The sequence below is a fragment of the Leptonotus elevatus genome, chromosome 2, assembly GCF_054856555.1.
Source record: "Leptonotus elevatus isolate MCC_2025b chromosome 2, RoL_Lele_1.0, whole genome shotgun sequence".
In the NCBI taxonomy this organism is placed as follows: domain Eukaryota; kingdom Metazoa; phylum Chordata; class Actinopteri; order Syngnathiformes; family Syngnathidae; genus Leptonotus; species Leptonotus elevatus.
The window spans coordinates 39,430,325-39,497,687 of record NC_141240.1 but is presented as its reverse complement, the minus strand read 5'-3'; the positions used below and the strand labels follow the sequence as shown (position 1 = coordinate 39,497,687).

Sequence of the window (67,363 nt, the reverse complement as noted above, 5' to 3'; positions counted from 1 at the left end):
TTTGAGGCGAACGAAACAAACAAAATGGCGGACAGTGATAAATTGCTTTTTATTTCGGTCCTAAAAACTCATTTTGACCTCCAGCAAACTTGCCTTCTCGCAATTTTGCTTCATTTATCATTCTGATCTTATTTAATAAGCTTTTCATACAGTTCAGTGGTGTCATTTCATGCAGGGAGATAGCGACATACTGTCACGTACGTTGTGTTACGTAAAGTTATGTTGAATATTTATGAATGAATAAAGCCAAATTGTGTTTTACCGTTCACGGTGTGTGTTTCCAAAGGGGTCGCCGATCCATTGTGGTCGTTTGAGTACTACAATAATCTGCCTGGTTTGTATGCTCGTCAAAAGCAATGCAACACACTGTTTGTGCGGAAATATCATAAATGCCCGGAGGTTCGGAATTGTCAATACAGTGGTAGAGAAAAAGGCTCAAATCAGCATTCACATCAATTCCATTCATTCTCTCTTAAAAGCAAAGTTCTGTGCTGACGTGAGGGAAAACACAAAAGGCAGTAATTGATGCCTTAAACTCTTGTTTGTTACTGTCAGCCACAGTTTGTTGGATCAACGCGGTATGGTTGTTGTTTTTACCCTAATCTTGCTTTTTGGGCCCAGCAAAGCAAATAATGTTTATTAAAAGCAACACCTGAGTGAACACATTGAGGCTTCACTTTGGAATTCTGGCATATCAAATCCATCCCGAAGACTCAGCAGTTTGTATGCTCTGAATGTGCCAACATGGAGATTGTGGGGTGGGTTGCAGTTTTATTGGGAACGTGTTCACTTTTGTGATTGTAACAATATTACAGACCATATGGGTCTTAAATTGGAACTGGAATTTCTTGTTAAAAATCAGAGTGGTTGCTAAAACAGCCCCCACCGCCGCCACTACTTCCAGATGTCATTTATTGTTATTAAACTAACTACAACAATTGGTATTTACTATTCTTAATATGGGTTCAAACTTTTTTTTTTGTCCAGGGATCCCTTGTAGTGGAAAATATTTTTACAAGGTCCCCTTTGAAATGCTCACGCTAATAACTACCATGTGCTTGTCTAAATTATTTTTTCGTCTTCTTTTTTTTTCCCATCTCAACATAAATATTCATCACCGGTTTAATACTGTAAACCAAATTAAATTGAGTTCAATTCAATATGTATCCATCATTAGCCTGCTAGCCAACGTCAACTACTTCCACTGACAACATGGCTAAGAACAGAGAGAAGCTAGTTTACGAAAGCAGTCAGTTTAGCTAACTATTGAGTTAAATCGCCATAAACTCTGGTATTTTTAATAAGTGGTTCTCAAACTTTTTGGGTCCAGGGATCCTTTATAGTAGAAAATATTTTTACAAGGACCCCCTTGAAATGCTAGCGCTAATAACCACCATGTGGTCATCTAAATGCTGTTAATTATTTTTATGTATTTGTTTTTTTAACATGTCCACCTAAATATTCATCACCGGTTTAATACTGTAAACCAAATTAAATTGAGTTCAATTCAATATGTATCCATCATTAGCCTGCTAGCCAACGTCAACTACTTCCACTGACAACATGGCTAAGAACAGAGAGAAGCTAGTTTACGAAAGCAGTCAGTTTAGCTAACTATTACATTAAAAGCCTTAAACTCTGGTATTTTTAATAAGTGGTTCTCAAACTTTTTGGGTCCAGGGATCCCTTAAAGTAGAAAATAGTTTTACAAGGACCCCATTGAAATGCTGGCGCTAATAACTACCATGTAAACCAAATTCAATCGAGTTAAATTCAATATTTATCCGTCATTACTAGCTGACATCAATTTCAAACATGGCTACAAACAGAGAGAAGCTAGTTTATAAAAGCAGTCAATTTTGCTAACTTTTGATTAAGAAAAAAAAAGAAGCCACAAATATGTTGCCACGCTTTCTTTTTCTTTTCTTCTGATTTACGTGATACATTTATATTACAGACCTGAATTGACCCCCAAAATGAGTCCGTTCCTTCCAAACGTCTGTTCTGTATTCCCGACATGTTGGACCCTCTCAGAGCTTTCACACACGCTCTCACCTCCACCCAGCACCGACCGACCCTTACATGGCGTGTCATGCACACGCGTGCACGCAAATAACTGGTCGTGTGACTGTGAGTCTCGGGTTGGCTCGGTGGCATGCCGCCAACTCATGTCTTGCTGAAAGACGGGCCTGCAGCAACTGTTTTGCGCGCACGCTGCAAAGAATGTTTACCTCTCGTCAAACGCGTGTGATCGTGACTGTGCTAATTGACGCTCGCTCTCGCTCGTAGGGAAAAGTCGAAATCATCCGCACATGAGGAGAAGGTATCTCGGATATAAAAATGCCATCGTTGAATTCTGCCCCCTTTTTGCTGAGGGCATCTCGTCTCGACACGCGCGTCTACGCTAATCGCCAACCGCGCGTATTGACATCCTAGCTATAATTCCACATTAGACTGCGGTGATCTCAGCTAATGCTCCATAAGGGAAGCATTAAAGCGAAAAGGGGATAAGGAAAGTCACTTGAACTCGCATGCAGCTGTCAAGACACTTGCGAGTCTTCCGCAGTTCACGACCCCCTGAACGACTTTGCAGAACCGTGCAACGGTAGCGTAACCCGTGTATGCCTCTTATTTTCAATTGGACTCGTCTCGTGTAGCGATCCTAGTTTTAGTCTTAGTCTCATAAAACAAACTAAAACGAGTTAGTCTTACTATACTGTTGGATGAAAATGCTAAATGTGTAATATTTTTTTCATTTTCATGCGTGACAGAAACTCAAAAACATTTGAGTCAAACAAAAAAATTTTTTTTCGTTTTTGTATTATCATATTAAGGATATAGAATGGTGCTAATGAGCAAACAAGCAAGACAAAAATATGCTTTGATAACATAAGCTTCTGAACTTTTTTTTCTGAGCAATGGCCAAAATGATACTGTATTGACAATTCCATACATTTCGGACATTTGTGATATTTCCGCAATGCATCCATCCATCTTCTTATCCGAGGTCGGGTCGCGGGGGCAGCAGCTTTAGCAGGGAAGCCCAGACTTCTCTCTCCCCAGCCACTTCAACCAGCTCCTCCAGCGGGATCCCAAGGCGTTCCTAGGCCAGCCAAGAGACTTAGTTCCTCCAGCGTGTCCTGGATTGTCCTCCTGCCGGTGGGACATGCCCGGAACGGGAAGGGTGTCCAGGAGGCATCCGAACCAGATGCCCGAGCCACCTCAACTGGCTCCTCTCAACGTGGAGGAGTAGCGGTTCGACACTGAGTCCCTCCCGGATGACCGAGCTTCTTGCCCTATCTCAAAGGGAGAGCCCGGACACCCTGCGGAGGAAACTCATTTCGGCCGCTTGTGTCCGGGATCTTGTTCTTTCGGTCACGACCCACAACTCGTGACCATAGGCGAGGGCAGGAGCTTCTTCACCACAACAGATCGATTGAGTCTGCATCACTGCAGACGCGGCACCGATCCCAAACTGGACCCCCTCAACACCTCGGCTGTGTGGACCGGACAGCCCGTATCAGGGGGTTCGGTACCCCGTATTCCCGAAGTACCCCCTACAGGACTCCCCGAGGGACACGGTCGAATGCCTTCTCCAAATCTATAACACATGTCGACTGGTTGGGCGAACTCCCACGCACCCTCGAGGACCCTGCCGAGGGTGTAAAGCTGGTCCACTGTTCCACGGCCCGGGACGAAAACCACACTGCTCCTCCTGAATCCGAGATTCGACGGACCCTCCTCTCCAGCACCCCTGAGTAGACCTTACCAGGGAGGCTGAGGAGTGTGATCCCTCTATCGTTGCAACACACCCTCCGGTCCCCCTTTTAAAAAAAACAAAAAAAAAACAGGGGGACTGTCCCCGATGTCCACGCGATGTTGTCGAGGCGCGTCAACCACGACAGCCCCGCAACATCCAGAGGAACTCCGGGCGGATCTCATCCACCCCCGGTGCCCTGCCACCGAGGAGCTTTCCAACCACCTTAGTGACTTCGAACCCCGAGATAGGAGAGCCCACGTCAGAGTCCCCCAGACTCTGCTTCCTCAAAGGAAGACGTGTCGACGGGATTGAGGAGGACTTCTCAGTAATTCTCCCCACCGACGCAATGCAAACGCTTCCTTTACACGGTGTTGCTTTGGCCTGTGACGAGCATACAAAGCAGGCAGATTGTTGTCGTCGTCAAATGACATTTCATCACATTTTGAAATCAAAATGAACACCACGAATTACAACGACCCAAAGTCCAATGCTTTTCAATGAGCGGAGAGTTTCCTTCCACCAAGTCGACCACCATTTTGACTTGTGGCATAAACTTTGATTTGTTAACTACGCACTGTTGGGTTTGAGTTTTTCCTTCAAATTGATTGTAAGCGCGCTGCTAATATGCTACGTTTCATTCCATGTTTCAGACAGTTGCTCAAACTTGGGTCAATATAAGAATGCGTTGCGGGGGAAAAAAATGATTGCATGTTCTACTTGTGAAGGCGATGACGTGACGTCACATTAGCTCGCTGCTAACTTTAGCCCAAAGCTAGCCAGCAGCCCATTTACGCCAAGAGTCTTGTGGAAGACTTTACTCGCAACTTTTATCACAAGCCAACTGTCGAGTGACGTAGGTATGATATACAGATATGGTAAGAGCTTTTTTTTTTTTTATCTCATCGCCGTCGTGAAAAAAAGCGACATCAACAAAATCATTTCAACGTAGTCATTATTGTCGAAAACTGCTTTTCGTGATGTGACGCAGGTTAGCTAGCGTCATGAAATCAAGGGTGAAGAATTGGCTGCTCGCACATAAACTGTCTCCAATTTCAGTTTGCTGGATTGTAAACGTGGCCATAAAAGCCAGCTTGACCTGACTCTGCCCTCGATCTGCGGAAAAAGGCAGACATCTTATAGAATGGCATGTCTCTGACTGAGAATAAACCGTGTCAGACTAGATATTAATTGGTTAGTCCGCAAAGGTGGCGACGAGCCATCGCACACGTGCATTGTGACCCACGGAACGGCCCATTAATAGACATCTAAACCCTCCATGAGGTTTATGTGTCACAAATAGCAACCAGACTGAGACTCCATAGAGAGCGCAGATTTCCACCAGGATCAAACAATTCCGAACATGTCACGCCGCTTCATTTCTTTGGAAAGTGCATCCATTCATTTTCCACACTATCATTTGAGACAACAGCCGCGTCCGAACCCGAACGTCTGAACTGCTAAGCGCTATTTGGTTTCCTCCCTTGCAAATTAACAATGAAATGTGTAACCTTGCGGGACCCTGTCGTGTCGCGTTCGCCGTGTACAGAACGGCGTATAGCCAAAATGTAGGTCAAGTCATCTTGAAAGCGCGACGCCATGTTTGCGTTCATGCGGCCAGCGCGCTATCAATCAACGGATTTCACGGTCACATAAACCCAGAGAGCGGGGGAACGCCGAGCAGGGAGCATGTTGACATCAAGCGCCGGCCCCAACGCCTCATAAAATAAAGTATTCCATTACACAGCCTGTATATATTGGCAAAAAATAAACAATGTGAATTCAAATGGTTCATGCATAACCTTAAAGCAGGAGGACGAATCAAAGTCGCCGCGTCCGTTCAGCCTTCAGACTCTGTAACGCCTGCTTTGCAGTGGATTATGAGAAATGGATGTGAGCTAAAGCTGGCAAGTTTGTTAGTTCTAACTTCTCTGAAAATAAATAATGACAATTAGACATTGTAAAAATCCGCAGTTTTTTGCCTGTAAAGTGAAAATAATTGTCTTGAAAATGTGATACACCACAAAGAAAAGAGCCAAATTTCAATGGAAAAAAATAATAATCACAATTATATACATTCAAATGAGGCTTCAAAAATTCTATGAGCTGGTAAAATTAATGGCTATCTCATCTAATTTTCACATGTTTTCTGTAGAGGTTCCTCCGGCCACTAGGGGTCACTGGGGGATTAGATTTAGAGCACTGTCTCGCGTAGCAGTTCACCATTTTGTTATGTTGCGTACGGGACATGTTGTTGCCACCATAGATATCTATAAAGACTAGATGTTTTACGGCTCAGAATCCAACGTCCGCACAGGGCGGCCATCTTGTCACAGGCAGGCAGTCTGGTCTGTTGTATTTATTGACTGTGAGTGATCTAAACTCTGTTATCTCGCTTCAAACTTTACGGATTTACACACGGTTTGCTTTCTCACAAACTTGAATAAAGTAGCAATAATTCTGGATGAATATTTATGAACTATATGGATTATTAATTATTATCAAGTATGTAGCATAATAACTAAGCTTATAAACTAAACTGCTCAATAATCAGTGGATTTTTGGTAAACCGCTATTTTGAGTTATTTAAAAGAATATGTACGGTTAAAACACATACTAATAATGAATGAGAGAAGCGGAGCGAGGTGCCCGGAAAGATGGCCGCCCTGTGCAAACGTTCGATTCCATTGGCCAGCAGCGCGGACGAGACGTGTGGTATTTCTGAATTCACTTTACAGGCCATATATTAGTCAGTGGAAAATGAACAAAGTCTTGGAACGGCGCAAACGAACCAGCATGCTCTACCATGCGCCCTTCGTTGAGAGAACGAGAGCAACATCATCTCGAAGAATAAACATGTTCTCTTCTTTTCGGGTGGTCTTCATCAAAACAAATGCCAACGTGAACGTCGTCCGGTAAAATATGCCGACCTCCTTTTTGCTCTCATGCTCTCCTCGTCTCGGCTGCTTCATGTTCTCTTGGGTCAAATTCCAACAATGGACGAGTGCTGCCTGCAGCCATATTTCCAATTAATTTTTTTTCCACTGTGCGTGTTACTGCGGGATTTTATTCCTCCTTTCACACTTCAGACGCTATTAGAATGCTTCCGCTGTCCTTACCAGTCTGTCCACTAGCTTGCTTTTAGTTTGGGCCTCCAGAAAAGTTGGCTTTTTTTAAGCATTTTCGGGTATCATCTGGTGCAGACGGGTGGAAATATTAGCATAGAATATATTTACGAGACAACACAACATTTACATAATATTACTCGTGTTAGGAATGGGGGGGGGGGGGTGGACAAGAAGGACGAGCTACCATATTCCCTGTCGCGCATCTGTCAAGTTCTCCCTCCCAAAATTGCTGAGTCAGGAGTGAGCGTCAGCGTTTTTGCGTGCGCGCATGTGTGCGGCTTACCACCCTTCTGTAGTATACTGTATATTTACAAGATCCCACGGATAGCGAGAGATAGCTGAAGAGTATTTCTTCAGGGTCCTATCTATATGTGCATTCAAAAGTCAAAAATGATTACACTTTTACTTCTACATTATGGCTAATACATTTGTTGTCTTATGGAAGAGGAACAAAATACACTCTCATTTAATTGTCATCTCCTTATGGCTGTCTGTCTGACACACACACAGTTTTTCTCTCGACACTGACGCACATGTAACCATAGCAACAGCTATACGTTCATCACTACGTAATGAATACGATTTATCCACACAAAAATTTTTTTTTTTATAAAAAATGGTTTAACCATCCTGCCCAAACACTACAACTCCGCCATCATGGCTGAGCCAACTGACTGGATCTGTATTAACACATCAAACTTGCACTTGGTGCTTGTGCAAATTTCCCTCGTGTTTTTCATTAACCCAAGGGGACCAGCTACCCCCCCCCCCCCCCAAAAAAAAAACACAAATTTGACAACGATAAACATGTTGGACGTGATTTTTCCATCTGCCTTTCATTCCTTCCACCATCTGCCACCGCCAGTGACACTGTTTGCAGAATAGTGCACCCCCTTCTGGTCCATGATGATGATGTGTACGTGAGAAAAGATGGGGGCATGCACCACAGATTACGAACCCTCACCCCACCCGCTTTATTGTGCATCTCGTTGCAGGGTTATCATGAGGGGGGAAATGCTTTCATTTAGTTTTCTGCTGCTCATTATACGAAGACACATTCATACAGAAGATTACTTCGTGTAAATTTACATTTTTAAGGGCTAATGAAATCCAATGCAAGAGCGGGCAGAAAAAAAAAACTACCTTCAAACATAATGATGCTCACTTTTGATGGACACTGTAATGGGATACTAATTTATCATTATTGGTACTGAAAGCTGTTTTTAATACTCAGTCAAACTCTGCAAAATAACTACATAATATAAAAATTTATGACGGTTTCATTGTTGTATTCAAACGCGTACCGTTCAGAACTAGAAGGGAGTTTGGGTTTTTTCAAGAAAGAAAGAGAAAGAAAAAATAAATGTCTGATCTTAGTTGCTGATCAATAGTCAATGAGCTGTTTTTTTTTAAAGTAATATAGCACCATCTAGTGTCTTGTTGCAGGACTTGCAACAATTTAGTGGTCAAAACATTTACCATCAGCTTTGTGATAATAATACTTGTTTCGCTTTCAACCGTCAGCTTCATTAATCGTGATTTTCAGTCACAACAGAAATTAATATGCGAAAGAGTGTCTAAATGTGCAACTATTGTGTGTGGACAAAAGCATACTACCACTAAAATCTCCCATCTGTCAAATATGGTGCGTGTGTATCATGGTAAGGGACTGTTTTGCTACCTCAGCGTTTGGACTCATTGCCATCATTGACGGAAAAAAATAATTCCCAAGCTTAACTCATTCACTGCCATTGACGGCTATAGACGTCAAAAATTCATTTGAACTATTTCTATTAGTTCAACATTTTTTTTTTTTTACTTTTGTTAACAAGAGTATGAAAAACTATATTTTTTATTGTACATTTAGAAAAGATATACAATTTGTGATTAATTGTGAGTTTACTTTAATTTTAATCGCCTGACGCCCCGAATTTTTAATAATGTTTAATAAGTCGCGTCAGGCGATTAACATTTTAAATTGTAATTAATCGCATGACTTCAATAGCTAACTCACGATTAATCACACATTTTATATCTGTATTTTAAAAAAAAACTATGTTTTCATACTCTTGTTAACAAAAGTGGAAAAAAATGTTAAATGGAAATAGTTCAAATGAATTTTTGACATCTATAGCCGTCAATGACAGTGAATGAGTTAACAAGACGTTCTGCAGGAGACCATCTGTCTGATGGGTGATTCAGCTATAGTGGGCCTCAGAAATTAATATTTCTCAATGTTCTCAAGAAGAACATCACCCATGCTGGCTTCCTGAAAATCCAGCTCATGTGTCATTGTCATTTCAGGTACAGTAAATTCGATTACGTTTTGACTGAGCACCCACAATAGTCGGTACTGCTTTGTGTGTTTCTCTTGAATCCAGGCCAAAGTCCAGACTTGAATCTGACTAAAATGCTCTGGCATTAACCTTTAAAAGACTATTCATGCTCAAAACCCCTCTGGTGTTGATTAATTAAAGCAATTATGCAAGCAAGAGTGGGCCAAAATATCTCCACACTCCACAGAGATGTGAAAAGACTCAGTGCCAGTGCAAGGAAATGCTTGATTTTGGTTGCTGCTGCTAAGGGTAGCCCGATCAATTACGTTTAGGGGGCAATCACTTTTCATACAGGGCCATGTAAGTTTACCCCCCATTCACTGATGAAAGTATTTATTTAAAAACTGCATTTTGTGTTGTCTTTGATTATCATTGAAATATGTTTGATGATGGGAAACATGCAAAAATAAAAATAACAATACTAATTTTAAAAATCAGAAAGGGGACAAACACTTTTTCAACAACAGATGTTTTGTCCATATGGCTTGATTAAAACAAATTAACATGGCCTTTATATTTCTTTTAAACGTAATTTTATTTTGGTTTGTAAAAGGAAACTTTCCTTAATATTAAATGGTTAGAACTTTTTTTGTACAGTACTGAAGTTGTGACCATTTTTTTCTGTGCAAAAATGATACCCAGATAATGTGATCCAATTCGTTATACATAAAACAAATATTCTCTCCCGACGATAAAACACCTTCGAAACATGAGATATTATTTTGTGATTTCTAGTTTGTTTTTTTACACGTTCTACTGGACTTTTATGTTACCTTTATTTTTCAACCCTCACCGGATGTTTTTTTTTTCCATTTTGTTCACGCGTGCTTTCTTAACACATCTTTATTCCCAGCTGTAGAACAAATCGACATCAGCTGGGTTTGCATCAAGTCCCACCTTTGGTCAACAACGTAGTGGAATTTTAAGCAAACTTCACCGTGCGTTCTGCAAACGGTCGGCTATTCTTCCAAACGTGCCGAATATCTCTTTTGTCGCGGCGAGGCACGCGACAAAGGGGCGATAACGTTACATCGAACCCCGGCAAACAAAGAGGTCTTTTTCTCAACGTCAACATTTTTCCTCCATATTCCATAGTGATGAGTCATGTGTCCGTCGAGAATGTCCATGGTCTAGAACAACAGGTAAGCAGCTCGTTTGATGTTGCTTGTGGCGTCATGCGGAGAGAGAAAAAAAAAGTCTTAGAATGATGTTAGCATACCGGCTAACAACCGCTAGCGAGTTGCTATCGTGCTAGCATTGGGTGCGCTTCAGTCACTACAAATGCGGTGTGGTCAACCTGTTATGCATATTTCGGCCCAATATTTTTTGACGTACTGTTGCATTTAACGTGATCACAAATACATTTACCTAAACGTGTTCTTGAATGAAACGTTATAGTGCTCACAAATTGGGATTTAGTGCAGAAAAGCGATTGCAAAATAACAGTGGGCCTCCGTCGGCGCCCTCCGGTGAGCATATGAAACGCATCCATCCGCTATTATCTTGACTGCGTTTGTCTTGCAGCTCGACACAAAATAAAATGGAGGTGCGCTAAAGCTTCGAGCCTGTGGAGTTGGTACGCTCGAAATGCTGCATTAGACAGCGCGACACATTTTTTTTTTTTTTTGCAACAAGCTGTTGTACGGGTTTTGTACTCGCATACCTAATGAAAATGCTCAATTATTTTGCGTCACGAGCGACGTAGGAAAATGCATCTGACTGTCAACTGTGCTTGGTTGAGCCAAAATCAAGAGATTTCGAAAACAGTCCTCATATTGCCCAATGAAATAAATAGGACGCAACATTGCAGTCATCGTTTAATTAAGTGATATCTGATATATGTTCCCAGTTGCAATCCAAGACAATTTGCTGAAGGTTTTAATGCGGAATTGAATCCCACGCACTGGTGAATGGCACATATAGTTCTGAGCAAAAGTCTTGGCCCACCTCTCATTTCACTTTTTGTCATTAAGGATTTCCACCATTTAGGTTATTGCTGACATTGTAGTGTTGTAAAGATAGTGTACTGGCGGTCTTGCTATTAAATAAATTTAGATTTTATGGAGACCCTTTTTTTTCCCATTACAATGTGATTTCTCATTATAGCCTATAAAGCCTACCTACCGAAATGATGATGGCATGTTTGTTTGTTTTTATGTGTTCATTTTTCCTTTCGGACAATCATTGTGACAATTTTCAACATACAATTTACAACATACATAATTACTGAGGGCTGATGGGATGAAGCCAAAATTTATTAGTTCCCGTACCCAGAGTACATTAGGGCGCAGATTATCAAGATGTTGATTCGTCGAATATCTAGTTGAGTAATTATCAAGTTGTTGATTGATTCCATAAGTTCCTCTTCCCGGTGGTATTTGTTGATCAAACGTTGAGGCATGTGGGAAGAGCATTTCACTTTTATACCCGGTGCCGCTGGCATTGATAGATAAACAAAAGAGATAGTACATCATTTGTAATGAATAATTGTTGGAAATTTTAAGTGAAATTGGATGATTTCCCACAATACACCTGATGGCATAACACATTGGCTGGGAATCATGGTATAGATATTTTAGATTTGACTTAACTTGGTCATGTACTGCATGAAATTGAGGTATAACTAGTGGTTCCTTGAGATACTGTACATATGTGTGACCCTCTTTTTGGGGTGGGATGGGGGGGTGGGGTCTAGGGTTTTGACGTTTATGACGCAAATCTTTGCTAATACTTGTGTTTCCATCCCCAGCTTGCTGTCCTAGACTTGAATGTGGCAGACGGACAAGGTGGCGGCACCAACAGTAAGCACTTTCTATTTTCTTTCATGTTTTACCTGTGAGATCAGTTGGGAACGACAACCCATGCTGATAAAGCAAGTGATGCCTTGGAGATATAGAGGCAACTGCATGCAGCCATAATTTGGCGCTGTGTGTGAATGTTGCGCAACACCGCCACCATTTATCACGTTGGGGATGCTTTTAGGTTTTGATTGTATGTACCTGCCCTATACTGATTATTAGAATGAGGCTGATGTCTCTCTCGTGTCTGCAGGAAGATACATTCCTCCACATTTACGGAACAAAGATGGTCCTAAAAATGGTGAGGAGCATCTATTTAGTGCTTCTTCCAAAAAAAATACTTTATATGAATCATAGAGGCCCCACGTGACTCAGAATGCTACGTTTTAAAAAGCTACTAACTTGCTGCATTCACTTCACTGCTCTCTCGACAAAGTGTCCACGTTTCACCTTTTTATTGAGTTGCATTTGTAACAGGTGAAACCATTGGTGAATTATTCTCTCCTTATTCCAGGAGGAAATGTCTTTGCTGCCAGGGCAGGCTACACCATCGCACCTGCCGCCGCCTGTAAGATGCCTTTCGTCTGAACTTTGAGTCGCTAGTCGACAGTTATTGAGTTACAGTTCTCTCTCTCTCTCTCTCTCTCTCTCCAGTTGGTTGGGATGGAGCCCGCGGCAACTTTGTCAATGGCTACCATGACAACCGCATGACTGGCGGGAACGCTTACAACCGTGGCCCGCCTCGCATGGAGCGGGGCCGAGGGGGCATGGGCGGAGGCGGCTATCGTGGCAACAGAGGTGGATCCTTCAACCCCATCAACCCCGCTCAGCCAATGACCTTCGGGTTGTATGAAAACAAAGGTAGTGATCCTGTTTGACTGCGTGTAAACATTGACTCGAATGCTTGCTTGAGGAAACCTGACGTCTTTTTTTTTTTTTCTTGTGTTCTACGACCTTGTCAGACGCTGGCGGTTGGAACACTGCCAAGGACGCCTACAGCAGCTTCGGCAACAATCGAGGCAAATCTGCTTTCTTCAATGACAGAAGCAATGCAAATCGTGGACGGTGAGATGATAGTAAATTTCTCCCTTTCCATTTAAGGCCAAGCTTGATGAAAGTTACTGAATAAATGTGTACAAGTAAAGTGTAGCCTCGATTTACTGACAGTTCCCCCGACCTAAGAGTTTTATTTTAGTTGCAAGCAATTGCTTGGTCAATTTGTTTTTGCGTATGTGTTTTTTGTGCTTTATTTTCTAGCAAGATTCGTATGCGGCCCGGTTAAGCCAAGTGAAAAATGAAACGCCAATTAAAGGGGAAGTCAGTTAACTAACAGTAAGAAATAAGAATAAGAAAATTATTACTCCAAATAATAAGCTATTAAGTTATCTGCCAACGAAACTTAAATTTACCTGCAAGATTTTGAAAAATAAGAAAATAATACTAGGCCCACATTAACCACAGCGATCTTGAAAATAGTATTTTTAGACTAAAACCAAGTAATATTGACTTTTTTCAAGCTGTCGAACACAAAATTCCTACCTACTCATTTATGTTTGGCCAACTTGGCCTGAGTGTCAAGGAGGGAAGTAACGGGTCCCATTTTTAATTGCATTTGGGTATGACCCAGCCAGGGATTGAACCCACAACCTCCCAGTGTGAGGGTAGACACTATACCACTAGAACACCGAACTGGTACTATATTTACTGGAAAGAGGAAAAATGGAGTTAATAATTATAACAAAACCACAAACTAATGTTTTTTTACAAGAAAACATTGCTTACAATAAAGTGCTATATTGCACTTTTGTTTGATTGTTTTCACTCCCCCCCATTTTTTTTATTACTAGATTGTGCAAAATCTTTCAATAAAATAAAAAATCGAATTATGAAAGCCCAGTTCAGGGCCTTCGATGTTGGTTAGTCATCTTAAAATCTGTAAAATGTTCGTTTTAAGCCTCACAGTACTTAAAACTGTCTGCATACACTCAAGGCTAAGGCTGCTTGATCAAATAAGATAATTAAGTAATAAGTATCTTAACTCTTTGACTGCCATAAACGTTATAAAACGTTTAGCATAAACCTAGGGAAGGGCGCCGAGGACGTTAAAATACGTCCCCTATGTTTTTTTTTTTTTTTTTTCAAAAACGGGTGCAGGAAAGCCTTGGGCAGCTGTGCTGAAAGTATCAGGCAGATATGATTAGTCAAAGACTCGTTTTGGCCCCTAGAGGGCAGCGATGACTCTCTTTGCACAAGGTTGGATGGGCCGCCCACCGTGGGCGTCAGTAGAAGACGTGAGGCGGAGCTAGAGTGTTGAGGAGACAATGGCTGATCCAAGCCACAATGGCTTGACCAAGCAACCGGTTACAAGCAGCTCACGCTTGAGCATTTTTTTCAAAGACGGAAAGCATCAATCAATACTAAAAAGCGCATTGATGTCGACATGATGATGACTCCGAGCTCTACGCCAAAGTTGGAAGCTTTGGCGCGACTGTTACTATCACGTAGTAAGCCTCACCGGCTTAGCGCGGCTAGCGCTGCTAAGGCCGGAAAACGCGCACAATAGCCGGCCGGGTACTTCTGCACAAGCGGACATTCGATCGGGCGATGGAGAGTTGGCATCGACCAATGCAGATTGATGATGATGATGATGATGACTGCGAGTTTGACGCCAAAGTTGGAAGCCTGGACGTGTTTACGATCACGTAGTAAGCCTCACCGGCTTAGCGCGGCTAGCGCTGCTAAGGCCGGAAAACGCGCACAATAGCCGGCCGGGTACTTCTGCACAAGCGGACATTCGATCGGGCGATGGAGAGTTGGCATCGACCAATGCAGATTGATGATGATGATGATGATGACTCCGAGTTTGACGCCAAAGTTGGAAGCCTGGACGTGTTTACGATCACGTAGTAAGCCTCACCGGCTAAGCGCGGCTAGCGCTGCTAAGGCCGGAAAACGCGCACAATAGCCGGCCGGGTACTTCTGCACAAGCGGACATTCGATCGGACGATGGAGAGTAGTCGAAAAGCATCGACCAATGCACATTGATGATGATGATGATGGTCACTCCCGAGGTTGACGCCGGAGTTGGAAGCATTGACGCGGCCGTTATTCTCTCGTCATAAAGCCTCACCGGCTAGCGCTGCTAACGCCGGAAAACGCGGAGCTGCACAAGCGGACATTCGATCGGACAATGAAGAGTACCCCGAGTCCAATGCATATTCATCGGAGGAGCGGGTACAGTCTGATCACGGAGAAGACACTGTTTCTGGACTACGATGCCACCATGAATGGAGTGGATAAAATGGATCAGAACATCTCCTACCACCCGGTATAGCAACTGAAGGACACGGGGAAGCGAGACGTAACGAAACCGTAGCATGATCCTGATATTAGACTTGATGACACACTGCAGTATATAATTGCTATTCCCCGGAAAAAAACGGCCTGCAAGAAAGTGGCGCACGCGAAGAGGCAATCTGTTGTGCAAATGCTGTTGCGTCTCCTTGCACGCAGGAGAGTGTTACAAAAAGAAAAACTGTCGTTGAAACATCCACATATTTGTAAATAGCACCACAGTTGCACACATTTGTAAATAGTTTGCCAAATTGTTGTCAAATTGTTACACTGTTGAATGTAAATAAACGTATTTTGCTATCAAAAAACACTTTTTCATTCTTGGTGGTAGTGTTTTATAGAAGTAAAGCACTATTTAGGTGTTTGTGGCATCATTCATGGACAAAAAGAAGTGTAAAATTCACTAGAATGCATGAAATAATATCGTTTCACTAAAAGCTTGATTTCTCCGTATTTTGGTCCAACACAGGCGAAATTGGGTCAAACTAACCATTTTCTATTGTTGATTACTAAAGAACGGAATAAGGTAGAAACAAACTCTTTTTTTCTGATGAAAGATGAAAGTCTTTCATTTGGTAGTACGTGTGTTTCCATAGTCCAAACAGAACATTTTCTGTGGACCTTGAAAGATCAGTCAAAATGCTTAAATCGGCTGGCACTGACGGCATCCCTTTTCTGAAAACGTCTGGCAGTCAAAGAGTTAATAAGCAGAATGATCTTGTCTGACAAAGTAAAAATAACTTGTAAAAGCAAAATAAACACATTTCGGTTACATTTAAGACATAATATCTTACTTGAGTAGCAGTGTTTTCTTTACAATAACATGTTCTCTGGCGCTCACTAATGGGGTACAATGGTGGTACAACAAACGATTATGAATCATTTTTTGGGGTTGACTTCCCTGGAGCAGATGAATAATAGCATTTCAGTTGATTGCAATGTGGAAAATGTATTGGCCATACATGTAAATTGAGTGACGAGCTTGGTCAGGGAACAAATTAAACCGTTAAGTCAAGGTACCAGGGTAGTTGAAATCCTATTTGGAACATTGTAAAGGTTGCGGATGCTCATTTGTTAGACTTAACTGTATTTTTTTTCCCCCCCCTTAGGTTTGACCATGGTGGTGGGTACAGTGGTGGCGGAGGTGGAAACAGCCGCTGGGTTGAGGAGCCCTGCACTGACGGAGACTGGTCCAAACCGACGCCACTCAACGAACGGCTTGAGCAGTAAGTGGGACCGATGACAGGCTGAATAAGGAGGAATGTCAATATGGACTTGTACTCCAACAACGTGTGCGGTCTTGTGATATCCAATACAACAGCTTTTTTTTCTGGTGTATTTAGTGAACTTTGTCACTGTGCTGCGCGAAGCCGTTCATGGTGGCTAGCTGCCTTTTGGTAATGACTGACGGATTAGGAAGTAGCCTGCAAACTAACTTTATAAAGCCACTTTTTTTTTTCTTTTTTTTTTAAAGCAGAGCGTTAAATATGCTTGGACAATAATCCGCAAATAGTATTCAACTGGTCCTCATTCTTCTCTCTAGCGAATTGTTCTCCGCCAGCAACACTGGGATTAATTTTGAAAAATACGATGACATTCCTGTCGAGGCCACTGGGCAGAATTGCCCTCATCACATTGAGAGTGTAAGTCAGAATGGAATGTCTGTTACTTTAGTTTCACCTGTTTTTGTTTGCAAGTGTGGCCAATGCACGTGTCGTGTAGTTCCAGGACATCGACATGGGTGAGATTATCATGGGCAACATTGCCTTGAGTCGCTACACCCGACCGACCCCTGTCCAGAAATACGCCATTCCAATCGTCAAGTCCAAACGAGACCTCATGGCCTGCGCGCAGACAGGTATGACGTCCTGCAATAAGTCTTAATATGCAGAATCAAGACGGACGCCACACAACATTTTGCCATGTTTTGTGCGTAGGTTCTGGGAAGACGGCGGCATTCCTGCTGCCAATTCTCAGCCAGATCTACTCTGAGGGACCAGGAGATGCTCTTAATGCAGCTAAAGCCTCTGGGCAGGTGTGGAATTATTTTTTTTCACTTCCACCCCCCTCCCAAAAAAAAGACAATGCCTTTTGTTTTTATTGTAAGCTAAAAACATTTGGGGTTGACATCAAACGATGAGTATGAGACAAAAGATCAGCATTTCAGCTTTTATTTTCAAGTCGACACAGAAGGATATGATATACAATTTAGAAGCTTGCACCTTTTGTTCAAATGCATCCATTGTGAGCAAAAAATATGGATTGCACGTGACTGCCTGGTTTGTTTTGTTGCCTTGGTACTGTAGAACTTAGGTTTTAGATTATTCAAGCAAACTGTACAGAATGTCTACGCCGATCAGTTAATTATGTCAGAAATGCAACCAGAATGGAAACCAGATAGCTGCTTTCAGGGATGTTCAGTGGTCTTAAGGCACAGTGTGTAGGATTTAGCGCCATCTAGTGGTGAAGTAATAATTAATTCATTAAAAAAAAAACACTAATAATTTAAATAAATATGAAGAAAAAAAATTCTGTCACATCAACGTACATTTAAAAGAAATTATCGTCTGTCTGGTAATCTAATTATATTATATAGGTTATGCCGCACCTTTCGGGAGGCTGACATGATCGCCGCCATTTTTCTGCTACGGATACCCGAAGGAGAACAACTTCGCGATTGTAGTTTGGCTTGTGAAGTGTGGTCTCTCTGACGCACTGTAGTGTGAGTGCCTTTGAATTTAGGCCATTGCATTCTATTGGTTCACCACTAGATGGCACTAAATTCTACACACTGGCTTTAATGCCTTTTGGAGTTCTGCAGAAACATTTTGTCTTCCACATAATTGTCATTTCCTTCCTCATGCAGCAAAACAAATGAGGAGCTCATCAGGGGTGAAACTGAGGAAGGTTTTAGACCTGCCATGTCAATCTCTAGACTTCAACCCTGTAGAGCATGACATTTAACACATCTTTTATGTGAAACAATGTTTAGAGTTGATAGCAAAAAAGTGGCATTAGCCTAACTGTTCTGATACTTTTGGTAGGGTGTGTATTGGCATTACAGCCTTGACTGCATTGGATCCAAATGTGACAATCACTCACTAGCAAATCAGCAAACCGCTACCACTTAGAAGACTTGAAGGGCTCATATTATTCAACTTTTCAACATGCTAAAATAGTTCTCAAATGTGTCAAAGACATGTCTGTGACATGCATTCATCAAAATTGACTTTGAATGTAATATTTTTGCAGTCCCTAAATCGGCCAAAAAACGCTCTGTTCAAAACAGCCTGTTTTAGGGGTGTGTCACTTTTATGTAAATAGCTGCGCCAGGCCACGCCGAGGCCATGCGAAGGGGCAGTGATTTTGGTCATGGTAGCCATGTGCTAATGTTGTGAATGGAAACGACTGGCCATGGGAGCAGAAGAAAAGAAAAATACAGACATGTCTTTTACGCATTTGACAACTATTTTAATATGTGGAAAAGTGGCATAACGTTTTACCGTAAGAAAAAGTAGCATAACGTTACTACAGAGACTATGTTGTAGTTTTAGTTTGTGATTGTTTAGGCAATGGTTATTTTGCCGTAACCGGCAAATCTCCCGCAAATGTTATTCTGCCGTGAATGTCTCAGATTTGCCGTGAATGCTTGTAGACATTTACAAGCGGCTATGAATAACGCAAATGTGCACATTTAGGCCACTGCGCGGTCGCAACGTGCAAGCCATCTCGTCGAGACCACTTAGCGGCCGGTTAGCATCGCAAAGTCATGCCGACTAGGTGGCGAGTTGCCAGTCACGGCAAATTAAATTAACCACCGCGGATTGTATCTTGACAAAACAATACGCAACCGCTTCATATTATCCAACCACCGTCTGCGTTATCATATCTGACCTCTTGTAACCAAACAACATCCACACGACAAATGTAGCCCGCACTTTAGGCACTAAAAATACACCAGTAATATGGTAGAAGGTGCACATCTCTTATTAGAAAGGATAGGAAGGAAGGCTAAATCAAAAATGTTAAACTTATGTTTAAACGTGTGGCAAATTCAAGTCTGAACAGGCTTTCACTAACAAAACAGTCCTTTGAGAAATGATGTCGGTACACGTCCTTCAAAAATAAAAGTAATCCACTGTCTTCTCAAAGACTTGGGACGAAGGAAGCAACCACTTTTTCTTGGTCATTGTTTCCCCTCTCCACGGAGCATCTGCGAGCAGGGAGAGAAAAAGAAAGGGCACTGTCTGCTTCTCGGATTTCAGTAGGTGTGACAAACCTTTAGCAGAGGTGGTGCCATGAACCCGAGGGGGCTCGGTCGAGTGCACTTCCGTGTCTTTTTGACGTCACTAAGTCGCGGAAGTTTAATCTGCCCGTTTGAAGCACACATTTTAGAAAGGAGGAGAAAGCTAAAGAAGTCGCGGACTGACTTTTTTCATACCTGGTTGGATTGTAGACAGGCCGGGGATGCATATTACTGGTAGAAAACCCCCACTAAAGTGCATTTTCATACTATGGGACCTTTAATAATGTGTGCCATAATTTATACGTTGTTGTCCTTGGTGGAGGTAGACAGTATGCTCAGCTGTACTGTCCTTATTTCTTTATGTCAATTTAGATTCAATTTTCTCTGACACTGATGTTAATCTACCACCTACAAACTGCTGTTTATTGAATACCGTATGATAATTATTCCACTAATTGTAGGAGAATGGAAAATATGGCCGTCGTAAGCAGTACCCCATTTCTCTGGTCCTGGCCCCTACTCGAGAGTTGGCACTACAGATTTATGATGAAGCCAGGAAGGTAGGTTTCCATATAATATGTCAAATAAAAAATAATATTCACAAGTTTACCCTTTTTTCTTGTTGAACTCATTCAGCTAAAGTCCTTTTCATCAGACTCTTACCCAGTCAAATTCTGCATTGAAAGGCGTTTAAAAATAACATCATTCTTGTGTTTTAGTTTTCATACCGGTCCAGAGTGCGTCCCTGTGTCGTGTACGGAGGAGCAGACATTGGCCAGCAGATTCGAGATCTGGAGAGAGGGTGTCACCTACTGGTGGCCACCCCCGGAAGACTGGTAGACATGATGGAGAGGGGCAAGATTGGACTTGACTACTGCAAGTAAGATATGGACAGTAGACCTCCACTCGGGAGTTTGACCGGTCCACATTAGTTTACGTTTTAATGAACATACACAATTTTACTGTTCGTGTATCAATGTAAAATAGATGAACATTCCCTCCAACGATATTCATATTCAGAGGTGGCAAATCCAGGTCCAGGAAGTAAAAACCCTGCCGCAGTTTGTCTTTAGCCCCAGGTGTTAGCTAGCTAGCTAGCTAGCTCCTTAGCAGGTAAATGAGTACCATGGGAGCTAGCTAGGGAGCTAGCTAGCTAGCACCTGGGGCTAAAGCCAAACTGCGGCAGGGTTTTTACTTTCTGGACCTGGATTTGCCACCTCTCTTCATATTGCATTTGATCAAAAATGTAATTTACAATTGAATGCTCTTACAAGAGCACAATCGAACTATTATGTGAACATTGAATGGGCAACAACAACAAAAAGGGACTAATAAGCATATGTACATAAAATGGGATAAGACATTTTACACGTAACAAGGCACACTTGCAAGATTAAGGCAGCTAACACTGTACTTCCAGTTAGTACTGTTATCTTGAAACCTGTTTTCACCATTTCTGGTGCACTACTAAGATGACTGACGCAAACTTGAAGACATCATTGGTAATTGTAGAAGGATTTCCCATCATGCTTTGTTGCCGTTACTAGTAACATGTGATTGTGTTTTGCCTCTTTTATGTGTTATTTTTGTTCAGGGTTTAGGGGTGTGAATTGCCTAGTACCCTTCGATTCGTATCACGATTCATAGGTCACGATTCGATTCAATACCGATTAATCCCGATACGAATCTATACATTGATTATTTCTATTATTATTATTATTATTTTAAATTTAGAAAATACTAATCAAATTTAGAAAATACTAATCAGTAAACTTGTACATGTACACTGTAAGATTTGTATGAAAATGTATTTATTTATCTGAAAATTCATTACAATTGCAGTCTGTTTCGTGTTTGAACAGCACTGAAATGAAATATTAAGGCTTAATGTTCCATTAAAATAACATTCTTCCATGCTTAATGTGTAAATCCTAACCCTAAGTAAGGCGTTTTGTTGAATATTCCCAGAAAAAAATGAAAAATCGATTCGGCCGCATATTAAATCGATTCGAGAATTGCGCACTGTAATATCGCGATATATTGCCGACTCGATTTTTTTCCTAACACCCCTACAAGGGTTAATATAGTTACATTGTTATTGTTTCTATTTGTGGATTAAAGTTTTGCTAAAGTTTGTTATTGAATTATTATAACATGGTGACACCCTTAGTAACAAAGGCAGGCAGTCAGTGCTATATAAAATATAATAGCCTATAGATGTAGCATTGGAATTCCAGTTAATTGACAATAAAGACGTGCACGCTCTTTGAAACGAACCCACCGGGAATTGTCCCGCCTCTCCAGATGGCCCAGGCTGGGCCTGTTTGCGGTCGTCTTTGGTTGTCTTAAGTTTACAGCGCGACGTCTACTTTTGCTGTAGGTACCTTGTCCTGGATGAAGCGGACCGAATGCTGGACATGGGCTTTGAGCCTCAGATACGGCGCATCGTCGAACAGGACACCATGCCCCCGAAAGGCAGTCGGCAGACCATGATGTTCAGCGCCACCTTTCCCAAAGAAATACAGGTGCGAGCGTTCATCTCTGTTCTGACTGGAGCAAAACCTTGTAACTCTTGCTTCTCCCTGCAGATTCTGGCCAGGGATTTCCTGGATGACTATATCTTCCTGGCGGTGGGACGAGTGGGCTCCACTTCAGAGAACATCACTCAGAAGGTGGTTTGGGTGGAAGAGAGCGACAAGAGATCTTTCCTCCTGGACCTGCTCAGTGCCACAGGTGAGACTGTCGCAACGCATCATCGGTCTTCTGTCCCGGTAGCAACGTTCCACATACGTGCACAAACGCAGACACAAAACGTGCTTCCTGTACTAGTGTGAGGGCAAGTGCAGTAGTTGGTGTTGATGGTTTGGTGTGGTTTTATCCCAAGTCATCCCCAGCGAAGTGCAGGACAATACTGGAGAGAACATGGAGAAGCCTGGTAAGCTCTTGACCAGAGAAACTCACAATCACAACGTTTTTTTTTTTTTAATTGTATTTTTTTGTAACGACAAGTTTGCTTACCTGCCTGCGGTTCTCATCTTAGTGTGGTATCTCATCGGTTCTGTGCATCCTGGCATGAGTCGGATCTGTAGTCGAACATGCCAAAAGTTTCTATTCCAAAAGTCATCTATCTGTTCAACGTGTTGCTTTTAATCAGTGGTCATGGTTCTTATTGATATTATTTTTGATGTATTTCTGCTTGTTTTTATCCATACGTCCTGCAGTGCATGTTTTTCATTTGTCATCACCAACATAAGCAGCCGTAATATTTCAACAGAGCTGGCTAAAAGAAATATATTGTTGTAACGCGATCCTCGCTTGTGTTTTGAAGCTCATTTGCGAGTGAGATATGCGAGTTAACCCTCCGTTGTTTCTTTTCTTTTTGGACGACTAGGCAAGGACTCGCTGACTCTGGTTTTTGTGGAGACCAAAAAAGGCGCCGACGCCTTGGAGGACTTCCTGTACCGAGAAGGTTACGCCTGCACCAGCATCCATGGCGACCGCTCCCAGAGGGACAGAGAGGAGGCTCTAAGCCAGTTCCGATCTGGAAAATGCCCCATCTTGGTGGCCACAGCTGTCAGTAGCATTTCAATTGAGCAAAATGCAAGCACAGCCCGTTTATGCGCGTGTTTTCACAACCTTCTTTTGCTACCACTCAGGTCGCAGCCCGTGGTCTTGACATCTCCAATGTCAAACACGTTATTAACTTTGATCTGCCAAGTGATATTGAGGAGTACGTCCACCGAATTGGACGCACAGGACGAGTAGGAAACTTGGGTAAGATTATCTGCTTGTGTCACTGTGAGTGCCCGCAGTAGTCAGGTTTCCATCCAATTGTTTTGAAAAAAAAATGTAAGCGAATTAACTGAGAATGCGCAAAACACACATGCGACTTTTTTTGCAAATATTGAGAGGGGACTCTGCCGCTGTATGTGGCGATATACACCACCGAGATGTGATCTACCAGCAATTTAAAAAAAAGAAGAAAAAGACCAGGAAGCTTTTGTAATTCTTAATAAACCGTAGCGTTTCTTTGCTGTTTTCCATCTAAAATAGCATTAATATTCGCTTCTTTAATTCCAAAAAGATTTCTGTTTCGTCCTCCCGCCAAACATGCCTTACTTTATTGTCCGACATTTCCTTCTTACTACAAACGTACGTGTGACGTAATATCCGGTCAAAACGTGCGACGTGTATCCGGTCTTTATTTGCAAAATCTGTTTCCATAGCCAAAACTTGCATTTTCCTTTTTTCGACACGCTTCAAAATCCACCCCCTCCAAGCATAAAAATTTGTTTGCGAATTCTTGAAAATTCTAATAAAAATGGGTTGATGGAAACTAGGGGTGGGAATCTTTGAATGTCTCACGATTCAATTCCGATTTTTGGGTGTGCGATTCGATTCAGAATCCCATTTTCGGTTGAGAACGATTTTGGATTCAAAATGATTTGATTGACAATGATTTTTTCTTCAATCTATAGATGTTCAAGGAATTGTAATGATCTACTCCAGTATGAATCGCTAATGCTAATTAGCGCGCTACTCGCGGCACTTTTATCACTCAAAAGAACGGCTCCACACTGCAAAAAAACAACTTTTATTGGAATAACTTGATCGTGACTTTTTCCTTCTACTCTCTAATGTGGCTACAACTTAACAGTGTATTAGACCGCGTGGAACCACACTGCCCCTAAGTGGCCAAATCGGGTACAACATGAACAGCGCTCCAAATGAAGCCACACACAAAGGCAAGACAGTATAAAACATGGGACATTTAAAATCGATTCTGAATCGTACTAATTGAGAATGACAATTCTTATGAGAATCGATTATTTTTATTTTATTTATTTTTTGGGGCACACACACCCCTAATGGAAATCCAACTAGTGAGTGCTCATGCTTTTAACCAGTGGTTCTCATTTGCCACCTTGGGAACTGTTTTCCACTATTTGGCTGCGACCCACTTTTATACAAGTGGAAAACATATTGGCACTGATCTCTTCTACTTTGGAAAAGCGTTTTTTTTTCAAATTAAAATCAAGTCCAACCTGAGATTCACTTTGAATATTTCACTGGGATGATGTCCTCGTTTTGACTAAATCAGTCACCAAACCTCCACTAATCATAATTACATTAGCTGTTTGTATGCAAAACACTTGATAAGGGTGCCTTCTTGTGCCACTCTTGACCACATTTTCTTGCGCCCCTGCGCGCAAGCTAATTCATTGCGCGCCATCCGTAGCCTTGTCAGTGCCTTTGAGGACGCCTTATTACTACCCGTTGGCAACACTTGACAATCACTGCTTCAAAGCGAAAATGTTGTCCAAATTTTTCTCGACAATAATTTGCTCTATGCACCCATTCAAGTGTTAATGTGGCATTCTGATTAAAATTGTGTTTATGAAATATGAATTAAGCAGAAAAAGGTCACCAATTTTTACCCAACTCGCCATTTTGCCACTTGACATCACAGTGCTCACCTGTTTTCTAGGTTTAGTCATGTCACATTCGCAAGCTGAGCCCTTTGGCACTGTGATGCCATTTTCAGTCAACAGCAAGTGGCAAAATGGCCGCCCACTGAGATGGATACAAACTGGTGGATTTAGTTGCGTAATGCATGTTACACAAATGCATTATTGATCAGAATAGTGTTTTTAGACTAGTGGGGGTGCATAGAATATAATGTAAAGAACATTTTTGAATTGGCTGCCCTTTTAAACGAAAGAAAACACAATGATACATTTTCCCCTTCAGGACTGGCCACATCGTTCTTCAATGACAAGAACGGGAACATCACTAAAGACCTGCTCGACATCCTGGTGGAAGCCAAACAGGAAGTTCCTTCATGGCTGGAGAGCCTGGCCTATGAGCACCAGCACAAAAGCAGCAGCCGCGGACGCTCCAAGAGGTCCGCACACATACGCACACGGCTTTCCGTGGAGATGTTGCATGCAGTCCATAACAAAATCCATTCATGCTTTGGTTGAATTTTGGATTGCTTTTGCAGGTTTGCCGGTGGTTTTGGAGCTCGTGACTATCGTCAGACGGCCGCTGTCGGCAACGTTGGCGGCTTTGGAGGGCGTGGCGTTCGGAACCAAGCAGGACATGGAGGAGCCCGTGGCTTTGCAGGAGGTAGGGTTGTGATTTTGTTGGCAATTTGAGTTCATGTTAGGAAAATATCAACATGACCTCTGTCTTTGCTAGTGTTAATTTCTCCGATGGAAACTAAACCAAAATAATTTCGTCAACACACATTTTCACCGGACTAAAACCCTCATTAATAAACAATAAGTGGGACTAAATCAGTATGCGTTTTCGACGAGACGAAAATGTACTTCGCTTAATCAAAACTGGACCAAAAAGTTATGGACATTTTAGTTCATGACGAAAAACGAGAGGAAAATTAGAGGATTTTGTGAAATCTTGTCTCTGCTAATCTGTTACTGTGACACCGTCATGTGACATACACCCTTTCAAATCTGCAGCTAGCGAGTGCAACATGCACAAAAACATGGGACAGACAGGTGGTGGATTTACGGTGAAAGGTAAAAAAAAAGAAAAGAAAAAGAGTTAATTATAGTTATAACGGAACATTAATCCAACGCCTGTAACGTTCCAACATTAATGTTAATACGACCGCTAACTAATGCTAGCTAATTTACTAGCTCATAGCATGGAGCCATAGTAACCACTTGTTGATATACTGTAATTGTGTTTCAAGTTGTTTTTCATCTAAAAGATGAGAACATTTTATGTGAAATACTTTTAGATACGAAATATTCAACATTGTCTGCTGACAAAAAAACGGGTAAAATGATTGTCCTGACTAACACGAGACTAAAAAGTTGACAGTTTTGTTGACTAAAACTAGACAAATAAAATAGTTTTCTTGGACTAAATTAGAGACTAAAATGCTTGATTTATAGTCGCCTAAAAATGGACTAAATAAAAAACGGGATGAGGTTGACAAGCCGTCCATTTTCTGAACCGCTCATTCCTCATGTTAACATCTAACAAGCGAGATTGAAACTGGACTAAAACTGAGACAAAATTGAAAAATGACGGATGAAATTAACTCTAGTCTCTGCTGCAGGTGGCTTTGGAACCTTCTACACAAGCGACGGCTATGGCGGCAACTACTCACACTCTCAAGTTGACTGGTGGGGCAACTAGACTATTAATTCTCTCACACACACACACACACATTTTGTCCCCTCCCCACTCAGCTGTCTTCATTTCTCAACTCTGTTGTCCTCACTCCATCTGCCGCCCTAGTCAATCAACATTTAGAAGCTATGTGCATGCGATTATAAATATACTCATGATACCGCACCCCCCACAACATCCCTGGACAGTGTACTCTAAACTTCTTTCATGGTGAAATCTCACAACAGACTACATGGCAAAGGGATTCTTCCATTTGGTTCTTTTTCAACATTCCCCCCCCACGCGGGATGCTTTCTTTGTGTCACTTTTCATATTTGAATTTTGGCTTTGACGTGTTTTGACAGTCGAGCCTCTCCCTAACCTCGGGTCATCTTTGTGTTTCACGCATGTCCGACGTACAAGTAAAACAAAAAAAAACAAATAAAAAAAAAACAGCACTGCGACATGAAACTAATTCAGACATAGGAACTGGCTGAAGCGCCTCATCTGGAAGAGAGGCCACAAATATTATTCTTGTTTTTGTTTTTTTAACCTTTTCTTTTAATTGAAGTATGGATATGCAGGTTTCTTGTCTTGTAAAGATGTCTGAAGAGACCCAGGAAATTCTGGGATGGAAATTTGAATGCTAGCAAGCATTGTTGCCCGTCCCTTGAAATGTCAGCGAACAGAATCATCGGACAAAATAACAACAAAGTCAAATCATTTGTTTCTGTACTGTGCCTTCAAGAATTCGAGCTTTTCTTATTTCTGTTCTGTGGAAAAAAAAAACATATTTAATGTCATGTATGGGTTTGTTATCTTGATTTCTCTTTGGAAGGAAACAAGCTAGACTTGAACTAAATCAAACCTTGGCAAAACTAAAGTTAAACTAACTAAACTTGGTCAAACTGCCGTGAGGAAACCCAAACGTGATTCCTCATCCGGTCCGCTTCTTAAAAGCATAAAACCTTTGTGGCTTTGTACTTCTAGAAATCGGATGTCAATCCTGCAGCTCTGCTTTGAGCTTGAAGTCAAGGAGTTCCTCGCAGAATTGCCAAAAGTTGGTATTTCAGCAGTTGGGCCACTGAGGACGAATTGGACTAAGCAGTGCAGCAAACTTGAACACATCAGACTTTAAGGGTGTATTTTATTTAATTTTATTTAATTGTTTTAATCAAATGGTGAGCTTGCTGCCTCTGGGTCGTTAAGTCTCATCAATCAGTGCCCATTTCTGTTGTGCCAACTCTTGGCGTTCCTATGCTCCTGGAAACTTGACTCCGCCTCCACCCACAAACTTTAAAGCCCTTTTTGGCCAAAAGCGTCTTTCAAGGGGAAACATGACTAAAAAAGACTCCGAGATCCAAAATTCCCTGCTCACTCTATCCTGGAGAGTCACATGAAGAGTTTTCTCTTTAAAAAAACAAAAACATATTTATCATTCCAGTATTGCTTTGAGTGTTTTTGGATTTGCTGTGGTCGGGTTGAATGCATACAACACCGGGCCCGAGTGTTTCCCAGCAGAGCAGCAGAGGTTCAGAGGGGGGAGTAAGATGGATAGATTGTTTACTTTTGAAGGTTTGAGATTGGCAAACTACTAAATGATGATGATGATGATGATGATGATGATGAGCCACATGGCGAGTTGGCCCGCGAGACAACAGAACACGCATTCAGGCAAAAGCAGCAAAATGAGGACACATTTGCACGCGGCCCTGCTGAAGAAAACAATCCCACCTTGCATTCGGAGTGGAACGGCAAAAATCAGGGTGTGAATTTTATTTTATTTACATGAAGAAATTCACATGTAGATAACATGTAAATAGTTGAGTGAAAATGTGCTTGTTCACTCAGTGCTGGGCTCCGCGTTGCCCAGGGAGCTGAGTTCAGTGGACAATTTGATTCCAATAGAATTTCTCAAAATGGCAGCCAAGCTCTGGGCTAAGACCATTGGACATATGCAAGTGTTGTTGTATTTTTTTGGTCAAGCAATTTAGACATGCAAAAACAAGTGTTGCAGTACAATAGAAGTTTTTTTTTTTAGTTCATGCTATTTTTTTAACCCCTTTTTTCCTGTCCTCTGTGTTACACTGGGAGGTTGTGCAGTTTGTTGGGAGGTCACATTCAATGTAGTCCCTAAAAGCAGAATTTTGTTGGGGGGGAGCTCATGCGCGCCATAACGAATCCCATGAAACGTGCTTCTCGCTGTCGTGACGGGATGAGCTTTGCACAGAATGTGGTGAAAGACAGATTGACGGATTTGGGGCTGAATTTCAGTCCGCGGCGAAAATGACAGATTTGACCACAGGGGCTGTCATGTGAGTGACGCTCACTTGACACCAAGTAGACGGTGGGCTTGCAAATGACAATCGGCAGGTTTTGGTGCCACAAGCGCCGCCCACTCTCCGTTAACTTCCGTAGTTCATTCAACAGAGATCTTCTTGTGGTTTGCATGCACTTTGCTGTCATGAACACTGACGTGCTCGGTGAAATTCTTCCTTCCAGGCTGAAGAAGTGTGTGTGTGTGTTGGGGCTGGGTGTTCTCTCACACACACACGCACACGCTTGTAACTTTTAGTTGACTTTAGCTGCTTGTAAATGTCTCAAACCTGTAACCTAACGTTGTTTATTACCAGCAGGTTATCCTGCTGATTTTAGCATTTAGCTTAAAGCACTGATTGCACAGTTTCAGGCATAGCTGCTGTAAGCCCCCCACCCCACCCCTGCTTTTTCTGGGTCTGTCGTTGCCCTCTGGTGGTGACGCTTGGTACGTCACACATAGCCTCCATAGCCAATCATTTACCTTTTGATGCCTTAAATTCAAGACGGATAGTCCTAATACACTTGATGGTGTTGCCGTTGAGTTGTTTGTGTATGGGTGGCACCACCGTGGCAGAGAATTCCGAGCTTCTGTGGTAATTTAGCAGACTCTAGAGACGGAAGAGGTGGAACAATTTCATGGTGCTATGCTCCCTTTGCTGCGGCCTGCAGGCCTCCCGTTTGTAGAAAGGCTGAAAAATCCTATTAAGTTTTTACAAAGCTCTTCAAATGTCTTCTGTAGCACAGGTCCTCCAACGCCTCTCAAGAGGAGTGTTTGTAGTTGCCAAAAGGACGACACATCCTCCGTAGTGATATAAGAAAATGCGTGTGTGTGTGTGCGTTTGCGTGCGTGTGGGAAAGGATGTTACAGATGTGAATCTCTGTTTGTGGAGACCGGTTTGAGTTGTAGTTCAGATTAACGGCAAGATCCAGATGTTTGCACCCAAAGTTCTTGTGTCTACTTTCGCTAGTTTGTGTAATTTATCAAACATTTTTGAGAAATATTTATTTTTATAAGCCTAGTGCAAATGTTTAAAAAAGAAAAAAGAAAAAAAGTGACTTGACCAAAAGACAGTGAACAAAAACACTGGCACATGAATGTTGAATGTCATTGGTATGAGTGAAAATTTCTATTTTTCTGGGGTAGTGTGAGCTTTTTAATAACGGCGTCATCGGATTTCTCTGCGTACGCCGCGTCACAAGCTGTAATGGCAAACTTTGACCAAACAATTGGACCTCCCACAGCATCAGCAGTCACCGGCTTTGCAGCAGATGTAACGTATGGAGAGAAACCGATTACCTTCAAAGTCTCATTGGACTCAGATCCACCGACCTGTTTGTTCAACAGGTTCCGATGCCAATTATGATAATAATAATAATACACCATTAGCAGCCATTTTCAATTGGCCCCCCAAAAATTATAATTTGAGACTTATTGTATCGACTATGCCAAGGTTTGGATTAAATTGTAAGAATCAAAAACCATTTTGTAAAAAATAAAATAAAATAAAAAAAGAATGAAAAAGAAAAAAAACATACAGTACAAACATGTCCAGATTCGCTCCAAGTCAGTTTTTTGTTGTTCATTTGTTTTTTGACACTTTTCCTTCCTGTTGATACCCTTTGTGTGATTGTCTATCAAGTGGGGATGTTCAAAGTCTATAACACAGAAGTTACTGTGGTTCTATTGCTATGTTGTTGTGATCTGCATATTCTCAGGCACAGTGTGCTCATGCGCTCACTGCTGAGCGTCCGGCCAGTCAGGAAATGGGCAGTCCATGTATGATGACTCGGTGTAGCGCTTCTGCCTCTTTTGCTCCAGAATGCAACGGGGGCCACAGCACATGCCCCCAAGTCGGTGGCACGTCAAAGATATGCAGCCTTTTGTATTCCAAATTTTGCTAATGTAAATTGATGGCCCTTTAAATAAATCGTTGAAGGAAATCTGGGGAATGAAAAAAAATAAAAAATACAACAGGCAGACTGAGGTGACAACAAAAACTTTTATGGTTTTATTTCATAAGGTGATTTAAAAAAAGATGTTCTACTCCCAGTGCATGAAGCCTGATGTCACCATTATTGACTGGCCAGACAGTTCAGCGTGGACACACAGTGCCACAAGCCTGCTAGTTAGTATTTGCTTTGTGTATTAGTTTAGCAGTTGTGCACGAAGAGGAGCACTACACTAAGGAAAAACAATATTGTGCATCCGTTGTGATTTTACCACAATTAAAGGTTTGGATTTGCAAAACGAACCTGCTTTTCGTCCGTCTTGGCTGTCTGTACGCCGGAAAGTGGTTGGAATATTTTGTATGCAGTTAAAATATTGTCAGCTAAAATTTGGGGTAACCATTTCTCTTAAAGCGAAACGGCCGATGCGGCTCCGATGTTAAAAGTAGCCGCATCGTGTGCCAGCGGGGCTGAAATGTCTCACCTTCCTCGACCTTTGCTCCCGACAGCAGTGAGACGAGCACCTGGCAGTTACATTTATTATATTCAACGTTAGAAAAAGAAAGAAAAAACACTCCTACAAATTCACATTTCATTTCAGCTCAAGCTATAAATCCCACTTATAGATTCAATTACAACACACTTGAATCTTTTATTTGTTTTGTCCCCTTTATTTCAATTAATCCTTACAGCATTACAGCTCTGCAGCATTCACACACAACCCTTACAGAAATTGCATTTTTTATTAAACCAGTGTTGTTTCTTTAAACTCAACTTTAATTATAGAGCACTCTAAATACTGTACAAAAACATTCCCTCCTCCTTGAGCTGGTGTTTTGAGGTCAAAGTTCAGACGAGATATTGTCTGGTTTGAATTGACACACAGCTTAGGTAGCTTAATTTATTATTATTATTATTATTATTATATTCATTTCTGGTGTTAATTTAGGATCCCCCTCAGGAGGAGTTTTATAAAGTAACTGAGAGGGAAGACAACGGATGGACGGGAAATCAAAAACACCAGTTGGACCACCCCAAGTTAAGACCGCTTGTCCATGTCACCTGAGATAAAAGTGCTTTCACGTTTACTTCACAGTGCTTTGGTCAAGTGAGGCTGCGCCCCCTGCTGGTTGCTCCAATAATGCTGTACAGTACAACTAGAGGGCAAAGATGAAGTCTCCTGTTCGTTCATATCTTTCAACATGTTTAGAACTTCAGTCGGGTCTTCTGGTGTGTCCGACCAAAAGTCTGGGTGGTCCTGGTACCATTTGACTAAAAACAACAAAACACACAGGACATGGATGAGCATTAACTCATTCACTGGCAGCCATTTTCACTGAAGCAACCGCATTCGCTTTGAGCTGTTTTCCTGGATTTTGGCTGATTTTTGCAAGGCCCGCAGAATATCGTGTTCTATTGCTAGAAAAACATGGAACCAACCAAAAGAAAGATTAGAGTCTCTTCTTTCATCAGTTAAAAATGTATATATAAGTTTCCATTTTGCAGCAATTGGCATTAGAATATAGCTAAGTTTAATCATTATTCACAAATCTGTTTAAAACAGTGGGTTAAAGAGCTTTGTTGCAACATGGCCCTGGTTGATCTCTTATACTCTGCTGCCACCTGCAGGCCGTTTTTTGTCATAACTACCATTGTCTTAAGTGACCTCTTCAGGTTAGAGGCTGCATTAAAGCCTTCTGCATGCTCTAGCATAAAACCCCCCATGAAAAAACGTATAAAAAATGTCTTTGGGAGCATGGCAATATTTAAAATAGAACATATTTATACGTTTTTGGGAGCAAATGAGTTAATATTCTGGCTCTGGTGTTGTGTGTGCCTATTGTACCAGTCCGTTTGATGCCATCAGGCCAGGAGACCTCGGCCTTCCAGCCCAACTGCTGCAGCTTCTCGCATCTGATGGGGTAGCGGATGTCGACCTTTGGCCTGCAGAGCATTCTCAATTAGCGTCATACCGAGAACCGCATTTTCGCTTAAGTTGCAACCCAGATGGAAATTCAAAACAATGAAGAAAATGTGTTTGGCAGCTAATGAAGAGTTCTTCAAAAAAAGGAGCCCAATTTTTGGGGGGTTGACTTCCCCTTTTAAGCATCACTGTTTGAGATACTGATAAATTGATGATAAATGTGAAAGGATGAATGAGTAGATTTGGTCTCACCTGTCTGGCACAAACTCGAGCCAGTCGTTCAACTCTGCTTCTGGCACGTTTTGTACCTGAAACGCAAACCACAGGGTGTGACCTCCATTGGCTAGTTTGCAGTCTGCATGTCAACCTACCATCTTGACAAGTTCCCTGGCCAGTTGCACTATGGCTATCTCACAGTTTGAGCCGATGTTGTAAACTTCTCCCGCGATCCCTTTCTCCAGAAGCACCAGGAAGGCGTTGACCGCGTCGTCGATGAAAAGGAAATGGCGAGATTTGGGGCGCGTTCCCTGAATGGTACTGTCCAACACAGACGAACGCAGTCAGGACGAAGCTCTGTATGACCTTTCAAAATAAAACGCCTACCATTTCTTGCTCATTTGCAAGAGGGTGAGAAACTTGGGGATCACCTGTGAGTATAAGAACACCAGTCGATGATTACAATCCAACACTTTGACAGAAGTACCTGTACTTAGTTACTCCTCACTACTGCTACTGAGTCCGTTAGTTTGTACCTTCTCAATGTATTGCTGGGGACCGTAGATGTTGTTGCTCCTGGTGATGATGACAGGAAGCTGAAGACGGTAATCCAAGTTAATAATACCATCAACGCCGTCGATTGTGTCCCAATTTCTACGTCACGTGAAAGCAACTTCTTTCTATGCACCTTGTACTTTTTCCAGTACGACCTGACCAGGTGCTCCGCGGCTGCCTTCGAGGCGGAATACGGGTTGGAAGGCCTCACGGGACTGTTCTCATCAAACACCTGAAAACCGCAAGCGCATGATGAACGCATGTGTCATGACTTGCGGTGGATATAAAAAGTCTACACACCCTTGTTTAAATGCTTGTTTTGTGATATACCAAAATGAGACCAAGATATTTAAATCCGTTTCCACCATTGTGACCTTTAACCTGTACAATGCACACACCATTTAGAGCGCCTCTGATTAAACCCCCAATAAAGTTCAGCTGTTCTAGTAGGCTTAAAACTGTAAATAATTACCTCCACCTCGACTATGCCTCAGTTACAGCTGAAGAAAATGGTCGGTCCCATTTAAAAAAAAAAAAATCATATAAACCTGACATGAATCAAAGTATGTTGACTTTTTATATCCTGTAAAATGTCTTGCTAAAGCAACTAAATGACCAAATTAATCCTCCTAACCTCATCTAGACTCGATCCGTACACCTCATCAGTGCTGACGTAGATGAAGCGCTGAAGCCGGTGGCGGGTCCGACTGGCAGCCGCCAGCAAAACTCGAGTTCCGTGGATGTTTACATGCTGGAAAGTGGCTGGGCTTTGGAAGGATGAATCTGAGGGAAAGCCCAAGAAGACAATTGTGGTAAATAGTGTCGTGGCTGCCAAAATAACTGAATTGATGCTCACCAACGTGAGTTTTGGCGGCCAGGTGAAAGATGACATCAATGTTTTCTTTGTTGAAAATGTGGTTCACCAGCTGGGAGTTACATATGTCCCCCTGTTACACAAATACATAATTATGTAGACCGGAATTTAAATGGCTTTACATGCGACGAACGAATCATGCCTTCCCCCCCAAATCACTTCTCCAAAGGAGCAACTTATTACCTCGATAAAAGTGTAGTTTGCTCTGTCTTTAATGCGCTCCAGACTCTTTGGGCTGCAGCAGTAATCTAACTGGAAATAAATCACTTGTCCATCACACTTGAATTATCAATCATCACAGGTAGCGATGACGAATTTTCCTAAATCAAAATTTTCAGCCACAAAAGTCTCCCAGTATCAAGATGTGCGTTTACGAAACAATTAGAAGTTCATAATGAAAGCTTACATTATCCAAGTTATAAATTTTCCATTCAGGATGACTTTGAACCAGGGAACACACAAGGTGAGAGCCACTGTTTGGACAGAAGAAGATCTAAACAATAATGTACATATAGAATTTTTGTAACAGCATGGCTAATGTTACGTCAACTCACATAAACCCAGACCCACCAGTCACCAAAACAGTTCTAATGGAGTCCATCTGTCCATTCCATATGGCCCCCTTTAATCGTTTTACACGACTGTCTTCGGGTTGACTCATAACTTCTTGATCTTAGAAGAATGTTCATGTTTATGACCCGACATGTTCATGTCTATTTTTTTCCTTTATACTGCTCAGCGCGACAGTAGACGCTCGTTTACGGTAGTGTTGACACGTTGAAAATGGGTGGAGCATATGTGGCCTAATTCGGCCACACTCCGATCGGTGATTGGTTGAAAATGCATGATGAGTGAAAGTTGTTTTTGTGATTGGTTAGATTCTTAATCCGTCAGTTTATCAACAGTACCGGTTGGACAAAGTATGGGCACAAAGCTAACTAACAAAGCCGGAAACAAATCGCGACTTCCGCAATTGAATGTCAAAATAAACGTTAACGTAATAACAACTGGTGAAGTAAGTATGATATATCATCAACGAGAAATCAAATGTACATATTTTGATGAAATGTCATGTCTCTTATTATTTTATCACTGTGATATCTTCACGAAAATCATTGATGGAGAAATAAAATGTCTCGGCATTACAGGCATCAACGTTTGACTTCCGCTTTTTTTGTGGCCATACGTGTAACTTGATGCGGGAGGGATATCTCCTGGTTTCGTGGCTCAATGAAGTGATGAGCTAACATTTATTGGCTAAAACGCAAAGATTATTGCTTGTAAAATGTCGTGTTTATTAACTGCATTTACAGCTTCGGTACTCTTATCTACGCAGGCTTTCGGAAAAACTGTAACAGGACTTTTTAAGACCGAAGTAGCGAGACAGCATAAAGGCCAATTCATCACTAAATTCATGTATCAAGGTAAGACCGTTTTTGTCATTTCTACTGTTATCTTCTCTCGGTGTCTTTATTTTTTTTAATAAACAATGGCAGTTTTTCAAAACCAGTGTTAAGATTTTGGACACATTTAAACGTTTCACTGTTTTACTATCTGTATCTTGTCTCAAGGTGCTGATGGTTTGTTGGTCTGTCAACTGGACAACCCTTCACTAGCTGCAGAGAAGGAATCTCGACTGCTCCTGTATCCAAATGTGGAGGAAGATTGGGACAACCTTAGCTGCTCTGAAAGGCTTAGCAGTGCCCAGTTTATCAGTAAGAAGTTTGCAACAGGACACATTTAATCACACCAGATATGCACTTGTGCTTGTTAGTTTAGCTTATGAGCACAACTGTACATATACAAAAGCTAAGCATCACTTAATGACACAAAAATGCTATGAATCATCACCAAAATTCACATGGACATCTGTCGACTTCAACGTGTGAGAATATCAAAACAATTGGTCAGTGTTTTGGATTTTATGGGCATTTCAACTTTTCTCACCACACATCTGTTCTCCTAAATGTACATACCCCAAGAGTACGTTAACTTATAAGCACAACGGTTTACTCAGACAGTAGTGCACTTGAGCATTCACATTGGGTGTATTTTTCCTCCTCAGTTTCTCTCAGTCGAGAAGAACACAACCGGACGATTCCTCAGCACTCGTCCCCAACAGTGTGGAGCGCTCTCTATGTAGACCGATACACATGCCAGGTAACTTGAAAAGGCTGACCAGTGTTTTACCAACCTTTATTGTGCACGTATATATATATATTTCAAGAGTCAAATCTCATGGCACACCACAAAGCAAAAATGTCACAAAAGTATACTGAAATAAGGATCTTGCAAGTTGCCATCTCGTGGCTAAGCGTTTTGTTTTTGTCTGTCATTATGGCATAGATCATTTAGAAAACCAGGTACATTCTGTACATTCTTTTTTTAATGGCAACATTTATTTCAATAGGGACAATTGATTTGCTCTACAAATATTTGGACATGGAACAAATTATACTCGTAAGTCAAGGTATCGCTGTAAATAATAATTTCCCTCGGCCAGCGATGATCTCTCACGGCACACTAAAATGTGTACAGTGTGAACGTTTGAGTCTGTTTATGATCTCTATCTCCACTAGGATGCAGTGATTCCCTCTCACGATGACCTCGGGTTTACTGTCCTGCTGCTTAATGCTGATTCCGAAGGAAACCCCCTGGAGCACTTTAGTGCCGAGGAAGCAGGTGAGAGGTCCCGTTGCTCGGTCAACCATGACTGACGAGTTGAAGGCTAAATGCGCTTCCGCTTATTTCTTTATTTTCCTCTCCTCAAGGTCTCCAAACGTTTTACTTCCTGCTGCTCCTGGCGTACTTTGTCGCTTCATGTATTTACATTAAACCACTGTACCAGGCGCTGAGGAAAGGTGGTCCCATGCACACGGTCCTGAAGGTGTTGACCGCAAGTCTGGCCTTGCAGGGGTGCTCCGCCCTTTGCAACTACATTCACATGGCCAGGTAAGAGATGACATCAAACAATGAACTATATTAACTCATTCGCTGCCATTGATGGCGATAGATGTCAACAATTCATTTGAACAATTTCCATTAGTTAAACTTTTTTCCCCCACTTTTGTTAACAAGAGTGTGAAAACCTAGATTTTTTTTGTATTGTACATTTAGAACAGATATAAAATGTATGATTAATGGTGAGTTAACTAGTGAAGTCATGCGATAAATTACGCAAAAAAAATGTAATCGCCTGACGCCCCTAATTTTAATTTTAAAAACAAACTTAATTTTCAGGCGATAATTTTTTTTAAATTTTAATTAATCGCATGACTTCAATAGTTAACTCGCGATTAATCGCAAATTTTATATCTGTTTTAAATGTACACATTTTTTCTAGGTTTTCATACTATTGTTAACAAAAGTAGAAAAAAAATGTTCAATTGAAATAGTTCAAATGAATTTTTGACGTCTATAGCCGTCTATGGCAGCGAATGAGTTAGTCTGGTCTATGGGTAGAAAAAGGACCGTGTGTTCTGGTGATCTGCTAGGAGAGCATCAGTCACGATAGCTATAAGGCCGTCCGCAGACCAAGTAATTTGGCCCAGCCGAACTGAACTTTTGCGAGGTTCGGCAACTCGTTTTAGGAGTGGCCGATTATTCCACCGCTGGTTGCAGATTACAGCCAATTTAAAATAGCAAGATCCAGACGTACAAATACAGTTTATATACATACATCATCATATATTGTGTAACAATTCTTAGCATTTTTTTTTATTTCATATTACCTTGGGATGAAACTGAAAATCCTTATTTCTTGACTTTTACTAAAAAAAAATTATGGCTTCATAAAAAAAGCTTATAAAGGTTTGCCGTTAAAAATCACAGGGCGTCCATAGATTAAATTGCTCTATATATGGGGGCGAGTAGTGGCTAATTGTTTTTGTTTTTTTTTGTTTAAAGGAGCTACTCAGTGCTATCAGAATGTGCTGTTGGTGGAGTTGGCATGAAACATTGTTGACATAAAAATCCACTCTTGCATCTGGCAGGTACTCCAGAGACGGCATCGGTATTCCACTGATGAGCGGCCTGGCAGAATGTACGTCATCACCCCTTTTAATACAAATCTGGCATCCATTTGTAAGCCCGCACAGCAAATGACGTTTGGCTTGTTGTTCCCGTGCAGTCTGGGCTATGACCGCTCAAGTGTCAATGCTGTACACGTTACTGAGCCTGTGCGCGAGCTGGTCCCTGAGTCGAGGCCGCAAACCTCAGTCGCGACCCCTGCAGTGGGAACAGTCGCCGGCGTCCACGGCCGTCGCCGTCTGCGGCGTCGTCCTGCAGGTGCGTGCGCTTTTGACAGGCTCGCCTTTGCGCGCCGTATACGCAGATGCTCACGGCGCCACACTTCCAGGGTGCGCTTCTGCTGTGGGAGCAAGTCTCTGCGTCCGAGCGCCGGCATCGCAGCCATCAGAGCCTGCCGGGCATTCTCCACATCGCCCTGAGGGTGACGCTGGCTCTCCTGCTGGCCTCCGTTCTCTACCAGATCACCTCCACCGAGAGGAGCACCCTGAAAAGAGACTTCTACCTCTGCTTTGCCAAGGTTGCCCACGCCGGCGTGCGACTCGCCGCTGTCGCTGGTCCTCACGTTTGCCTTTTTCTCCGCAGGGATGCTTCCTGTGGTTCCTCTGCCATCCTGTTCTCGTCCTCATGTCTGTCATCTTCAATGAGCACCAGAGGGAGAAGGTTTGCCAGCCTTTTAGCATCGTTAGCAGATGTGGCTAAAGTATGTGCAGAGGGTGGGACCAATGAGACCCGACCAGTATGTTTTACGGCACGTGGAAGAGGCATCCGGCTCAAATTGTGGTTTCAGAGTAGGGTTTTGAACGAGCGTTAGCGTTTCTGAGAAGAGTTTTGAACTAGGTTTCAAAGTAGGATTTTAAACCAGGGTTGGGTTTGAATTTAGGACTTTAATCTGTTAAGCGCCAAAAAAATTGCAACATTTACAGTATGCATTTATCTCAAATTTTTCAAGCTACAACCTTGAGAAATATCAAAACGGAATATTTTACTGGAAAAACTCTGGCAGTTAAATAGTTTAACCAGGGTTGGGGTTTTAAACAGAGTTGGGGTTTCAAACTAGAGTTAGGATTTTTCAAAGTAGGATTTCAAATTGGGCTTTTAAACTGATTTTAGGGTTTCAAAGTAGGATTTAAAACTAAGATTAGGGTTTCAAAATATGGTTTCAAACTGTTTTTAGGGGTTTCAAAGTAGGGTTTTAAACTAGGGTTGGAGCTTCAAAGTTTGGTTTTAAACTAAGGTTAGGGTTTCAGAGTAGGGTTTTAGATAATGTTTGGGTTTTAAAAATAGTGTTTTAATGAAGTAGTTTCAAACTTGGCTCTGAATTTTCATTTGGGGTTAATTGTAGCCGCTTGAAATGGCGACAGTTGTGTGATGATTCCCTGGAGCTTGAATGCGATTGGTTAATTTGAAAGACAACTGCCAGTTAGAAGAGAGAGTGCACACTCAAGAAAACACATTATTTAAAATTTTGCAATGATTCATCTTGGGCTCATTTTTTATGTTGCAAAAAGGGACATTTGAATCTGGGTGAGTGGACTTTTTAAATGCACTGTAGTGATTTTTGGCTCAAACGGAGGGAAAAAAAAGTAAAATTTCTTTGGGTAACCAAAAAAATATACATTTTGTAATTTTTTTAAGGGGATTTTGAAAACATTTTTAAACAATATTTTTGAACCCCAGACGCTGGTATTATTCAGGCTCTTTCAGTTGCCAAAATCAAACTGTTCTTTTAAATATTGCCGTGAATGGGGGAATATTTGTATTTTGGGACAACAAGAGTAGAAAGTACAGATATCTGTTAAAAGTCAAATGCCAGAAAAATCACTACTCAAGTAAAATCGACTTGCTAGGGATTACATCAACAAAGTGTTTGTACTTCTTTACTCCTTATCACTGATCATTTATTAGCAAAAACAAAAACAAAAAAACATCTTGTCCTCCACCCTTTTGCTTTGTATTTCCTGCAGGTGGTCACCATTGGTGTGATTCTGTGTCAGTCCATCTCCATGGTGATCCTCTACCAGCTTTTTCTGTCCCGTTCCCTCTACTGGGAAGTGTCCTCGCTCTCCTCCGTCTCGCTACCGCTCACAATGTCCAGGAACCACCAGAGGGGGCGTTACTGAGCATGTTTTCCTGGCTTGACGTGGCTTCTTCACCTCGCAGCGTTTGGCAAGACTGAGCCGAGAGGCAGAAGAAGACGGGGAGGAGTCGTTGACCTTTGCTTTGTTTTCTGGGAAACGATGGATGAGGCTGAAGAGCAGCAGCCTGCTTCCAGGGAAACAAGAGATGGACGGACGCACAGGACAACAACAGAAAACGGATTGGCTTGTTGTCGATGTTGAGCGCTATTTGTGTTTTGTTTTATACATCTATAAAATATATACTATACAACACAGGGACTCTTAGTGGAATTGATGTATTACATTAAGAGAGAACCTTACGGTGATGTGGGGTGAAGGTTTATAAGAAAGTCTTTTTTGAGTACGAGCAAAGAAAAATGTGAATTTAATTGCTGGTAATATATCATGCATAATGTTTGTTCATCTCGCGGATGAAACGCATTAACCTCAAACCTTTCAGGCGAGTTACAATTTCTGAATGCATGAGATTCAAATATCTCCACCTCATTTCACACCTGATGCTTGAAAACACTTTTGTTGAGTTTATGTACAGTTGAAGAAAATGTAAAAACTCCAAAGCAAGTGGTTCACTATTATTGTTTTCTTCTTCACAACCTGTGGCAATATGTGACCTGAAATAAATCATTTCAGGCTAACAGTGCACAGCTCCTTAAATCTTTTCATTTTTAGTGTTTGAACCCAATGCGGATTACTCCACCACACTTATTACCCCAGATCTTGCTCTTTGTACATGAGAAACTTTTTGGTGCAAATGTATTAATAAAAAGAAATTTAAAAAGTACACAATTTGCTGTGACACATTATATTCATCTTGAGATGTTTGGACACATTGAATGCAGTACACCTGTGTTAAACTATTGGTGGTGTCTTAAATTCAGCACGAGTATTCTAATAAAAAATCAGAAGGTTACAGTTCTATTTAAAACTAAAACTAAAATTGTTCATGTTTATTTTTAGTTATTTAACATTTGTCTTTTCTTTTTCTTTTATAAAAGTATCATTTATTTATTTACAGAATATCACATTACTTTAACAAAAAAGCATTTTTTAAATTTGACTACTTACTATAAAAAAAGAAATAAAAAAAAAGAAAGGTTCAATGTTACCAATCACTTTGTTTAAATTAAAAAAAAAGTTTTTTTTTATTGAAATTTGTGGAGATAAAAAAAACTACAAGGTATCTCAGTACTTTTTGTTGAAGGTTTGTGTTTTTCTTTAAGTTGAATGTTTCAAGATACAGATATAGGCAATTTTGTAGAAATATAATGGTAAATAACATTTTGAAAGTGAATGGTAAATATATTGCCCTTTTTTTATTGGGAAAAATAAAGTAAAAGTCAAGCAGTCAAAATGGATGTCACAAGACAATATCTATCTATCTATCTATCTATCTATCTATCTATCTATCTATCTATCTATCTATCTATCTATCTATCTATCTATCTATCTATCTATCTATCTATCTATCTATCTATCTATCTATCTATCTATCTCTCTAAAATCATATGGTCGGACTACAAGTCCCATGATGCATTGGGTTGTGTGCCATCCCAAGGAAGTTGGACAACTCTCCCTAAACGGCAGTTCGGAACAAGGTAAGATACGGAACATTTTTATGACACAATAATCGATAGCAACTGTACTTTTAAATGTCGTTTGTTACATCTAGAAAACTTGATGTAACTGATGTTAGCATTTAGCACGGTCAAGCACATCCTTGCCATAAATGGGATCCACGTGGTGTGTGCGTATGTATGTGTGTGTGTGCGTGTGCGTGCGCGCGTGTTTTGAGGCTGCGTCTATATATTTAGTTTGTCTTGTATGCGTGACTGCGCGTTCGTGTACGTGTGTGCAGTGCACGGTCGGTCTGCAAGGTAGAAAGCAGAGAAGACGCATCCGCCTCCTGACCGGGCTCCGGCTAATTCCCGCTCTGTTAAAAAGTCTCAGGTTGGTGTTGCTATGTTTCTGGAATGTAACAAACTGCCGATGAACTTCTTCTTTTGCAAGCGTGGACACAGTTAATGCAAATTAACAATGGATAGATAGATTGGAGTCATTTTTTATCGTGTTGCTGATGTTGCTAAAAGTGATGTTCAAACGAGCATTTCGGTTTTGTTTTTCTTCAACGTGTCACGTTTGGCTTGCTGGATGATTTCAATGAAATTATTGTTGATCAGCACTCAATTCTTCTTTCGGTAAATGTGGCAAAATTGAGTAGAAATTGTTACAAGACATAGTGAAAGTTGGAGTACTGTACTGATTTGAACATCTGTTCTTAAAATACATCTGAACTGTGCTCAATAACAAAAAAATGAATTTGTACCGTAAAAACTTCGTTGGATAATGATCGGCAACTACAAAAACCCCAGGACATTATTGTTAACTTAATGCTCATTCTGAAAAGATGCCCCCCTTCCCTCCCATAATAATAAAAAAAAAAATCATGTTGCAAGTACTTTTGCAGTTTTTAAAACCAAGACCCATCAACTCTCAAAACTTGAGCACATGAGGTGCATGTGCATTTCCTCTCTCGATATGTTGAATATGTGTCCAGAGTGGAATTGACCTCTTGCCATTTTTGTCGTTATCCACGGAGGTTGAAAACAATAATAATCCTATTTTGACAAGGAAAGTACAAACATCTCTTTTCAGATGTAGACAGAAAAAGTCAAACGTTTTGGGAAAAAAACAACTAAATACCTGAAAAATATAGCTAAGTACAGTGATGAAGTACAGGAATTTGTACTTAATTATTTCCCACCACTGCTGTTCAGTGTTGATATATTTTTCCAAATACAAATGTGTGGATTTGGCCTGGGTTGAACTCTGCGTTACGTTTTTTGACTTTTATGTTATTGAGTGCGATTGGTGCACACTGACACGCATAAAACCTGTAATTGTTGCGCTTGGGATGAGGAAGACAAATTGCATCAGTCTAATCGAAGCGTTCCACTGATGAGATCACATGGGGGGCAAACAAACGTCACGAGGGTCATAATCATCGTGACTGTCAGCGCTTTGTCTCTTGTTAAATTATCAACACAAGGTTGCAACTAAGTCGAAAAAAAGAATCCAAAATGTTTACTCCGTTTTAAAAAAAAATAAAGTCGTGTACGCTCAGACGCCTGACAAGTAGCTTGCCGTTTTGGTTTGTGTTTTGTTTTGCCTGATTGGTCCATCGAAGTGTGACAATACGACTGCAGTTGTTTGAAAAGGTCAGCGCTTCCTCGCCGCTCGACCTTTTCAAACAACCAGTTTGTGCAATTAGACGACACGGAGCGGTGAAAGGTCATTTTGCCACCTCGCAGGTTCCATGGCTGAACGGGTGCTGGTGGTTGGCGGAGGAGGGCGCGAGCACGCTCTGGCGTGGAAGCTGGCCCAGTCGCCGCACATCCAGCAGGTCCTGGTGGCGCCGGGGAATGCGGGGACGGTGAACTACGGGAAAATTTGCAACTCGGGTAAATGCCATTTGAAGTATTATTCCTTACAATTACATTCACTTTTCTCTCATTTCATTTTTATTTTTTTCACAATAAAACACTAATACTGTATTTATTAGGATTAAAAAAACCATTCAAAATATCTGGTCGTACTGCCAGTACCAGTTTTCACTGAATTTACCTTGAAGTTGTGTACTTTGTATTTTATTAAAATTTTAATATTCAATGCTCCTTTTGCGGTGTCATAAACCAGTTATTTGCCGGTAGTGTAAATATTCACGTGAACATTGATTAATTTTTCATACAATGTTAGTATAGCATCTGAGTCTGTCTAAAGTCACTCCATATGGAGTTCCATGAGTGCCAAAAGTATGTTGTTGTCTCTGGGCGTGTGACGTCACGTGACATATGTCTGTGTTTATTGAACGTTGCTAAGGATATATGTACATCCCTATGATGAGTGTATTTGCTAGTAGCGCATATGCTAGGTGTCTATGTACGCATCTATGCTAGGTGTATATGCTATGTCATGTGTATATGCTGCGTGTTGTTGGACAATGTCGTTGCCACCTGTTACCTGCTACCATTTTGACAACATGGTTATTAGGTATGTGCCCAAAAATAGATTCTCATTTAGTACGATTCAGAATTGACCTTAAATGTCCCCAAATCGATTTTATTTAAATTATTTTATACTGTCTTGCCTTTGTCTGTGCGTGCCTTTTATTTAGAGCGCTGTTCATGTTGTACCCGATTTGGCCACGTGGGGGCAGTGTGGTTCCACGCGGTCTAATACACTGTTAAATTGTAGCCACGTTAGAGAGTAGAAGGAAAAAGTCATGATCAAGTTATTCCAATAAAAGTTGCTTTTTTGCAGTGTGGAGCCGTTCTTTTGAGTAGCGCGCTAATTAGCATTAGCGAGTCAGACTGGAGTAGATCACTACAATTCCTTGCTCATCTATAGATTGAAGCAAAAATCGTTGTCAATCAAATCACGTTGAATCAAAAATCGTTCTTAAACAAAAATTGATTTTGAATCGAATTGCAGACACAAAAATCGGAATCGAATCGTGAGACATTCAACGATTCCCACCCCTAGTGGTTATGCTTTGGTCCTCGACTCCTCGGAACTTAGCATATACAACTATAGGCACGTACATATACACCTAGCATGGACACAAGGACGTCATGTCGCACACCGATAGACAAAGACATATGTCACGTCACACGCCCATAGACACAAGACATAGGCGCAAAGACATATTTTTGCAAACCTATAAAATAATCTCTTTGGAGTGTATACACAGACTCCGTTTATTGAAGTCAGTCAAAGTCACCTCTTCCGCATGTGGACAGCCGACTCGCGCTTAAGCCAACTGTTCCTTCCATTTGTGCCTGGATCAATTAGTCATGTCTGGAGTGTAGCAACAGAGCTAACGCAATACCCCACACAACAAAATAACGACACAAACATTATATCATATCATACGGTATATAATCGCACAAGGATACAGTATATGGTTTTCTATCGTAGCGCAATCAAAGCATGGCGTCTTCTGTACTTGTTAGCCCTTAGACAGAATTAGTAGTGAATGAGGAAAAAATGAAATCGTATCACACAGATACAGTACATGGGGAATAGTGAACGGGCCTGACCACGTCTATATATATATATATATATATATTATACATGTAATCTAATTAAATATTTTTAGAATCGATTAATTAGGGATTATTCAATCGACTAATCTGATTCATTTTAATTTTGCATTTAAGTGAATTACAAAAGCATTTTCCCGCCCCGATTACTGTTTATTAACCAGTGATTGGTGTTTATTTCGTATTCGTATAGTGGTTAAAAAAAGGGAGATTGATGTTGAACTATGTTACTGGTTTAGTCATTGTTTTCCAGAGTAAAAACAGATGTTTGCAAATGTTATTAGAAACTAATCAGTCTTCTTTCATGAAGGACTACAGAAATCAGCCAACAATTACTGTTGACAAGCTGAAATCGGAGGATTTGGACAATTTTCAATTAGAAACAATGACTCGATTTTTAAAATAGTTGTCGACTAATTTGATCATTACTTGTCGATTCATCGATTCATTTTCGCTTCCACCTCCTCTCTCCCATCTTTCTTCATCTCATGTCGATGTAAACACACACACACAGCTGCGGGTCCTTCTAAGCTGTTCTGAGCAATCTGCCGCCTTCCATTGTTCCACCAACATTAGGAAGGGACTTCATCTCCAATAGGCTTATCCTCTCCAGTCGAGCCAGCGTCCAGCCGTGAAATAGACGTCAGGGGATTTGATTTGGCAGTGGCGACTGGAACAACTTTGTTCAATCAGTATCACAGCCTCGACTATAGACGGACGGCTGCCCTGTAATAATGGATTGCAGCTCCCTAGCTAGCTCCCCGGGTGTTCGTTTCACCTGCTAGGTAGCTCGCTAGCTAGTTAGCACAATGGGCTAAAGCCAAACTGTGGCATTGTTTTTATTTCTGGACCAGGATTTGCCACCTCTGCTAAAAATACAATAGGTCAATTTGGTGCTACTCAAGAGGTGGCAAAATCCAGGTCCAGAAAGTAAAAAAAAATGCCACAGTTTGGCTTTAGCCCCTGGTGCTAGCTAGCTCCCTAGGGAGCTAGCTAGGGAGCTAGCTAACTATCACCTGATGCTAAAGTCAAACTGTGGCAGTGTTTTTACTTTCTGGACCTTTTGTATTTTTGGCACATTAGCAGAGGTGGAAAATCCAGATCCAGAAAGTAAAAATGATGCCACAGTTTGGCTTTAGCCTCAGGTGCTAGTTAGCGAACTCCCAAAAAGAAAAAAGAAAATCCACTGTTCTCAATTTCACAATTTAGTACATTTTTAAGGATTTTTAAAATGACAGTGTATCAAATTAATTCCACCTTAAAACAAAACCTTTTGTCTGTCAACAGTTTTTAGCTTTTTGTTGTGTCTTCATGACCAAAAGCTAAAACACATGCACACAAAAAACCTGAGCACACCAAGAATATGTTTGTGTGGACGTGACCTAAACAATGATGTCATCGCCATCATCTTAATTGGCCAAGGATGTAAAAACACACAGCAGAAATGTGCTTTTGTTAGCATGAGCTACGTTAGCGTTGCGGTATACAATTAACTATGACATCCAAGTACATAATGCAAAGGTATCATTAGTGTTGTAGTAGCGACCAATGACAACTGTGCAAATGATACGCAGAGTAACCTGCAGAGGGCCGTAATTGCGATACAACTAATCAATATCTCATCCTCTCTCCAGAGGTGTCGGTGAATAACCACGCCATATTGGCTCAATTTTGTAAGGACCATCATGTTGGGCTGGTGGTGGTCGGGCCCGAGGTTCCGCTCGCAGCAGGTAAGTTCCGCGTTTCCGCTCAAGTCTCCCTCAGCCCCTTGATGGCCTACGCCATCCGACGCAGGTATCGCGGACGACTTGACGGCGGCGGGAGTGCCGTGTTTTGGCCCGTCGGCCGAAGCCGCCCAGTTGGAGGCCAGCAAGAGCTTCTCCAAGGCCTTCATGGAGCGCCACGGCATCCCCACGGCACGCTACCGCGCCTTCACAGACGCCGACCAGGCATGCGACTACATCCGCACGTCAGTTCTACCAATTTCTTAAGCGTACGTCCTCATTAGCCTGACAAAATAAAGAAAGAAAGAAAGAAATCTCCCTTTTGGGCCTCCCAGGGCCGACTTTCCGGCGCTGGTTGTGAAGGCCAGTGGCTTGGCGGCAGGGAAAGGCGTTATTGTGGCACAGGACCAGGAAGAAGCCTGCCGGGCCGTCAAGGACATCATGAAGGTCAGTTGCATGTGATGTACGTTGAGCAGTCTTGAGTGGATTCTTGTCATCTTCGATTACCGGCGCCGATATTCAGCATTTTGACAAATATCGGCCATTTTGAAGAATCATATGGCCGATAATAGATCCCGAGCTGTCAAAGTTAATCGATTAATCGACAAGTTATTGATTATCAAATTATATATATCTTTATAATTGAGTAATCGTTTGGAGCTATTTTTTGTATTTAAAATATTCAAAATCCTCTGATTTCAGCATATCAACAGTAATTGACAATGACAGAACCGGTAACATAGTTGGTGGAGCATGCGTGATGTCGTCCTTGACTACTAATAATTGGTATTGGCCAGTAGTGTAGTGGATCTTGGAGAAGTGGGTATACTCTCAATTTTCACCATTTTTTTTTAAGTAATCCAGAAAAACTTCCTCTTTTTGAAACGGTGACATCCGTCATTTTTGCTTGCTCACAATAATAAAAATATGACTTGTTAAGAACAGTTTAGTAACACAAGCAGCCTGAAATAATGTCAAATGTATTTATCACGAGGCAAACATAAAGCAGATGTAATAAAACAAATTACAATATATTGTGAACAATGAACAAAATAGACAAAAAACAGTCTGGTTAGATATCGGTATTTTTTTGTGCTGAATCTTAAACGATTTGTCCCCATTCTTGTGTTTTAACTTACCGGTACTAAAAAATCAATTACCAACCTATAGCTACTATAAAACGTAACTAGAGCATTGGTGTGTAACCCGCAGCGTGCACCCTGGGGATCGAACCCATGTCACAATCAAATATCCCGTGTACGAGGGCAAATCATTTCACCTGAGCTAAATTTCTGGGTCACCGGTGTGGCTCGGGGGAGCATTTGAAAGGATTGTTTTCCTCGACATGACCCGCCCTCCTCTGCCTCCGATTGGCTCATCAGTCCTCATGCCGAAAGTTTGTCAATCTAATCAGTGTCGGCAGGTACCAGCCAATTAGAGGCAGAGGAGGGTCGGCCATGGCTGAACGGTGTGCATCAGGGTATTTAGAAGTGGACTGAAAAATAAGTTTGTATACCCTGGACTACACCACTGGTATCGGCCCTGAAAAAAACATATCGCTAATGTTCCCTTTTTGTCACCGCTGAATTTCAGGACCGAGCATTTGGGGCTGCAGGTGACACGGTGGTGGTGGAGGAGCTTCTAGAAGGAGAGGAAGTATCTGTGAGTTTTTGCACACTAACGTAGCAAACCGAACAGTTAGCGGCCGCCAACTTTTTTTTCCTGCCCTGGGCTAGTTGTCGTAGCTACTTGGAACCTTGCACTACTTGGCAATCAGAACCTTTTGTGTTAGCCTTGGCTGCTCTGAATCCCTCTCTGTCCCACTGTCGTATGGTGTTCCACTGGGTTCGATTTTGGGGCCCCTGCTCTTTTCATTGTATTAACTCATTCATTTGCAGCCATTTTCACTGAAGCAGTCCCCTTTGCTCCCTGCAGTTTGACTGATATTGCAAAGAATATTGTGTTCTAATGCTATAAAAACAAGGAACTTACCAAAAGAAAGATTAGAGTCTCTTCTTTCATCAGAAAAAAAAGTATATTTCTATCAGTTTCCGTTTAGCATTAGAATATAGCTAAGTTTCATCATTATTCACATTCCTGGTGAAAACACTGACAAAAAGAGCTTTTTGCAACATGGCCCTGGTTGATCTCTTAAACTCTGCTGCCACCTGCTGGCCGTTTTTTGTAATAACTACCATTGCTTTAAGCCACATCTTCATGTCAGAAGCTACATCAAAGCTTTCTGTATGCGCATCCATAAAAAACATATTTTTTAAAAACACATAAATATGTTTTGGGGAGTGAAGGCCAAAGTATTAAACATGTTAACACGTTTTTGGGTTTGAATTAGTTCAACGTGTTCATTTTTGGGGGTCAGTTTTGATGGCTTTATTGACTTGTTTGCAAAACTTTCGACACATCCTTTGGTGCGTAAAAGTCACATGCAACAATAACAAAATATGTGAGAAAATTGAATGCAAACTTTGTATATAATACAAATTGAACACAGAACACGCCGGAGAGGTTAAAAGTTTATAGAAGCTGAACAAAATAAAATCAACAATACAACAAAAAGAAATCAAATAAGATGGTACAAACTAAGTCACATAAATAAATGATAAAGTTCTCCCAGTTTTTGGATACATACAAGTAGATAATGATGAAAAATAACTTTATGGGTATAAAAAACTCAATGAAGGATGGTTTCGTATGCATGAATTTGGACCTATGAATATAAAGTTTTGCTGGAATAATAACGAGGTTTATCAAACAAAATTGTGCATGGACAATCTTAGCATATTTAAATACGCCAAAGGTAACCTAGGTAACGCTCACCTGACACTAACTTGATGACCTCAAATACAAGTCTTTGTATTTCCTATTGTATACATTTCTTCATTGAAACTAAAAATATTTGGATGGATAGATGCAGTCAATAAATACGTGTCAATTTGAAATCTGAGTGAAAAACATATTTGCACTCATAATTCAGAATTGTCGAACCCAATGCATGGAAGTTTGGTTTAAAAAATGAATAACCCAACAACTGACTAAATGAATGAAACACAAGTGTAAACAATTTGGCGTTAATAAAGTAAGTGCATAAATGAAATACACGGTGTTGCAGTCGGGCCTCGAACCCAACCCCCAAAGTACACAAGCAACTTGATTTGATTCTACCGTGATTTGACAATCTTTTCTCTTCTCCTTTGCGAATCCTTATCACACTTGAAGGGAATTATTGAGCCTCAAAAGATGTGCGGCTCATTAGAGACGCAACCCGCTGACGGACGCGCTCCGGCACGGGTGGGAATCTTTGAATGTCTCACGATTCGATTCCGATTTTTGGGCCTGCGATTCGATTCAGAATGGATTTTCGATTAAGAGCGATTTTTGCTTCAAAATGATTTGATTGACAATGATTTTTGCTTCAGTTTAAAGATGTTCAAGGAATCGTAATGATCTACTCCAGTCTGACTCGCTAATGCTAATTAGCGCGCTACTCGCGGCACTTTTATCACTCAAAAGAACGGCTCCACGCTGAAAAAATGAAAACTTTTATTGGAATAACTTGATCGTGACTTTTCCCCTCTACTCTCTAATATGGCTACAACTTAACAGTGTATTAGACCGCGTGGAACCACACTGCCCCCAAGTGGCCAAATCGAGTACAACATGAACAGTGCTCTCAATAAAGGCACACACAAACAAAGGAAAGACAGTATAAAATAACCTAAATAAAATCGATTTTGGGACATTTGAAATGGATTCTGAATCGTACTAAATGAGAATCGCGATTCTTATGGGAATACATTTTTTTAGCGAGTGTCCCTGCAATTATTTTCTTTTGAACTCAAAATCTGCTGATTTGAAATCCAAAGTGTTTTTTGTTTTTTTAAACAAATTTTTGCGTACTTTTCGAACTTTTCTAGTTTGATGTGTGCAGACGTACAGGTGGGTGCACCTGAATTTTAAACAAAAACTCCGAAAAATAAGGTCATCCGCTTTGATCTCTTCACTTGCAGTGTCTGTGCTTCACCGATGGCTCCTCGGTGTCGCCGATGCCTCCAGCACAGGATCATAAACGCCTGCAAGATGGCGATCGGGGGCCGAACACAGGTGGCATGGGAGCCTACTGTCCGACTCCTCAGGTACGTCTGGATGTCTGGTCTTTTATTTTAAATTTTTGGATCTCTGTGCATAGAGCATGCACAGGTATTGAAACTTCAGTTGGAAAAAGTGCTGGGCTATCCCCACCTGCTGGGTCAAAGGTGAATATAGATTTCACCATGACAACTTAGGTCAGAGCTGTGGGGCTGCATGTCGACATTTCATCACCACGTAGCTGAATTACACTTTTTCAGTTCAGTGAGGAGTATTTAGTGGACATAATCACTCAATTATGCACTTGAACGTGGCGGATCTTTTTTTTTATTTTTATTTTTTTAGATACAAGAAACTAACTCAAGATTTACTGTTTAATTTCACACTTCATGGGAGGGCAGGCCCACAGATGTCTATACACTAAGTACTAACAATTTTTCAAGAATGCCCAATCACAACTGAGTAACCTGTGATGTTCCACAGGGTTCGGTATTGGGACCCAAGCCATTTATAATTTATTTAAATGGTGTTTTCACCGTTTCAAATATTAACATTTGTAATGTTTGCTGATGATGCAAACATATTTTGCTCAGGGCAAAACCATTTCTCTTTTATCACTCAGTTCCTTAGACCCCAATATTAGATTTGGCAGAGGCATCTTTTGGAAAATTAGTTATAATTCTTTAGTAAAAAAATATACATGTTTCCTCCATTAAGCAAGTTGTATAATGTCTGAAGTTAACAAATTTAAAACCTCATAAATCCTCCTTTTTCTACTTAGTACTGTCTTAAATGTCCTCCAATTTCGATACTGTAAACGTATAAAATCGTATGCCGAGAAACATTTCTTGGGAGGAGCAATATGGCGGCCTCGCGGCTTCAAAAGTCTTGGCTTATCTTCTATCCAGTCATATATTCAAATCAGTGGTTGAAGCAGCGTACTTCTCTGTTGGGGTTGAAGACACATTTAAAATGTAAACCAATTCATGCTTATAGTGACAGTGATCAAATGTAAAACATTTAGGAATTATAATAAAAATGTATGGTTTTTTTAATGTGACTTAACCTCCCTAAAGAATCTTCATTTCCTTTTGCGTGGCGCAGGTGAGCGAAGAGCTTATGGCGCAGATCCGAGAGTCTGTGCTTCAGAAGACCGTGGACGGGATGAAGCAAGAGGGAACTCCTTATGTTGGTGAGCGAGCCGCAGATTTCATACCCATTTGCGACCAAACCACCTGACATCAACATCATGGTCATGTGACTCTGCAGGAGTTCTGTACGCCGGGCTGATGCTGACCCAGCAGGGGCTCAAAGTTCTGGAGTTCAACTGTCGCTTCGGAGACCCGGAGTGTCAGGTCTTGCTTCCGTTGCTGAAGAGCGACTTGTATGAGGTCATCTTGAACACCATGAACGGCAAGCTGGCCCACAGCGCCCCCGAGTGGCACGGGGACAAATCTGCCGTCACGGTGGTGATGGCGAGTGCCGGCTATCCTGGCGCCTACAGCAAAGGCGTGGTCCTCACTGGTAAGTGCTCGGGGTGTGAATAAAGCGGCAATGGCAACAAGAGGGTGCTGTAATTAATTTCCTTTTGGGGATAGATCAAATCAGTGATTGATAATAGGGCTGTGCAATTCATCTAAATTCAATTACAGTTTCAATTTTTACACAATTACAAAAATCAGCAAAATTGTAAAATAAAAAAAAACGATTATGAACTAATTTGCTCCTAAAAATGTATAAATACGTTCTATTTAAAATATTACCATGCTCGCAAAGACGTATTTACACATTTTTAATGAGTTTTTTTTAATGCTAGAGCATACAGAAGGCTTTGATGCAGCCTCTGAACTGAAGACAATGCTTGAAGCAATGGTTGTTATTACAAAAACGGCCAGCAGGTGGCAGCAGGGCCATGTTGCAAAAAGGCTCTTTCTCCCACTGTTTTAAACAGATTTGTCAATAACGATGAAACTTAGCTATATTCTAATGCTAATTTCTGCGAAACAGAAACGGATACAAATATACTTTTTTATCTGATGAAAGAAGAGGCTCTAATCTTTCTTTTGGTAGGTTCCATGTTTTTATAGCAATAGAACAGTAAAACAGCCGGGAGCGAAGGGCTTTGCTTCAGTGAAAATGGCTGGTCGGGTGAATGAGTTAATACAAATTTTGGGTTGTTTGAGTTATTTAAATTTATACATTCCGTTCCGTTCCGTCTTCAATTCCGCTTATCCGGGGTCGGGTCGCGGGGGCAGCAGCTTTAGCAGGGAAGCCCAGACTTCCCTCTCCCTAGCCACTTCAGCCAGCTCCTCCGATGGGATCCCAAGGCGTTCCCAAGCCAGCCGTGAGACGTAGTCTCTCCAGCGTGTCCTGGTTCGTCCTCCTGCCGGTGGGACATGCCCGGAACACCTCCCCAGGGAGGCGCCCAGGAGGCATCCGAACCAGATGCCCCAGCCACCTCAAATGGTTCCTCTCAACCATTTATACATTTGCACCTTTAAAAAAAATTAATAAATAACCAATTTAATACATTTTGTTTAATCCAAAGGAATTTGCTTAATTATAGTGTTTCAAATACTTGTATTTATTGTTATTATTAATATTTAATGTTATTTATTTTATTTTGTTACATTTTCTTGTTTAGTACCAAAAAATAAATGATCGTTCCAATGGTGATTTCAATTATTACCAAAAACAAAAAAAAAAATCGTGATTAATATTTTCGTCCTAATTGAGCAGCCCTAACTGAGAAGTATGTGACTATCCGACTGTCCCTAATCTTGTGGCATCATAGATTATGATAGAAAGAAAGAACAAAAAAATGTCATAAGAAAGCAAATGTAAATTTGTGAATTGTATTTATTTTCTGACCCGGGTTCTTCTGCACCAGGTCTGTCACAGGTTGAGGACGCGGGGATCCAGGTGTTCCACGCAGGTACGGCGCTGAAGGACAAACAAGTGGTTTCCAGTGGCGGCCGCGTGCTGACCGTCACGGCGGTCAGGCCATCCCTGGAGGCTGCGCTGCAGTCGGCCAATCAGGGCGTGGCGGCCGTGGGCTTCCCCGGCGCCGTGTACCGCCGTGACATCGGCCACAAGGCCATTGCCCATTTGAAGCAGCGCAGGTGTGTTTGAATGCGGCTCAAAACGTTCCGTCTTCTGTATGCTCGCGCCCGTTTCACGAATAAACGAACTTTGGATGAGCTCCTCGTTGTTGTTTCTTCACTTGGAATTTCCAAATCTGTTAAGTTGATGCGTTTTCAAACTAAAAGCGGCTTAATTCATCAGCGGTGATTTGACCGTGTGTCTGACAGAGGTCTGACCTATAAGGACAGCGGCGTGGACATCGCCGCTGGCAACAAACTGGTGGACATGATCAAGCCTCTGGCCAGGGCAACTTCCCGTCCGGGTAACGTTACATTTCAAAACGATCTCTTTCCATATGCAGCAAATACAAACGTGTCTTTTTTTTTTTTACACGTTCTCTCCAGGATGTAATGTTGAGCTGGGAGGTTTTGCTGGACTCTTTGACCTGAAAGCGGCAGGGTTCATCGACCCAGTCCTGGTTTCTGGAACGGATGGAGTTGGGACCAAACTTAAGGTGTGATTGATCAATTTCCGTGAATTGATTAGATTGATGTAATTTTTAAAGCTTTATGCTTAATATCAAAGGCGTTGAGGAGAGTGAGGTCATTTGTAGCCCCATGTAATATAAGTGTAGTGTATATGAAGACATTTGTACTTTGCAATAAGGCACATTATTGTGTATTATTTAGTTGCGAAATGATCACAAACTCTCGTTCTGTCTTGAAAGCACTTTTTCCCCCCCTTCTGCAGTAATCTTTGTGGAAAATTAATCACTACGAAAATTCACACTATTGGCGAATAATCCGTAAAATCAATATGCTAATAAAAAAAAAAGTGTGACGCGCACTATAGTGAGAGACGATGGTAATAGTTCTAACTCATTTGCTCCCAAAAACGTATAAATATGTTCAATTTAAAATGTTTTACGTGTCCCAAAGACTTATTTATACGTTTTTTATGCTAGAGCATACAGAAGGCTTTGATGCAGCCTCTCAACTGCAAAGAACGATTGAAGAAATGGTCATTATTACACAAACGGCCAGCAGGTGGCAGCAGAGCTAAAGAGCTCAACCAGGGCCATGTTGAAAAAAAAGCTAATTTACTCAGAGTTCTAAATAAACAAACGGAAACAGATAGAAATATACTTCTATTGTTAGGTTCCATGTTTTTATAGCAATACAACACAATATTTTGTGGGCCTTGCAAAATCAGTCAAAATCCAGTAAAACAGCTGGGAGCGAAGGGGATTGCTTCAGTTAAAATGGCTGGGAGTGAGTTAAGGACCATTATTGCAGACTTGCTTGACTCACTGAGTCATTTTCAGCAGAAAAAAAGTTAATATTTTGTCCAAAATGAATTTGATAACTTCATTATTTTTTATGTACAATTTATACCTTTAAAAAAAAATGTTTTTCCACTTGCTGTCAACTGAAGGTGACCTCACTTGTGCTCACCTGTTTTCTGGGTTTGGTCATGTCATCTTCAGTCGACAGCAGGTGGCAAAATTAGTTTTCATAGGTATTAAGTGTACATGAAAAATAATTATGTTATCAAATTAATTCTGTACAAAAGTGGCTCAATGAGTTTTAATTCAAAAAGTAATTTATGCTCTTTGTCTTGTTTAAAAATGTTTTTTTTTTAAAGCAATTATTATTAATGATTTTAAGTGCTCATATTTTAAAAAAAATCAATTCTGTCATAGCTGCTAAAAAGAAAATATTAAAAAAATTCCTTGCGTATTTGCACTTAAAGGGCGAAATTTTGCTGTCGATTGATTTTCAAAATCTGTCTCCCTCGTCCAGATTGCTCAGGCGTGCGGGCAGCATGGCAGCTTGGGTCAGGACCTGGTCGCCATGTGCGTGAACGACGTGCTGGCTCAGGGCGCCGAGCCGCTCTTCTTCCTCGACTACTTCTCATGCGGCAGGCTGGACGTCAATGTGACCGCCACGGTTGTCGCGGGTATCGCCAAAGCGTGCGAGATGGCCGGCTGTGCTCTGCTAGGTAAGCGGAGAAGCAGCCTCCCGCACTTGTTGTAGTACTGTGCTGCCATATTGGACCATCGTCCTCGCCGGTGTCCAGGCGGAGAGACGGCAGAAATGCCCGGCGTCTACGTGGCGGGGGAGTACGACCTCGCTGGGTTCTGCGTGGGAGCGGTGGAGCGGGGAGCGCTGCTGCCTCGACTGGCGGACATCACTGAGGGAGACTTGTTGATCGGCGTGGCGTCCTCCGGTATCCATAGCAACGGCTTCAGTTTGGTCCGCAAGGTCTTGGAGCGAACGAGTCTCAGCTACAGCTCCCCGGCACCTTTTGGTAATCCAGGACAGACTGTTGGTAAGTGTGGCTCTGATAGAAGCCGTCGATCTTTTTTTTCTTCTTTTTTCAGTTTGGCTGATATAAGAAGTAAATATACTCGTCAAAAACAAGACTTCAAGCTGTTTATTACCACTCTCAGCTGAAGTTAAATGTCGAACCAAACAGAAAATAAAGAAAATACGCATCATGTATTTAGTATCAAGCGATGTTGTTAGATTTTAGGTAACAGATTACTCAACAGTAGGGGGGGAAAAAAAGTAATTTAAAGGAGCAAGGTGTCCTCTACTGCCCCTAAGTGGCCAAGGTGTGCACAACACAATGTCGCAAACGGTTTCTTTGCTCCTTTGTGGCCACAAATTAGTTTTTCATGTGCACATTATGCATAATCCTGGGCCACAAATTTGTCTTTATTTTTTAATTTTTTTGGCACGTTATATCCTTATTGTAACCCCAATAAATTATGCCTGCAGCGCCGTAAAATCAAGAGAAGTTATAATAGAGTTAGTTAGTTATAATACTACACAAACGTCGAGCACTTTGGAAGTTTAGCCATTTCGCAAATAAATACACTTTACAATTGAGGGTTATATATATATATATATATATATATAAATTATTTTATTATTATTTTTAATACAACTGTACACGGGGACTCGGATGGTATGAAGGATCAAAACCGGCAAAATAATAAATAAATCAATAAAAGTGAAAATAAAACTGTAAAAAAAATCAATCAAAAATTTATCATTTTTTTAAATAGAAATAAAAACAACTTCAAAATATATAAATAAAAGTAAAAAAATCTAGATAAAAAAAGTAAATCTAAAAATTGTTGCGGAAATATTAAATTAAGTAAATTGAATAAAATATCAATTAGTAAATACAAACACTCTGCGCTCTTATTTATTTCATACTGCAGACACAACATCAACCCAAGACACGCTGAGGCACATTCCATGCTGACTGTGTCTGCGGAATGAAATAAATATAAGAGCCGAGCGTTTTTATTTATTGATTGATATTTGATTCTAATTATATAGTTCTTTTTGTAGTCATTTCCACATTTATTTGTATTTTGAATCTGGTGTTTATTTCAGTATTATGCTTTACTTTTATCCATCTGCATCTATGTTTGTTTTTTTATTTCTATTTATATATTTTTCTTATTTAATTTTTGAGTTTTATATCTGTTTTTATGTTCTCATTTTTATTTATTTATTTTGGCCTTCTTGATCCTCCATCGGATGTAACCGTCTTCCTTTATTGTCCCAATGACCTTCAGGGGAGGTTTTTCTGACACCGACAAAGATCTACAGTCGCCTGCTCCTCCCAATTCTGCGCAGCGGCGTTGTCAAAGCGTACGCCCACATCACTGGAGGAGGACTTTTGGAAAACATCCCTCGGGTTCTGCCCCAGGAGATGGCCGTCGATTTAGGTGAGCAAGCACGCATGCTTTATGTGACTTATCGTTTACATTTTTTTCTCCCTGAACCTTCTCGTCCGACTTTCACGGACCGCACATTTTCTTCGATTTCAACTTGTTTTACCATAGATGTAATCGCCATTTATACTGAATGAGTGGGATTTTCTCAGATGCGTCTCGTTGGAGCATCCCTCCAGTGTTTTCCTGGCTGCAGAAGGAGGGCGGCCTGAGCGAGCATGAGATGACTCGCACCTTCAACTGCGGCCTGGGTGCGGTGCTGGTGGTCGCCCCCGTGGACGCTCAGAGGGTCTTGCGACAGCTGCAAGCCCGCGAGGAGGCCTGGATCGTGGGCGCACTCGCTCACAAGCCGCCCGGTGAGACATCGAGCGTCTGGATCCTCCAATTGGGAAGACGCTCGCACACACGTGACGCACTTTAACGTGTTACTGCAGGCGCCGAGTCCGTGGCGGTCCGTAACCTCAAACACAGCCTGCTCAACACCGGTCCAGCCTCCAAGAATGGCAGTTGCCTCGGCGATAGCACCATTCCTCACAAGAGGACCAAAGTTGGGGTTCTCATTTCAGGCACAGGTGTGTTTATTATGTCACGACGTGGGTTGATAAAATGGCGCCGATTACAAACTCCTGTTCGGTTTTGTCCTGCAGGTACCAACCTTCAAGCTCTGATCGAGCAGGCTAAGCGCCCGTCGAGCTGCGCAGAGATTGTGGTTGTTATCTCCAACAAGCCTGGGGTTCACGGTCTCAAGAGAGCGGCACTGGCTGGCATCCAGACACGGGTACGAGTATTTAGAAAGTTTCTGTGGCGACAAATACTGATGTTTGCATATGGTCGCTGCTGGCCGGAATATCTAACATCGCTACTATTCAGACAAAAAATGGTATTTAATGGTAGATGACACCTTAAATCCAAACGTTTCATCTTGAGGCCACGTAATGCTGCATAGCTCCCGCAGAGTGAGAGAAGAGGTGGACTTTTACAACACGTCGGACCGATGTGTGTTCTCAAGCTATTTTGAACTTTAAATGGGCCATTGTGTAAAAATAACAAACAACGTGAGGACAGACCAATAGTATTGATTTGCGAAAAACTGATATTGACCATATTTGGACATACCATGTTTCCGTACAGTGACCATGTGTGTGTAATTGAAACTAGGTGGTGGACCACAAACTGTACGGGAGCCGAGCAGAGTTTGACGGCACCATCGACCGCGTGCTGGAAGAATCTGGTGTGGAGTTGGTGTGTCTGGCGGGATTCATGCGGATACTCACGGGATCTTTTGTCAAGAAATGGAACGGTGAGTTGAAGCTCTGATCATCACTACAAAGTTGTGCTTGAAAGCATACATTCGGGGTATGTCAACGAATCAGTGCAACTGTATGGTGAGAAAAAGGCTTAAATACCAAATATGGTGCCAAGTGTTGTAGTTGACATGACATAATTTTGATGACGATTCATTTTGTGTCATTAAGCAACCTTGAACTGTACATTTACAGTTGTGCTCATAAGTTTACATACCTCAAGGGCAGGGGTCAGGCGGCTCCCTGTCGATCTCTAAAAAAAATAGTAGAAATTAATTTTAAAAAATTGCATACTTATTTTTAGATTTTAGAACAAATATCCTTTAAATGAATTAATAATTACATACAAATATATATTAAATATTCAAAAAAGTGTCAGTCCAAATGTTTAAGTTGTCAGAAAAAGAGCAGCGAAAAGGTAGATGAAAAGGTTTTTAAATGTATTTAAAAATTCCAAAACATGACCACAAAATGTGCAAATAGGAAGATGAAAAAAGAAAATTACTATAAAATGTCTATGAATTTGCCAAAAATGTCATAGAATTGATTAAAAATAGCAGAAAAGACAATCAAAAAGTAATTATAAAATGTCCAAAAACAAAAGAAGAATTCCCAGAAAATGACCACAAAATGTCAAAGAATTGCTTAAAAAAAGGCAGAAAAGAAAACATTTAAAAAGTAACTATAAAATGTCCAAAAACAAAAGGAATCCTGGAAAATTGCCCAAAATGTCAAAGAATTGCTTAAAAATAAAGGCAGAAAAGAAAACATTCAAAAAGTAACTATAAAATGTCTATGAATTTGCCAAAAATGGCATAGAATTGATTAAAAATAGCAGAAAGGACAACAATCAAAAAGTAACTATGAAAAGTCCAAAAACAGAAGAAGAAATCCTGGAAAATTACCATAAAATGTCCACAAAATTGCCAAAAATGTCAAAGAATTGCTTGGGGAAAAAAAGGCAGAAAAGAAAACATTCAAACAGTAACTATAAAATGTCCCAGAAAACAACCACAAAATTGCCCCAAAAAATGTCAGAAAATTGATAGCAAAAAAAGGCAGACAAATGTTACAAAATAGCCATAATATGTCCATAAAATTGCCAAAAATGTCAGAAATGACAGAAAAGCAGAAAAGTCTGAAAAATTACACCCAAAAAAGTGAATCTTTACGTATTGCAGCTCTAATTAGCTCTTGGGCCTCCAGTACATTAGACTAACCAATACAATCTTCAAATGTTTTGTGGCTTCAGGCAGATTTTGTATTCATTTGGCCTAAAATGGCCTCTTTTGACCTGAAAGGTTGCAAACCCCTGCTCTAGGATATGTCAACTTAAGTGCAACTGTAAATCTTGATTTCTTTATTATGATTTTTTTTCTTCTTCCAAACATTCTCATCTTAGGTAAACTTTTGAACATCCATCCCTCCCTGCTGCCCTCCTTCAAGGGCGTCAACGCCCAAAAGCAAGCCCTCCAGGCTGGGGTGCGAGTCAGCGGCTGCACAGTCCACTTTGTTGCAGTGAGTCGGCCACGTTGTCGTCCGAACGTCACGGCGTCAGCAAAGCCAAGATGAAACTTGTCATTTTGTCTGTCAGGAGGAAGTGGACGCGGGGGCCATCATCGTGCAGGAGGCCGTACCAGTGTTGCGCGGCGACACGGAAGAAAGTTTGTCCCACAGAATCCTAGAGGCCGAGCACAGGGCCTTCCCCGCAGCTATGGAGCTGGTCGCCAGCGGGGCCGTCCATCTTGGCGAGGATGGACGCGTCGTCTGTCGGTCCGGTTTACAGCCGTAGTGCGTATAAAGTCAAGTCAATGTGTAGTTTGGCACTGTAGCAAATAAAACATTCCAGATTTGCATGATTGGTGAATGTTTGTCGGATAAATGCAAATGATGCACATTAAAGCAACATTTCTATATGATTATATCCTCCTGGCCATGTTTTCATTTGTGGTATGTTCAGCTTTCGGCACCAAGGTTCTAGAAAATTCACTTTGATATTTTTTTTCTTTTTATTTCATTCTTTAAAAAAAAATTTTTTTAATGAAAAGGGGGGTAGAAAGAAGTAAAACTTATAACACCATGACCTTGTGTTAAATATTTTTCCAGTAATTGTGCTTTTAATTTTTTTTTTTAAATATAGACTGAGATGATTTGGTTTTGATATTATCAAATTATTGATGTGAACAGGTGAAGGTTCTCCAAACCATTAACAATGACGTGCAAAAGTTCATTTTCCCACTTAACTTCATATTTATTTTATTAACAAGTTATGCTTTTAGAAATGCATACAGGTGGAGTGGCTACATTTCTTTTTGAATGACTGAAAGACAAACAGAAACAATATGATCGCTGACAGGGTGGACATTTTTGGTTGATAACATTTAATGGAGGACCATCAGCAACATGATTCAATTAGCAAGCTGACTGTGTACTATTCAACAAATATTTTAACATTTCCGACACATTTAAGACAGAGTGGACATGCTAAGCTTGACAATAGCCCACTATATATAAATACATGATGAAAATGATGAAACAAGTGTAAATATTGATTCTGTAACTTAACGATCCACCGCCATTAAAGAAAATGCATAATGTCACTGAAAATGAGTTTCTTAAAGGGGCAGTTACCCAATAATGACAGGGTGGACAGCAATTTCAGGGACATGTAAAATGTTAAACATGATTATGCAAACGGAATACACAACATTTTTTTTAACTTGTAAAAAAAAATGGTATAAATTAACTAATTCACTGTCATTGACAGCTATAGATGACAAAAATTCATTTGAACTATTTCTATTAGTTTAACTTTTTTTCCATTTGTGTTAAGAGTATGAAAACCTAGAAAAGCTTTTTTTTTTGTACATTTAGAACAGATATACAATTTGTTGTTTTGTTGATTAATCGTGAGTTAACTAGGGAAGTCATGCGATTAAAAATTGTAATCGCCTGATACCTGATCAATTTTTAATAATCTTTTCTTTAAAAAAAACTAAGAATTTGTTTTTTAATTTTATGATGATTATTTTTTAAAGAAAAGATTATTAAAAATTAGGGGCGTCAGGCGATTACAATTTTTAATCGTAATTAATCGCATGACTTCACTAGTTAACTGACGATTAATCACACATTTTATATTTGTTCCAATACAATAAACAAAAAATCGAGGTTTTCATACTCTTGTTAATTAAAGTGGAAAAAAAAAAGTTAAATAGAAATAGTTCAAATAAATTGTTTACGTCTATAGTCGTCAATGGCAGTGAATGAGTTAAGAAAAATGAAATAGGGATAAAATAGTATAAAATGAATAAACCCCACTTTCTCATTTTACTGGTATGTGTGCAAAAAATGTTTGGCAAATCGGCCACTTAGGACGATTCTATTTTCACGACGACTGTGATCCTGACAAGGACGCTTTAGCGTGACGTCGATCCTGTAAGTTCACCTGGGTTTGCACTTATGGAAGCGCAACACTGTCAGCCTCTCGTTTCCGGCTCTGGTGGACAGGTGTGGCTTTCCCTGCAGACCGTATCCGCTCAATATCTGGATGATCTCCTCTAGGATGTGAAGGAAAAGCAGCAAAAAGATGAAAGAATCAATGACATTACTCATAGGTGTGAATGTTTTTTTTTTTTAAGTCTTCAAGATGATCTAAAAAAATCTGCCAGTGCAATAGTGACAATTAAAAATTTTCTACCAGATGGCAAAAGGTCCAATGAACCTCTTCCCTGGGATACACCCCCCTGCCTCTCTCGTCACCATAAATGAAATATTCTAAAACGTTCCATGCACCTGGATTATTCTCCGCAATAATGACCAAGTAGAACAGCCCTCGACTGGACAGCAACTGAGACACGAGCGGTAGAAATCGGTCGGTGACCTCGCGGCCTCGCCTCCCGCCGGCCCAGGCGGCTTCTATACCCGTGCTGCCCACCTTTGATGACACACAACACAATAAACCAAAACCTCCTCCTCCGTCATCTCACTTTGACAAGACTTTCAACTGAAAAGGTCGAGCCCACCTCACAAGATGGCGTGACCACGTACGGAGGGTTGAACACGAGCACATCCACTTGTCCGCCCAACCGGGGCAGGAGGCTTTCCACCTAAAGCAGAGCGCAATATCAAACGGGCGACTCGAGAGTTGAAGTTGAGCGCCGTAAAGCGGAATCGGACCAGGTCTGTGACGATGGGCTCGAGTGCCACGTCGTTGCGTGACGCCGTCTTGTGGGTGCAGAGTGCGGCGGCGCGATTCACGTCCGTGCAACTGGTAAACACACTGTTGGTAACATGGAGGCGAGCCGAAGCAAACCAAGATGTTGATCGACTCACAAATAGATCGCCGAGGGTCCCAGCAGGGACGCGAGGAACGCCGATACTACCCCGGAGCCGCTGCCGACCTCCACACACACACATGGCCCACTGGAAGCACAGACAATGACAAGTTAGCAATATTCAGCTTTCGGGTGAAATTTCAGGGGCAAACATTCCAATCTGCCTTTACGGGTGAAGTTGATTTGACCTTCTCGAAATGTTTGAATGAACAACTGTTCAGGGTTTCAGTACTTTTTTCCACAAATGGCAATTTCTTTTAATTGAACGCCTACACAACTAAAATAAAACATTTACTCGTGAGGATAAGCGGTTAGCTGCGATTGGCTGGCAACCAGTTCAGGGTGTACCTCGCCTACTGCCCGAAGCCAGCTGGGATAGGCTCCAGCACTCCCCGCGACCCTTGTGAGGACAGGCGGTTAAGAAAATGGATGGATGGATGGATAAGCGGTTAGGAAAATGGATGTGAGATGTGAGAGTGCTTCAGTAGTGTGTTTTCTTAATGTATGAGTGCTCCAGAATTTTGTGTGAGAGTTAATCCCATGTTCATGCCCCTGACAGTCTCTCACACATAACTCAAACCGTATGTGAATCTTACAAGTACGTTTAAAGGGATACATGACTCATTTAGCCATTTTCAGCAGTCTTTAATTAATTTGAAAACTTCATTATTTTTCATGTACAATTAATACCTTCAGTTAAAAACACATTGCACACGTTTTCTCGGTTGGGTCACGTGACGTTAGCTAACTGAGCTATGATTGGTCGTGATGTCATCTTCAGGCGACAGTAAGTGTCAAAATGTGTTTTTAAAGGTATTAATTGTACATGAAAAACAATGAAGTTATCACATGAAATATAGACAAAATATTTACTTACTGTTGAAAATGGCCAAATCAGTTCCCTTTAATTTGTACGTAAAGTGTTTCTAAGGTGTGAGAGCGCTTGAGTGTTATTAATCGAAAGAGTGTTTAAGTCGTGTTTTGCGGCAATCCTTATTCGCAGCCGCCGGGCGTGTGTCACCTCATTTGCTGGAGCTTCTGAGCATCCTTTTCCAGCGCGTCAATGAGCAGGAAAGAATCCTCCGACGGATCGTAAACTTCGCTGAAGTCTCCCCGTGCGGCGTGATCGTAGAGCGGCGTGGGGTAGCTGGCCGACATGTCGACCGAAACGCACACCTGTCTTCTGCTCGGCTAAGTCATGTGCATGTAGTGGCGCCGATCAATTTCAATGAAACTCGACACAGTTGACATTTGCTCGCCAAACCGTACAACGCGTCCCGTTTACTTCCTAGTACGTCAAGCGTATGTATGTACGTAGTACGTGATGACGTTAGTCTGCGTCTTTGTTACTTGTGGGATGGGGCTGCCACCGTGTGGTCATTTTGGAGAACTGCTTGCCTTGAATGAATTGTTATTCAAATAAATTATTTCTTGCAGATGATCAGTTTAAAATATTACGACCATTAACACATTCTTTTGAACAATTTTATTTTCCTGTTACTTTACAACATGTTTGTCGAGTCGCATCCTTTTCAACCGCACTGAATAAATATTGGCCCTGCTGCAGTCTTGTGTGATTACGTTTATTACAGTCAACAGCCTGGCTGTTAAAAACGGTCTAAACTCTTAGTCTGATATTTGAAACTTAAGTGCGTTAGCGTGTGTGTTTATTGTGAATTTGTGTTGGAGTTGCAGTGTAGACTGAGCACAGTGAGCAGCTTCAGATTGTTCAATAACCATGCTGCTGATGCGCCCCACGGCGGCCAATTAGATGTACTGCTGCTTTTGTAGAGCCATCCAAATGCCTCCATGAGTCCTTAGCCAACATTTAATTTTGGCGTCTTCTATTTTGATTACATTGCTGAAGTAGGCGAGTGGTCCTCCAAGGTTGACATGCAACAACAAATGTATTACTACTAGTCTGCTACATAACCTAGTTTGTAAAAAACGAGAATATTGCATAAAATAAACTAATACATTCCAGAAAATACCTAAAGAGACATTAAAGTGAACTCAAGGATTTATTTCTAAATAAATACACACATATTTGAAGATAATTGCTGGAAACGAAGATTGAGAATTATGTAGTGCACGGACATGTTGAATGCTTTGGTTACCAAATAAGAGAGAAATTAACACCCACAAAAATGAAATGAATTAATTAACACCTTTTAACGTCACGAATAACATAAAAAGTGTGATAAATTGAGGGGACACAACACTGAAAAGTGGTCTCTGGGTGCTGTCGCTTGCCATCGGTGCTGGCGGCGCGGGTTCGCTAACGCCCGGAGACTACGTTTGCTCGTGTGAGTGTGTGACTGTGTGTGTGAAAGAAACCAACAAACAACAACAAACAAACACTGAAAATTGAACGGAAATAACACTTGGAAGTGTAAAAAAAAAAAAATCACTTCTTTGTGTCAAATAAATGAACACAATTAGTGGTGTTGTAGATTAACTCCAACAAAGTGTGAAAACATTTTAACTTTCGCAAGTACAGTATACATTGAACTCAAAATGGGTGAAAACGACATAAACTCGGGAGAAAGTGTTAAATTCAACACTATGGGAGTTAAATTTCCACTCACGATTTTACTGTACAGTTGGTGGAAAAAGCCAATTGTAGCATATTTGACAATTTCCACTTGACGTTCCTAAAATGGTTTCTAGCACCTTACAAACTTCTCTTCTGCGTTAAAGAACTTGGACTTGAACACTGTTGACATTACCAAGTCCTCCCGGCTGGATTTAATCTCTTGTCTGTGTTTGACCTCGAAGTTCCCCCTTGACAAAATCTTTGCCTCATTTCAATGCTAATGTGCTGTTATGGGTGTTTTCAAAGCCGAGCTGCTATTTATTATGAATCAGCTTACCCACGAGGCGGCGGTTAATCCGCTCGATCCCCGCGGAGCTGCCGCAGCCCGAGAGGTCAAGTAGATAGTGTTTAAATAGACTCGCCTCGTCTTGTGATTCGGAGGGAGCAGTACGATGACCTGCACGCTGTACTGTAATGTCCATTCATCTTTTTTGCTTGATCACAAATCCTGTTGGGTGGGGGTGGGGGGGGGGGTCACAGGGGATACTGCGGGGAGCCCCAGTTGACTGATGGCGAGAGGTCGGGCTCACCCTTGAAACAATAAAGCATTAGCATGAGCATTAGCATGAGGACAGCTAGAATTTGTTAGGCTCACCT

The 67,363-nt window shown here is 41.2% G+C and overlaps 5 protein-coding genes across 11 annotated transcripts; 3 read left to right on the top strand and 2 right to left on the bottom strand.

Annotated features, from left to right (window-relative positions):
- The first annotated feature begins 10,028 nt into the window (after window positions 1-10,028).
- LOC147179976 (ATP-dependent RNA helicase DDX3Y-like) lies at window positions 10,029-31,333 on the top strand. Of its 3 annotated transcripts, XM_086069004.1 has the most exons (20): window positions 10,029-10,363; window positions 11,971-12,022; window positions 12,273-12,320; window positions 12,534-12,587; window positions 12,674-12,880; window positions 12,982-13,084; window positions 16,483-16,599; window positions 16,917-17,016; window positions 17,096-17,231; window positions 17,311-17,408; window positions 20,081-20,179; window positions 20,339-20,499; window positions 22,000-22,144; window positions 22,208-22,352; window positions 22,504-22,554; window positions 23,011-23,192; window positions 23,276-23,393; window positions 25,371-25,524; window positions 25,624-25,748; window positions 26,710-31,333. In XM_086069004.1, exons 1-20 carry the CDS (start codon window positions 10,319-10,321, stop codon window positions 26,787-26,789), a joined length of 2,220 nt encoding a protein of 739 aa, XP_085925130.1. In that variant the 5' UTR covers window positions 10,029-10,318; the 3' UTR covers window positions 26,790-31,333. The 3 variants fall into 3 exon arrangements, with proteins under 3 accessions (XP_085925130.1, XP_085925131.1, XP_085925132.1); XM_086069005.1 differs by lacking the exon at window positions 12,273-12,320; XM_086069006.1 differs by lacking the exon at window positions 22,504-22,554.
- tgds (TDP-glucose 4,6-dehydratase) lies at window positions 31,125-35,258 on the bottom strand. The gene is made up of 13 exons (XM_086067085.1): window positions 35,235-35,258; window positions 35,168-35,184; window positions 35,004-35,070; window positions 34,781-34,849; window positions 34,580-34,670; window positions 34,358-34,506; window positions 33,857-33,955; window positions 33,705-33,764; window positions 33,556-33,599; window positions 33,324-33,489; window positions 33,205-33,260; window positions 32,875-32,972; window positions 31,125-32,300 (listed from the first exon to the last, which is right to left on the bottom strand). The coding sequence occupies exons 1-13, from the start codon at window positions 35,256-35,258 to the stop codon at window positions 32,119-32,121; spliced, it is 1,122 nt and encodes a 373-aa protein (XP_085923211.1). The 3' UTR covers window positions 31,125-32,118.
- Window positions 35,259-35,795: 537 nt separating this feature from the next.
- gpr180 (G protein-coupled receptor 180) lies at window positions 35,796-41,532 on the top strand. 2 transcript variants are annotated; one of them, XM_086068809.1, is made up of 10 exons: window positions 35,796-36,021; window positions 36,169-36,312; window positions 36,663-36,757; window positions 37,177-37,279; window positions 37,446-37,549; window positions 38,590-38,639; window positions 38,727-38,884; window positions 38,955-39,143; window positions 39,209-39,286; window positions 40,591-40,737. In XM_086068809.1, the coding sequence occupies exons 1-9, from the start codon at window positions 35,883-35,885 to the stop codon at window positions 39,268-39,270; spliced, it is 1,044 nt and encodes a 347-aa protein (XP_085924935.1). In that variant the 5' UTR covers window positions 35,796-35,882; the 3' UTR covers window positions 39,271-39,286; window positions 40,591-40,737. The 2 variants fall into 2 exon arrangements, with proteins under 2 accessions (XP_085924935.1, XP_085924937.1); XM_086068811.1 differs by having other exon boundaries at window positions 35,870-36,021; window positions 37,369-37,549; window positions 40,591-41,532.
- A 767-nt stretch (window positions 41,533-42,299) lies between these two features.
- Window positions 42,300-61,752, top strand: gart (phosphoribosylglycinamide formyltransferase). Of its 3 annotated transcripts, XM_086069275.1 has the most exons (22): window positions 42,300-42,359; window positions 42,620-42,711; window positions 44,073-44,222; window positions 47,498-47,593; window positions 47,658-47,832; window positions 47,923-48,034; window positions 49,181-49,249; window positions 51,613-51,738; window positions 52,796-52,883; window positions 52,961-53,215; window positions 54,582-54,813; window positions 55,003-55,097; window positions 55,180-55,289; window positions 56,578-56,776; window positions 56,855-57,106; window positions 58,371-58,523; window positions 58,682-58,885; window positions 58,964-59,101; window positions 59,177-59,307; window positions 59,688-59,829; window positions 61,236-61,351; window positions 61,428-61,752. In XM_086069275.1, the coding sequence occupies exons 3-22, from the start codon at window positions 44,078-44,080 to the stop codon at window positions 61,623-61,625; spliced, it is 3,036 nt and encodes a 1,011-aa protein (XP_085925401.1). In that variant the 5' UTR covers window positions 42,300-42,359; window positions 42,620-42,711; window positions 44,073-44,077; the 3' UTR covers window positions 61,626-61,752. The 3 variants fall into 3 exon arrangements, with proteins under 3 accessions (XP_085925401.1, XP_085925402.1, XP_085925403.1); XM_086069276.1 differs by lacking the exon at window positions 42,300-42,359 and having other exon boundaries at window positions 42,502-42,711; XM_086069277.1 differs by lacking the exons at window positions 42,300-42,359; window positions 42,620-42,711; window positions 44,073-44,222 and adding an exon at window positions 44,704-44,811.
- On the bottom strand, window positions 60,951-65,466 carry hemk2 (HemK methyltransferase 2, ETF1 glutamine and histone H4 lysine). Of its 2 annotated transcripts, XM_086069278.1 has the most exons (7): window positions 65,192-65,466; window positions 64,169-64,258; window positions 64,013-64,103; window positions 63,859-63,942; window positions 63,629-63,770; window positions 63,282-63,393; window positions 60,951-61,659 (listed from the first exon to the last, which is right to left on the bottom strand). In XM_086069278.1, the coding sequence occupies exons 1-7, from the start codon at window positions 65,326-65,328 to the stop codon at window positions 61,614-61,616; spliced, it is 702 nt and encodes a 233-aa protein (XP_085925404.1). In that variant the 5' UTR covers window positions 65,329-65,466; the 3' UTR covers window positions 60,951-61,613. The 2 variants fall into 2 exon arrangements, with proteins under 2 accessions (XP_085925404.1, XP_085925405.1); XM_086069279.1 differs by lacking the exon at window positions 60,951-61,659 and having other exon boundaries at window positions 62,194-63,393.
- Window positions 65,467-67,363: the final 1,897 nt, after the last annotated feature.

Coding starts and splice junctions, on each gene's coding strand:
- gart (XM_086069275.1), top strand. CDS start 44,078: ATGGCTGAACGGGTGCTGGTGGTTGGCGGAGGAGGGCGCGAGCACGCT. Junction 53,216..54,581: donor CAAAGGCGTGGTCCTCACTG/GTAAGTGCTCGG, acceptor CTTCTGCACCAG/GTCTGTCACAGGTTGAGGAC. Junction 61,352..61,427: donor GCACAGTCCACTTTGTTGCA/GTGAGTCGGCCA, acceptor TTTGTCTGTCAG/GAGGAAGTGGACGCGGGGGC.
- tgds (XM_086067085.1), bottom strand. CDS start 35,258: ATGAGTCAACCCGAAGACAGTCGT. Junction 34,507..34,579: donor GGCCGCCAAAACTCACGTTG/GTGAGCATCAAT, acceptor GCTTTCCCTCAG/ATTCATCCTTCCAAAGCCCA. Junction 32,301..32,874: donor TGATGGCATCAAACGGACTG/GTACAATAGGCA, acceptor TGTTGTTTTTAG/TCAAATGGTACCAGGACCAC.
- gpr180 (XM_086068811.1), top strand. CDS start 35,883: ATGTCGTGTTTATTAACTGCATTTACAGCTTCGGTACTCTTATCTACG. Junction 36,022..36,168: donor CACTAAATTCATGTATCAAG/GTAAGACCGTTT, acceptor TCTTGTCTCAAG/GTGCTGATGGTTTGTTGGTC. Junction 37,280..37,368: donor CTTTAGTGCCGAGGAAGCAG/GTGAGAGGTCCC, acceptor CCTCTCCTCAAG/GTCTCCAAACGTTTTACTTC.
- LOC147179976 (XM_086069004.1), top strand. CDS start 10,319: ATGAGTCATGTGTCCGTCGAGAATGTCCATGGTCTAGAACAACAG. Junction 10,364..11,970: donor TCCATGGTCTAGAACAACAG/GTAAGCAGCTCG, acceptor TTCCATCCCCAG/CTTGCTGTCCTAGACTTGAA. Junction 22,145..22,207: donor CCTTTCCCAAAGAAATACAG/GTGCGAGCGTTC, acceptor TTCTCCCTGCAG/ATTCTGGCCAGGGATTTCCT.
- hemk2 (XM_086069278.1), bottom strand. CDS start 65,328: ATGTCGGCCAGCTACCCCACGCCGCTCTACGATCACGCCGCACGGGGA. Junction 63,943..64,012: donor AGCCCATCGTCACAGACCTG/GTCCGATTCCGC, acceptor GCTCTGCTTTAG/GTGGAAAGCCTCCTGCCCCG. Junction 63,394..63,628: donor TATTGCGGAGAATAATCCAG/GTGCATGGAACG, acceptor TTCACATCCTAG/AGGAGATCATCCAGATATTG.